The sequence below is a fragment of the Cinclus cinclus genome, chromosome 3, assembly GCF_963662255.1.
Source record: "Cinclus cinclus chromosome 3, bCinCin1.1, whole genome shotgun sequence".
Classification (NCBI taxonomy): Eukaryota; Metazoa; Chordata; class Aves; order Passeriformes; family Cinclidae; genus Cinclus; species Cinclus cinclus.
The window spans coordinates 52957120-53010005 of record NC_085048.1 but is presented as its reverse complement, the minus strand read 5'-3'; the positions used below and the strand labels follow the sequence as shown (position 1 = coordinate 53010005).

The 52886-nt window shown below is 36.7% G+C and overlaps 1 protein-coding gene across 1 annotated transcript; it reads left to right on the top strand.

The window, feature by feature from the left end:
* Positions 1-41064: 41064 nt before the first annotated feature.
* On the top strand, positions 41065-42374 carry LOC134041813 (vesicular inhibitory amino acid transporter-like). The gene is made up of 2 exons (XM_062488803.1): positions 41065-41112; positions 41223-42374. The coding sequence occupies exons 1-2, from the start codon at positions 41065-41067 to the stop codon at positions 42372-42374; spliced, it is 1200 nt and encodes a 399-aa protein (XP_062344787.1).
* The last annotated feature ends 10512 nt before the right edge of the window (positions 42375-52886 follow it).

Below are 52886 nucleotides of genomic sequence, written 5' to 3'. Positions count from 1 at the left end.
GTCTCCCAATTCAGAGTATTGAAGACATATAAACAAAAACAATTGAATATGTTAAAACATAAATTAAATTCTACCTCAAATCTACTGCTCCCTTACTGCTATGGCAGAGGATACTGTGGCAATGTTTAGGATGTCCTGTAGGATATTCATACATATAGAACTCTGCCAAGTCAGTTCAGTTACTTAATCTTCAGGTGAACATAAAATGGGTTCATACTCCAAAATGGACTAAATCAGTTAATTTCCAGGACAGCTGGGAATTACCAGCATGAATCTTCCCCCATCCCAGGAATCTGTCTGCTTGGACTCAGGACCAACTGTGATACATTAAGGGCTTTGAGGAGTTATATGAGAAGCTGCTTTGGGGAGCCTTCCCCTTATTCTCTGGACCAGGACATAAGCTCAGGCTGCCATCGTGGTTCTGTGCCTGAGACATGCTGCAAGTATGATTGTTCATTCCTCCCTGATTCTGCCTCCAATCCACACACTTAGCTTTCTGACCTGGTCCCTGATCTGTCTGAGCACTGTAGACTAGACTGGCAATTGCTGGGCCATGTCCAGCCATTTTTCCAGTCATCAGATCTGATCTGCTTTCCTCATTCATGTACTTGGCTCTTTTCATCAGAGCTGCTGCATTCCCTGCCTTGGTGTTGTCCTCAGCTTTGGGTTTGCCTCTGCTTGCAGAGCAGCCCCCCTCATACTGCTCCCAAACACTGACAGGAGAACACGCATAGGCATTCCACTGCTGCATGCAGCAGGAAAGTGATCGAGCAGCCCACTGTGGTTCTCCAAGGATGTCCCAGGAAGGCTTGTAGGGATCACCAGGTTAGGGATTCAGAGCAGGTTGTAACCCCCTTCCATGGATGGAAGGCCCATGCGGTTGAGGTGCAGGGGACAATGAGTCGATCCTTGAATCGCAGTGCTCTCTCTCTTGCCACTGTGTCCTGCTGGAATGGATGTAGATCCTTGTCCCAAAGGACTTGAATCATAAACAACATACATACAAACTCATTTACATTACTTGGCATAGAGAGCATTTACCAGCACGATGATTGAAATCAATGCAATAAAAAGTACAGCTTTAACACAGAAGCCTTGACCTGGTAGACCTTATAAACAAAAAGGGGTAAGATCAGCAGGGTTAAAATAAGCAAGGGGTAGGAAAAAGAGAAGGAAATAAAAACCCTGAATTTTGGCAACCAGATTAACAGATGAGATTTTTGACATATTTTTCAAATATATGAGTTTGCTACTACAGTAGTTTATTCCAAAATATATTGTATGTATTTGCCAGATGCTATCAATATTCGGTGCTGTACTCATCCAGTGCAGCCTATCCTAGCTTTAACTCTCAGTAAGAGCTCTTCAGGCAGCCTAAACATTATTCAAATTATCAAAATATGCTCCTTTTTTTTTTTCTTTGAAGGTCCATTTCCTGGAGGCAACTAACTTCCTGTGGATATCAGCTTCATTTTAAAACAAAATGACAATTTGCAGACATAGTGATTGCAAAGGGAAACATGATCTAAGTGCTTGATTTGAAAGAAAAAAAGAAAAAGTAAATAAAATAGCACGTTAAAAACGTATTGGATTCTTATAAATTTGAGATTTTTTTGGTGAATGATGGGTGTTTATAATTTTCAGCACCAAGCTGAGCCTTTTTTTCAATCAAAATATATTTGGGTTAGTTGCCTGAATTGTTGCTAAAACAGATGAAAGCAAATCAGAATGAAATTAGCACTGTCAACCATTGAGGAAATGGGCCTTTTTTATCCCTTTGCTACATGTGAACCTGATTCTGAAAAACAAATTCTTTTGGCAGGATTAGCATGAACAACATTGAAGATTATAATCAGAATGAATAAAATAACGACTTCTTTTTCTTACCTCATAAATGAAAAAGAAAAAAATGTGGTTTAGAAAGTACATTTATGAAAGTTTAGTCTTCTGAGTAGCAAGCAAGGATTACTTTGGCAAGCTGTGTAGGCATTTATATCTGAAAAGCAAATGGAATTTAATTATTTTGACAAATCACTGTGGTTTTCAATATTCATCACTCATGAAGAAAAATTAATATGCTTAGTAAGTGATCATTCTTGTTCCAGCCTAGCAATTCCAAACTTTTAAATGCTCTTTTCTTAATTCTAGTTAGCATATTAACCCTGGAAATATAACATTTAGAATATATCATTTGAGCTACAGTGGTCTATGTAGGAAATGCATTGCAGTACTGGTCCAAGCAAAAACTGCTTCATGTCTGCTACCAGGTAGTAATCTGCACAGTCTCAACTGTGTTTTCAAGTGACATGAATTCCCTCATCTTTTTGATGCATTTCACATCAGTTTCTGTTACACTGAGCTCCTACCTCACCTTCCACTGTGACACAGTCTGTTGTTGATACTTCCAAAAGTTCTTGACTGAGTACTGGTGTACTTTATAACTAGATTATGGCATTTGAAGAACCACAACACACAGATCCATACCTACACTTACGGTGTGTTCTCCTGGATCTATTCCAATGGCTGCCTAGAAGAATATTTTTGGGACATCACAGCTTCAGTCATATCCATACTTTGAATTTCTGGGGCATCTCTGAATATCATACCTCATGTGACTTCACAGTCCTGGTTGAAAGGAATTCAAGCATTAATGTTTACTGATAGTACAATTTCATCTTCCAGAATCTGAGATGATCCACAGTAAGCTATCAATTTCAATATATTGAAGTCCCCCTTCCAGGACTTAACACTAGGTGTGGATATTTCTGGTCTGTTTGAAACCTAAGACAACATTATCAGGTTCCAGAGGGAAAAAATGCCCAGCTGTTCTCAGCTTTAAGCAGATACACATTCCTTCCAACATCCGTAGAAAAAAATCCCTGATTTATATAAGGAACTGAAAGAAGAGACAGCTGCTCATGATACTTCAGTGTCTCCCAGTCACAACTTATCCTCAACTATGTTTATGATACCCAATATTTTTGAAATGCCAAACAGAGTACTTTTCTCTATTGATACTCATTGCATGAGAGTTTTTACCTCCATTGATACATTTTTGCCATTGCTGAATGTTTACAGTGTTAAGGTCCACCAGGACCTGGTTTGATGGCGTGTGCCCTTTACAACCTAGATAAAGCAAATGAGGAATCTCACTCACATAGTTGCAGTAAGAATTAATATTTCCTAGACCTCTGCCCACCTCATGCTGTGTTAATAGCCTTGTGGATCTGGTTCCATGAGAAAAATATCTAATGTAGCACCTGCAGATATACTGATTCTACTTGTCCTGATTTATTCTGACCTGTCCTGATGCAAAGAGCCCTCCTCTTCATATCTTTTTCCTTGGACTGCTCAGCTTGGAGAAGAGGACACTGAGAGGAGACCTCATTGCAGTTACAACTTTCTGGTGTGGGGAAGAGAAGGGACATACTCTAATCCCTTCTCTGTGGTGCCCAGTGACAGGATGGGTATTAGGTTGGATATTAGGAAAAGGGTCTTCACCCAGAGGGTGTCTGGGCACTGAAAGGGGGTCCCCAGGAAAGTAGTCACAGAACCAAGCCTGACAGAGTTCAGGAGGTGTTTGGACAATGCTCTCAGGCACATGGTGTTACTCTTGAGGTGTCCTGTATGGCACCAGCAGTTGGGCTGTATGATCCTGATGGGTCCCTTCTAACTTGGCATATTTTATGATTTGGTGATTCAGTGACTTAGAGATTCCTATCCTTCCTCCTGTCCTTTATCATTCCTTTCCTGAAGGCACAAGATTTCTTGATTTCTCTTCCTTATTACAGGCAGAATTTGGCTTGGCTGGCTAGAGTAGGGAAAGAGCATTTCTTGTATCCCTAATAGTAACTTTCTGCTTTACTCTCACTTGTAAAATAAGTTTCACAGCACCAAGCCCAAAGCCCCTTCACATCCATATGTAGCATCCTGCTGTTGTGTTTGCCCAGTCCTTTTAGTAAAGACCGGGGCCTGTGAGAGCTGAATGAAAAACATCATTTTGCTCAGTGCATAGCATAAGGCATGGTGGGTGGCTGCCCACACACGCAACAAGTACAAAAATCTGTCTGCTGGCTGCTTCCCACACATTTCCCAGTCTTCCCTTGCTCCCCTGATACCATCCTGAACCTGGAGCCTAGACTCAGGACTTACTACCCCACCTTTTATTATTTTACCATCTTCTCTGAGGTCTCTACTTCTAGACTAAAAACTACTAGAATGTTCAGGAAGCTGTGGAAGACTTCTCCTGTTGCAGGGACTACGAGGCTAAAGGACAGACAGAGAGATGGGCTTTGAGACATCAGTGTATCAAGAACAGGTTTATGTTCTCTTTCCCTCTTCAGAAGTTTTGTTTTATAGTACCTGTCTACATAAGCACAGAACAGAAACTCTTTACTTGATCTTGTTTCCTGAGAAGAACCAGTCACTTTCCATACCAGTCTAGTCATTTGATTTGGAACGAGACAGCACATCACGATGCAGCAGTGGTACCTTGCTGTCTCTCAGGGGCCAATTGATGGACTGGGAACATTTACCAGCTCAATTTCAGGCTGGTGGCATTTATCCTTAATGGGTATTAGCAGAGCAAGAATGCTGGAAAGAGGATTTCTGACTGTTGTTTGGCAGTGAATTATTTCTGGTGTCTGAAGGCCTGAGGAATCCAATCCCTTGCTCCTCTACACTTTTTTTTTGACTGCTTTCTGGGATGGTCTTGGAACTCTTACGCAACATGCCAAGAAAGTCTCCTACTTGACAAAGAAATAAATGGGTTGAAGAAATACAAGTTTCCAAGAAGAGAGCTCCATTGAGGACTATGAGAAAAGGTCAAAAACAGGACTGGCTCTGTGGGGACAGGCTGTGTCTGAACAGGGGTTCAGATTTCTGTGCAGATCAATGATAGGTGTCTGCTAGCCCAGACCATGCTTGTGGGCTGGTGTTTTAAGCAAAAATCTGTAGTGAGTTTTTTCTACTTTGTGGTAGAAATACAGCTCTAGAAATATAGTCAGGTCATATAATTTTTTCAGGAAAAAGAAAATCAGTTCATTATCTGATATAAGAAAATCTCAGTGGAAAAAGAATGAACAATCACAAACCAGTTATACATAAGAATATTACTTTTTAAATAGTTTTCATATTGTTTTAATGTGTTGAACGAACTAAATTGTTGTAGGATTTGTTCATCTTGATCCAGTTTTCTTTAATTATAGTAATGTAAAGTGAATCTTGATCCTTCTTTTAAAAGAAAGTTCCTAGCCCTTTTACTTGTAAGGACAGAATTTTGAATATGTGTAAGTGTACTATTGAAACACTATATTAAAGGAAATGAGCAACTCAACTTTACTTCTGTATCAAGATACAATGAACTTTATCTTTGTGTCAAGATGCAATATACTCATTGCAATATATGCATTGTGTAAAGTAAGAAATACCTCTGAATACATTTTATTGCTAACTCCTAGCTCTCTCTGAAGACCTTTAGGCCAGGTCTGTTCATATTGAGTGCTGTAGGTGCACAGGACCTGAATAGAGGTGAGTAGTGAGAGCAAAACACACAGAGATTGATAGAGAGGGGGAAAATTTTGCTTTACAATTCCTCTCAGAAAGCCAAAATTGACTCTAAAACAAACAGACACTGTATGAGCTATACCAACACAACTGTTTCTAGCACAAGTAAATATTTTCCTGGTCTCTGCCAAGGAAATGAAAGTTGGGTTGTATTTTCAGCATTCAAGAGTCAGTCCTTTTGATAGTTTATTGTGAAAAAACATGATATAGATAATAGTGATAGTTAGACTATGCTGGGGATGTATTACCTTAAATCAACAGCAATTTACTTGAACAACTTTTTGTAACAGATTTTCCACGTATGCCAAGAATTATTATTATTATTAAAATCTTGAGATATTAAGAGTATCTGCCAGGCAAAACAGTCATTTCAATAGGTAATTTTTTCCTCTGGCTTGCATGGAAGATTGTGTAAAACCCAATATTGCTTTTCAACCCTTTTTCTCTCAGTTGCAGCTAAGACTCTCTGGTTGGGAAAAGTGATGAAGATAACTTTTAAGGGCATCACAGAGTGACAGCTCTTCATTGGTCCTTAATTTTTCCCCTCCCCTCCCCTCCCCTCCCCTCCCCTCCCCTCCCCTCCCCTCCCCTCCCCTCCCCTCCCCTCCCCTCCCCTCCCCTCCCCTCCCCGTGACAGGAGCAGGGGAAATGGGCACAAACTGAAAGAACAAAAGTTTCTGTAAATATATCAGGAAACACTTTTTTACTCTGTGAATTACCAAGCATTGGCACAGGTTGCCCAGGCAGATGTGGAGTCTCCATCCTTTTATTCAGAAGCCATTTGGACATGATCCTGGCCAAGAAGCCCTAAGTCATTGTGCCTGAGCAGAGGGGTTGGAACCAGATGAATTCCATAGGTTCACTCCAACTTCAACCATTCTATAATTCTGTGGTTCTCATAAGTAATTTAGATAAGAAACCTTTGAAGCTTAAAATCAAATTTGATCAGTGAAAGAAACAAATTACATGAGAAATTTGTCCATAATATGACAATACTAGAACTGGTGATAGTGGAAATCTCTCATTCATATGTGTCCTACTTTAAAGTTACCTTAAAAAATTCAGTAATACTTTTCATTAAAAATATGTACTGATAGAGGTAAAAAATGATATATTTTAACTATTATAAAATTATTTATGCTTTCTTAATCATGCAATGATATGTGTTTTATGCATAACTTAGGTTGCTTTTTTTACTTAAAAATAATGAGCTAGGTATTTTACTCACACAGCCACAAAAAAATCTTCCCCATAATCAAACCACTATGTCAACTTTCTTTATGTTTAATGAGCTGGTTCACTTAGAATATACAGCAATATCCTTTTTTTTTTTTTTTTTGAAAGTCTATGTGTATATAATATAAGGGATTTTAATAACAAAGAAAGAGCTGCGGGAACTGGCCAAATGTGGGCTTCAGCAGCGACTCACAGACACACTGTTTTTTCCATTCTAATTTCTAACTTCTACTGCTATCCCCTCTCTACCCTGCTCAAATTCATAGTTTACTCAGTTCCCTTCTATGAAATTGGAGTCAGCAGCTGGATTTTGTACATATCCAACCCCTTCATGGGTCTTAATTATTTTATCATCTTATGGACTGACTCTCAGAAGTGAAAAGTCATGTGCTTGTGACTCAAAGGGAATTGTTCATGAGGGTCTGCGATTTGGCAAGAAGTGCTCAGTAATTCTGTGTTTGAAATATGAATGACTTCTTTATACACAGTCTTAGAAGTAACAATAAATCTATGGTATTTCTATTCCAGTGTGTTGTAACACAGTCTGTGCACCAGCTGTTCTTGTTTACAACATGAGAAAACCCTTCATCGTAAAGGCTCTTGTTCAAAGAGAAAGCATGTCATAGATTCTGATCATGCTATAAGCATGTATTTTTATGAAAAATTATATGATGTAATAATATTATTTGATGATTATTTTGATCTAATTAGGTTGAGGTTGAATGAATCTTGATCTTTCGTCTTCTATTTTCCATACATGTACATGGAGATACATATACATATTTAACACAGAAATAACATGTTTATTATTATGCTTGTTCTACTAAACAGGTAATAAGGTGCTAATTAGAATAAATTGGTTTGGTTTAATTAACAAAGTTAATTTGCGTCTTCTGTTTTCTCAAAATCGGCCTATTTTTTAATCTCAAGACTGTGTTGACATATGCAATATGTAGAGTGCCCTTCTATTTATGCAATACTGATAATAAGCCACTACAATAAGCCACAATTCCTCTTAAATTCTCTGTAATGAAGTGCTGGCATGTGTCTGATTTTTCTCCACATGGTTTTAACGAAGAGCTTTTCAGTTTTACTAGTACATAATTAGAATATATGCATAAATCCCACTCTATTGCTCCAATGTAATTAAAGATCTGTCTTCAAGAAGAAAATTATAAAGCTTTTCTAAGCAGAGTTGCTGAAACCTAAAATCCTTGACTAAATGCATTTTTATGCATGAATCAATCTACTGAAATAGTTCTGAAGACAATTAATAATGGTCTGCTTAAGAGAAAGCATCTTTGTTTAATGTGAGAGAGAAGTTTCTCAACATTTCTTTCTGCACAACTTTCATAACAGTGTTAAGAAAAGCAGAATGTTCAGGCATTCTCCTCATTTCATGTAGAAGATACAAAAGTCCTTTGTGCTTGTCCTTTCAGGTAAAGTTATTTACATTTTTGGATGCCTTATATTATATACCAGTAAAGTATAAAGCACAAGACTCACTCTTACTCCAAAAATAGACATTATAGAGCTATATAAGTAATACAAATTTATTTAAACTTTACCTCTTTTTACCCAGGGTGCAGCAGAGGCAGCTAACAGCCATAACACTTTGCACATCTATTTCTGGGCTTCTTTTCTTGCCTGGCTTCATTGGAGGACTTCCAGGAATTTGTCTAAGAATTTTGAGGTGCCTCCTGCTGATGGAAAAGTGTGAGTACTAGAGGCTTTTGCATCTAGCAAACTCAGTTTATAAAAGTATCTGCTAGCCATTCCTGCTCAAAAGGTGCTTAGAGCTTTTGTCTGCAGCTGACTCCTGGTTAGTTAGTATTAGAAGTATCAAACAGGGCTAGAGCTATCAAACTACCTACAACACCTATGGTGCATCGAGTAATAGTTAATGGGCACATTGTTTTGTACAGAAGAGTTAGGAAGGGTGCTGGAAAGCTTCTTAAAACAGCATAGATCTGGTACACAAACTTGGGCAGGTGTGGTCACCCAGGTCTGGAGCTTCAGGCAGCATCTGGTGCCTCTCCGTGGGCCAGAGCAGGACAAGATGGTGTCCTTGGATGCAGGGGATGTGTGTGGCTCAGAACCTGCCTTGCCAACAGGAGAAGGCAAGCAGAATGAATGGTGTCAGAGAATGTGAAAATGATTAACAGAATCTTCACAATGATCCTGCAGAGACAAAGGTTCAAATCATCCACTGCACAAGAGAAGCAGAAGCCAGCATTTTCTCTAGTCTTCCTTTTATCACCAACATTACAGCTTTTCTTCCTGGCCTGAATGTCCCTGCCTGAATTTATTTCTATCAAATCTTTGGCTTTCCTAACCAGATCCCTGGCTGTTTTGACAATCTTTCTGTCCAGGTCACCTTGCTTACACCCTCAGTACGATTTCTATTTGTGTTTGTTTTTGTCTAGGACCTTATTGTTCATCCATTCAAGGCTCCTGGTGTTTTTCCTGGCTTTTTTTTTCTTAAGATGAATTGATTCCAAGTCTGGAGGGGGTGATCCTTGAAGGTTAACCAGCTTTATACTAGCTTTATGCCCTCCTCCCTCTCCTCCTTCTAGGGTTTTATCCCATGATACTCTACCAAGCAGATCTCTGAAGAGGCCAAAATCTGCTCTCCTGAAGTCCAGGGTAGTGAGATTGCTGTGCGCCATCTGCACTGCCCCAGATTCCCCAAGGACCTCAAATTCCACCATTTCATGGTCACTGTGGCCAAGGCTTCACATTTCCCACCAGCCTCTCCTTTTGGGTGTCTGCACAATGTCTCCACAAGGCCAATAGGATCATTGCCCTGCAGATACGTGCACAACTCTAATTCCTCTTGTTTATGCCCCATATTACGTGCCTTTACATAGAGGCATTTGAGTCCCTCATGAAGCTGACTTAGCAGCTGCAGTAGCTGAAATTCCTTTTGATCCTTTTCAGGTTCAGTGTTCTCATGCTGTTCTCTGATCCCTCTCCAGATGCTGGACATCTCTTACTGGCACTGTCATCACACTGGTAGAAATGAAATTGATTGATATTCCTCTTCCCTGGCAACTTTAAAGTTTTTCTAACACTTAGTTTTATGTAGTTAATTTTAGTTTTAATTACTATATTATCCTATTATGAATAAAGTATTTCCTCTCTCATGTTCCCTTACCAGCTGCACAAAATGTGAAAATATCATGCAGATTTCATATGGTTATTCTTCAAGCACAGAGACTTGAATGATCCCACATTTGGTATTTACTTTTAATCAGAAATGCTTCTTGGAATTGGACACTGTCACTTCTGAAGGCAACACTGTTTTAATAAAAAAAAATCATTAAAAGATGAAAAGTTGAGATAAAACTACATAAAATGTCTTATTCTTGAAATTGAGTTCTTTAGGAAAGGTCATTGCTAAAGGGGGAAAATGGTAGAGATAAACCACCTGTGAAGCTTGATGCATTTCTAGGGAGTAGAGCATACAAGTTTTATAGTCAGGAGCAGGAGAGGTTCTCTTAATCTCTTTTCTGCTCCTTTTGTTTTCTTTGCTTATTCTCATTTAACCCCCTGTAAAAGTTTCTATCATTTTGATTTAATTACTCCATACTGTTTATTCTAATCTGGGTAAGTGTTGATATATAATTTCAGTTGCATAATACAAGCAAATTTAGCACTTCAGAGCATCTCTTTACCTGTCACAGCAAAGGACAACAATGTATTTTGCAGTTATTTCTTTTTTTTCATTCATGGATGTCTGCATTGTGAGCCTATGCTATTTCACTGTTTATCCACACATTTGAATTTTTATTTAAAAAAAAAACAAGAGTCTGTGAGGAAAGTCCCAAATCATCCTTCAAAGTCTAAAATGTATCTCATCAAGAATGAGGGTAAAATATTTGGTTTCCAAATGACTGTACACATCACAACACTAAGTAATCACGTCTGTAATTTCCACTGCTCCTAAAAATAATGATTTTATGGATAGCACTAAATGAAATGCACAGACAGGTGACAATAATGCCATGCATGTAAGTTACACCTGTATCTTCCCCTATAGGCTTCCTTGAAGACAATATCTACAACAAAGACATAAGTGAAGAAACCCTTCCTGTAAAGAATGAATACCTGAATGCAGACACAGATAAGCACTGAGAGAGAAGAACTTGCTGATGAAGCAATACAGTTGGACCTGGAGATTACAAATAAATACAAAAAATTGCACCTCTGGTGCAAACACATTTGCTTTCCTGAAAGCAATGTAAAAAATCTATTATGCTGTGGAACATATGTACAAAAATATCTAGCATGGCTTTTATGTTGTATGTCTCAGTTATTTCTGAAGAAGTGGAAATAATAATTTTATGTGCAAGGTAAAGAATTGCTTATGTCTGCTGCTCTTCATTTTCATGGCAATCATATTTCTCAAAAACTTTCTCATCTTGAATCTTAGCCATCAACTTCACCTGTTATTTGTAGATTTGTTTTATTGCTTTCCTATCCTTCTCCCTTAAGTGGCAGATTGCTTCATCTTGATGTTACATTGCCAGGTAGTAAACTCTTGATCTTCACATCTTCGCAGTTCATTTCAGAAGGAAGGAGTAGAGGATGTTAGTATCTACCCACTGTCTACTTACCTACATCATGGAATTTTTTCAGACTTGACAGATCATTTATTAGTTGTAGTGTGTACTATTAATATATGCCTTGCTGGATTACAGGGCAATATGCTGTGACTGGTAGTTCTTTTAGCAGACCGTCTAAAATTAGACTATAAATACATATTTAGTTTTGTAAAACTATCATTTAAATTCAGCAGAACAAGAACAAAACTGAATTAACATAACTTCTACCATTGTCACTTAAGTTTAAATTTGTATTATTTCATCATTCCAATAGAAGAATTATGCCACTGAATCCCTGTATAGGTACAGTTTCTACCAGTGCTGTGTGAGGCTTAGATATTTCCCACAACCTGAGATCCTTTCCCAGTTCTGTGAAACAAGTGCGCCTTCACAGAAGGGTGTATCTCTTTTAAAAGTGAACCTGAGAAGGCAGTGCTGAAGATCTGTAGATGATATTTGTGATTTGCTGTTGTAATCTTAATTTAGCTCCCTTATGCATAATTACAATAGTAATTTGCAACATAATCACATATTTTCACCCCATCTTATCCTGTGCTCAGGGGATAGTCTCCATATAGCAGACTGTTATTCAGAATCACTTTTTAGTCTGCATTCTTGCACTCAAGAACCATGAAATTCCTACTCTCAATAAGGTGACAATTAAAGAAATGTAAGCATTCAACTTCCTAAATGAATGAGAGCAAATTACTTCCAAATAAATTAGGTTACAAATATTGTGCTTATTGCTTTAGCAAATGAGTGAACCTTCTTCTACTATAACATTTTAATTATTTTAATTTACATGTATTTACATGTCTGAACAAATTATTGGCACAGATTATTGGCAAAAGACGCCAAAACTATTGATAAATTCTAATGCCAAATTTAATCAGTATCTGGTGGGAGCAGTAAGATGGGCTACATTGCGGCAGCAGTTACAAATTAAAATAATCATTCAGGAAATGCACAATATGGGATTCACTTCACCTGCCTTCATATGACTGCAGTGCAGACAGGTACAGAACTCTAAGCTAGTATTTCAGCATTTCCCTTATATACAGAGGGACAAAATGGCCAATTTCATTCCACTGACCTATGGCATCCAACCTGCTTCAGGTTCCAACTTCAAGCTGAGACAAACAATTCTTTGGAATCATCTGTTTTATTCTACTGATTATATGAAAGGAGCCTAAATGGGTAGCTCAGAAAAATTCTTTACTGCTCAGAGGAATCCCATCCATATTAATTTATGTAAAAAACCATTATGCAACTCACCAAACTGTAACTTAAGTGTTGCAGACAGAGAGAAAATACATTTCTCTACCAGCTATAAGACTGCCTTGTCTCTTCCCCAGGTCATCAACCATCTTAGCCCCATAATGCTAATCCTTTCCTAGATAATGGTGATTTCTCTTCAGTGAACTAGCCAATGGGAAGATATAAACCTCTAGAAATTTAAGGACTACATCATGATACATATGTACAAATGGTCTGAATAAAGGTTAATGCCTACTTCTAGCATGTGCATCTCTTGAGAGCTTGATTTGTAGCACAAATATTCTTTGAGGGTCATCCCTGGGATATGTTTAAATAGCCACTCATGATGAAGTATCTTTCTGTCTTTTTACTTGGCATTTTCTCTGATCCTTACAAATTGCCTTTCTTTTTCCATCAGAATATCCTTAACTTGCCAGAAAAATTGCCAGAACTGATTCTCTTCCCTCTAATGCAAGAAATGGGAAGAATATCAGCATGTAGGAACTTTGAGAAATTCAAAGAACCCACAATTTTGGTTACATATGAAGATTTTGTGTCATGTCTTAGAAAATGTTCTATGTAAAGTAACAACAGTTTTCATACTGTGACAGACTGTCTTTGAACACTTGATCTTTCCAGTTTCCTTTCTGTCTCTATGCATGTTCTTATCTTCTCTTACACCATGCAGACCTATGTTTCTTACAATATTCATTCCTACTATTTTCTTTCTTTTTACTCTATGGGCTTAATTCCTTCCATGTCCCTTAGGCTTTGAACAGCACCTTCTCTTTCTCTGACAATAGTGGTCCTCTACAAATTCTGGATGTTATCAAATTCTTTCAAGAAACTTTCAAATACTCATCAGTTCAGTGTTAATCACTCCATTCCTTCCCTTTTGTTTTAAATTAGCATCACAATAATTCTTTCCTTACAGTTTATCTTCATAGTGCAGGAACGTTATCTTTCATGTTCGTCTGAAGTGCCACATGCATTTACACTCATATACTTACATATATTTGCATGCTTAAACATAATTTTGAAGAACTATTTAAAAAGTTAAAAGAGTAATATGCATAGAGCACTCCACAATATGAAAAAATCCTTACAAAATCATACAAATAAATGTAAGTGAATGCGAAGAAACCTTTTCAAATATATGCAATCAATTACTAATGTTATCTTTCATCATGAGTCGTGCCTTTTGTGCATCTGATTTTCAAATCTGTGTATGTGGCAGAAACACCTGGAGATGAATTTTTCTAAGAAACCTGAGCCTTCAAAGAAACATCATTTAAAAGCGTGAGAAAAAAAATTTGCAAATATTTATGTTAGGGATCCATAGTACCAAAAATTAAATCCTAATTTGACTACCAAAAAAAATTCCACATCTCAGTCATTGCCACTCAAAGGGCGGATAAATAGTCTGTGATTCTTTTCTGGATATATTTGTCAAATTGAATAATCTTTAGTTTCAGGCACTTTTACATTTTGCACTATCATCTCTATTTTAGTTTAAAGTCATTCAAGGTGTTGCCAAAAGCTGGACTAATACATCTAAAGAGTTTCTTTACCAAAGAGGGCTTTACTGAGCTTCTGGGATAGTCAGGATGCACCTAAACTGTGTAACAGGGGTACTTGGCACTGCACCTGCATTCCTGGTGGCTCCATCATACAGCTTTGGAGTTCTGTGGGAATATACCACAGGTCTGGCTTTGCCTAAGATTTTCATGCTCTCAGACCCAAGTTTATACATGGGCCTAGTGCACATTGACATGGAAAGACTGAAAAAGTCCTTTAGTTGCAAACTGATTCCATTATGGGAAATAATAGCAGTGTACATCCTCTGAGCATTTATTTATTATTCTAGATTAAACATCTCACATACCTGCAGGTTCTGTGTTTGCCCCAGCTTCCCTCAGGACTAACAGTGGTGACTATTCCAGATTCCTTTTTTGTGGAGAGAACTCTTCCCCTTTGTGAAAAGGGTTTGTTAAGCAGCAACAATATTCTTACCACCCCAATACTTGAACCAAACGCATGAACCACAGCAAAAGTGATCTTATGAAGATTCAACATCAAATAAATGTACTGCTATGTAAGATGAAATCATACGGGGCTGGTAAACTGTTTTGTTGACCTACTTTGTATTGTGGTTCTGAAATACTCTTCTTGATGGGTATAACTAAGGGCTCTACAGTCAAAAATTTTGAATAAAACCATGGCCAGCATGAGTGACAGCCCTGAAGACCTTATTTCCTTGTGCATAAGCAAGTGAACTACAAAATTCTTCTGACCAAGAAAGATGTTGTTTCCAAGCCTGTTCATGTGTTCCTCCTGTTCCTGAAATTCAACCCTGTCAAGTTTATGATTCACAGTGACAGTATGCTGCTTTCCAAGAAAATTTGAATCTCAGTTTAGGTACTGAAATAGAAATAGGTGAATAGGTGCCAGGGACAATGATAACCACACTTACAGGCCTACCATAAATCAGGAAGTTTTTCCTAAGATGAGACATAACATTTAATTAAACTTAAAATACTGACTTGTGTGGATAAAGAACACCTGTAGAAAGAATGTTTAGCAGAATTACTACATGGGAAAAGTAAAGAACCCTTCAACTGAGTCCAGCTCTCATTTGTTGCCTTTACTACTAATTTCTGATGGCTGAAAGTAACACAATAAATATGAAATTTACTGCAGTCATCCAGACAGAATCTTTTAATGCAATAATAAAACCGGTTTTGAAATATCTTCCTTTGTTCATTATTTATGTCAGTGAAAGAACCTGTAAATGTACAGTAATATAACTAAGAGCACAATTTGCCCTACTGGCTGGAAAAATCAAAGCTGCAGGGAATGCAGTATAGGATGAAAAACCCGTGCCAAGTAGACAAAGAAGGATAGACTCCCAGATTGCCATGTCTATCTTCACATGTAAAACTGTACACCTTTCATTAAAAAACTGTCTCCTACTAGTAGATTTTAAGACACTTAATCCAAAGGTGTCTGCTAGGATCTCTAAGCAGCACTAAGCATAGATAGTAATAAATATTTTACGATGGTAAGTGGGGTTATCCTGTGCTCTGCTGTATGTCAGAAATGAATAGTGATATTTCTTTGAAACAAGTAATCCAAACAGTGTACCAAGTTTGGAATATCTAATGTAAATATTTTATTAAAAGTCAGATAGTTCTGGAAACTTTTAGACTTACTTGCCTTTGTTTTGGTAGTCAGTGGGGAAGCAGTTAATTTAAACCAATTAAAAGCTATTTTTTAAAAGAGATTTTACATTTTTTTGAAGTTCTGTGCAACCACGAGAAAACAATTTTAACTATTATTTATTTTTTCTGGCTTTTGGATGTGATGCACCTGGCAGATAAGAGATCTGAAAATGGGATTCCCTCCAGTGCTGTAAGAGGGCCTTGGATAAAATTGGATAATTCCTCTCTAAGCCTGTGCAGTCAAAAGAAATGGCTCTATACCTAGAGATATCTCTCTGCTTCTAATCTTCATTTGATTTAGGTAGCTGCATGAAATCCTAACTAATCTACAAGGGAAAATGAACAAACAAAAAATTAAATAAAATAAAGAATAGCAATAAAACAAAGAAAAACAAATACCACCCCAACAAAGAGGATTCATTACTGTCTCAATAATTCTTTCGAGTAGAAAATGAAGATACTACAAACACCAGATAAACAATGCAATTTTTTATGTAATACTTCTTTTGCAGCAATCAACCCTTACAGTTGATGGAATTCAATTCCTCAGGATGTTAAAATGGTTCTTATCTGCATTTGATTGATAAAAAATATCTTTTAAAATGCTAATTATCTGTTCCATGACATTGTGCCTTTCACATTAGATAAAGCCAAAGACAACAAAATGGTCTTTTCCTGAAATGTAAACATCTACAGAAGTAATGCTTCAGAACAGACTGAAAATACATAATAGTGTTTACCACTTCCCAGGATTCCATTTGTGCATCTCAGACCATTCCATATGTATTAGGAAAATTAACCATGTGATTTCTAACATTACTTTTTTCACTTTATAGATACTGTTGCCAGATTTACTTAATTTGAGCAGTATCTACACCTATCACAAAACATTCCTCTCAGAAATTTTCCTGAAGCTTCCTAGTGGAACAGCTTCCTTTAAAGGAGAAGTAAACTAAGGTCAAAATTTGCTGTAAAAACCATTTTGCATTTTCAAGAACCTTCCAGATCACTCCAGAAAACCATGATATGTTTGTGAGATGGCTAGCAACATTCACTTCAGTCTTCAGAATTACCAATAAATGGGTATTTTAAAGAGCAAGAGACACTTTTTGTTCAGTTCAGGTCACAGATCAGCAGATTTCACAATGCGTAAAAGAATTCTCTAGAGCATTAAATGATAAACCCATGGACTTGGCACATAAAAGAGCCAGTGATGAGGCTTGAACAAGGTAGGAATACAAACATAATTCCATACTAGTAGTATCTCTGAAATATTTTTATTTTTTTTTAAATCCGGTGATTAAACTGTGGAGAGCTTCAGAATATTGGTTCTCTGATGAGAACAAGAGAAATGTAGGTGTCTGATTGCAAAAGACAGAACTGTGAAGGTTGTCTCCATGTTTATTTAATCCTGAACACATATGAAAAAGGACACAACAAGGCCTGCATGATTCATTTTGGAAAATGGTCAAGTCCTGAGAGCTGCTAAGGAGACTGCAGTTCATAAATGCGTACAATATGGCAGAAAAGTAACTGGTTTAGAATTCTTGTTCAGAAATACAAATTTCTAAAATTGTTTTGAGAATTTTTGGAATTTCTTCTAACAGGATGGACATGCTAGAGCAAGCAAGGACTGTCACTGCTGTCACATGCTCCAAGGTCCCTATGCCAGTCTTCTATAAGTGAACACTTTTTTCAGCATGATCAGCAGTGTTGTGCCAGTTATTTAGTTGTTAATGTAGAAAAACTTAGCTGTTAAAACCAAGTGCTCTTTAGAAAGAAAGAGAGAAGGGGAATGTAGGGCAGGTATAGCAAATAACTAAAGAAAATGGGTAAAAATAAACCTACAACAGTGTAACCCAATTCTCTCTCTGATTACCTCTCTTCACAAATTTCATGGGCTGTGCCAAGAAGGAAGAGGATACTTTTGTAAATCTTATTTTTAGGACTTTACCTGGTGAATATTAATAATGTATCATTCACATCCCTAAAGTAAACGTGTCATCGTACCTCTAGGTCTTTCCCCTAAATGTCACTGGTAACAGTTAAAGAGTTACAAACAAGCTACTTGCCTTTTTCAAACCACTTAAGCTCTATAAAGAACATTTTTAAAGTTCTACTGACCTCTGTAGACACTAAAACACAGCAGAAAACTCTCACATCTGGAAAAGTGAACTTGTTTACATGAATTTTCTTAGCAGTCAGTCCATCAGCTTTAGTTTTTAATGAAGCATTTTTTTCCTTTTGGCAGAACTATTTATTTGTATTACAAACATGCATAATTTCTGGGAAAAGATTCTTGCAGCCACCTGTAGATGCTTCATGAATGAGTGATCTACATAGATGCCATAGGTAAAAGGAAAAACAATTTGAATTGTAAATTGATACTTGCAGACTACTAAATCTTGCTGCATGCTACTCTGGGCAGTATGTTGAAGACCCTGGAGAAATTTATTTAGCTGCCATTTGAAATGGGAATAAATAAAAGAATCAAAGACAACAAACTCCATTAATCACTGCTCCACTATCAAGGCTAACATACCAAAAGAATTGACAACGTACAACAGCTGAAAAAAACAAAGACATGTAATGAAAGTTTTTACTCTTATACTTGGTACTGAGGATGGCTCACCTGAAGCAGGCTTTTTCATCTCTTTTCAAATGCTTTAGGGAAACACCATCTCTCTTTCCGGGACTGGTGAGTTGGGGCAGCTGCCTAGATACCGATGAAGAACACCTGAATTTTGCTAAAAGTGATGAACTGAACAGAGCTCACAGTGAGAGCAAAGAGGAACCAGATGGACCCCTGAAATCTGAGCTTGATATTTGTCATCAGGATCCAGAATACAAGTCCCCAGCTCCTTTGCCACATGCCCAGGTCAAACTGATCACCAGCTGGGAAGCAGGATGGAATGTAACAAATGCCATTCAGGTAACCTTTTATTTCCACATCTATTCCACTCATCATTTAGAAAACCTGGTCATCACTTAGTCTGCTCTATTTTACTTATCTGTATCATCATTTTGTGTATTCTAAAAGGTTTCTGTGAATTTATGGCTCACATATTTGAATCTTTCTGCATAAGATTAGCAGTCTGATAAAACAGAGTTCCAAAGGGAAAAACTATACATATGTTATCTGAAGTTTAGAAGGTGTTTAAATTAGACAAAATTGAAAAGGTGGTTATAGCACCTGGTTTGGCAGTGCCGACATTATCTTTAACAAGCACATTTGAATTCAGTGACAGTCATGTTTGATAGAAATCTGAGGTAAACATTTAATAGAAAGAGGATGGTAAGAGCCAGACTGACGTCAGACATAAATTTACTGACATGTAAGTTAAACTAGAAATAAATTGAAGCACGAAGCACAAGAAGTGTAATAATACTTGTCAGTGTAAAAGAAAATAGGTTGAATAGACTGAAAGCATTTGGTCCCAGCATTCTGTGTGGAATTTGAATATCTTTCCAAATCCTTAAATTTAGCATTAAATGTTTCAAAATCTTATTCTCACTTCTCATGATTCATTTCCTTACATAATTCTATCATTACCACTAACTTTCTGTCTGACATAGTAAGAAGAAAGCAGCATCCACAGACACATCTAGTCCCAGTAACTGTTGCTTAAACACTTTTTTATGCCACTTCAATTATAGAAAAATAATCCTTCCAGTGTCACACAAGTCTGACTATGCAGATGAACATTTGTTTACATATTCAGTTCGTCCCTCAGCTCTGCAAAGGATGAGAAAAAGGATGTATTTCTAACCCTGGTGTATTTTCAAACATGAGCACCACCACATGAGAGCCAGTGCAATAACAGGGCACTGTAGCATATTATACTCTGAAAGTGTTCAGCTGTGAATAAAAGTGTGAATTCTTAAAATAGCCCAACTGCATTCTAGTAATGCATTTTGTCTTCAGTCTCCCTCAGCAGCATCTAGTCAGGACAGGAGTCTGGGATGAGAGCCCATTGTCTCTCTAGAGTCAATTTTGCACTTGATTTCACCGAAGCCAAGATTTTATTCTGAAAGTCAGTTTTGTCAATATTTGCTGTATGACCTCTTGGCAAATCACAATCTCTAACTCATTGTTTTCCTTTATGAAAAGCAAAAAATAATAATTCCTCGGTGAGTACATCAAAGTGCCAAAAAAAATTCCTAAATACCATTGTGTACAAAATTACTATTAATTATTAATAATATAGCTTTTGGTTAAAAAATTGACTGATAAAATATTTGAAAACACAATCAAATATGCAGTTTCCTATTTAAAATCAGGACAAATTCAAGCTAAATTATCCAAACAGATCAATAACTATGGTCCTAGTCAAAACTCTCAGCATGCTGAATGTTGCCTATTATGGCTCTCATTTGGTAAAATATTTTAGAAATTAGCATTAAAAAGAAGTTAGCTAGAGCTGTACAGAAGTTTCTGCTTAAGGCAGGCTGAGGTTGCAAAGCCTGGAAACTGCAGTTTCATTAATAGTAAAGCCAAAGTACTGTAATGGCACATTATTAAACCATGTGCATGTGCGACCACGTATGTGAATCTGTGTACACATCTTTGTATTAATCCTGTTTCCCAATATGGGGGATTGGAAACAATTTGGTTTAGCAACAAATCAGAGAAAGTAAAGGGGAAAGGCAGGAGAGGACAGAGAGGAGAATACTGAATGGGCATCTGTCAGTAGAAAATAAAGAGTTTGAAGAAATTTATATGAATAGCTTTGAAAAGAAAGTCAGAGTTGAGAACAGAATGATTAAAACAATCTAAACGTTCTTGACCGGTGAAGACCATTGTTGATAAAATGACAGTTGTTTTGCCCTACCCAGAGGAAAGGGCAAAAGTGTTTTGCATGGCAATTAGAGGTAAACATTTCAGCAGAATTTTGAAGTGTTCTGAACAGTTATTCCAGTGAATACAATTAGTCTAAAAATGAAAATATTTTTCAATCCAGATTTATTATGGGAACTATCAAATATTTGGTCTATGAAATTAAATGCAAGGGTTTTCTCACAGCGTTTTAAATATAAGTCTTTTCAAACAAAGAAGAAGAGACTTTTATTTTGTTCTTAACTTGAACTGAAAAATATGCACTTTTGGTGCTGATACTGTATGTGTAAATGATTGCTTCAGACATTTAAGTTTCCAGGGAAACATGTTTCGTATTCCAGCACTGCACAGGCAAATCAAAACCTGTGTTTGGTTAATCCGGGTGAGGACAGAGACCATAAAGCTGAGTTAATACAAATGGGAATATGTACAGCATCATCTGGCAGACCGATGCAAGTTGCACTTGTTTGTAGGTAGCAGTAAAAGGCCAAAATTATTTGTAATGACTTGTACAGTGGTGGTGGATAGATAAGCAAAGCAATAGTCACAAAGAAGAAGGTAGGTAAATTCTAATGGTACAGTATTTCACAGCAGAACCAAAGGACAAGAAGGACTATTTATTCACTGGTCACATTTAATAGGATTTTGCAAACACTGTGGAGAAAGCCAAACTAAAAGAAAAAGGCATTTGTTATATTGTGTCATGAAGAGGCGCAAGAGAATGGAGAAAAAACTAGAGACAAAGAGATGTGAAATTACGGAAAGAAGAAATAATGTTTGTCTCACCTATAATTCATACCTGTGTAATTTATAACTGTAATTTATACAATTGTGAGTCAATCTCCACTTAAGTCTTGGGAGGACCTAACACTGAAAACAGTCAACCACTTTACCAGAACGCTTCAAGTGACTTTCAGTACTGTAATACCTGAACAATCTTTAAAATACAGGCTAATATAATTACATACATTTTCTCTGTTTGGTAAAACATGATGTATCAAATCTGGCTCGAAATCAACCCAGCAGAAAAGGACCAAGGGGTGCTGGTCAACAGCAGTTGAACATGAGCAAGCTGTGCCCATGTGGCCAAGAAGTCCAGTGGCTGTGTAAGGGGTCTGTATAAGCAATAGTGTGGCCACAAGGCCAGTGATTGTCCCTCTGTACTGGGCATGGAGGAGCCACACCTCAGATCCTATGTTCAGTTTTGGGCCCCTCATTATGAGAGGGACATTGAGATGATGGAGCATGTCCAGAGAAGGGCAACAGAGGAGGGTCTTGAGCAGAAGTCCTATAAGGAACAGCTGAGGGAGTTGGGAGTGTTTAGCCTGGAGAAAAGGAAGATCAGAGGAGACCTTGTGGCTTTCTACAGCTACCTGAAAATAAGTTGTATCCAGGTGGGATACAACTACCCAGGCAACCAGTGACAGAATGAGAGTACAAAGCCTCAAGCTGCACCAGGGGAGGTTCAGGTTGAACATTGCGAATAACTTTTTCACTGAAAGGATTGATAAGCATTATAAGGGAGCTGATGGAGTCACCATCCCTGAAGGTGTTCAAGAAATGACCGGACATGGCACTTAGTGTCTTGGTGACAAGCTGGTGATTGGTCAAAGGTTGGACTTGTTGACCTTAGAGATCTTTTCCAACTAAAATGATAGTGTGAAATCATACTGAATGCTCTCTTTGATACAATGCATCTGATACCAAATGTTGCCAATATTCATGTCTTTCCTTTTGCAAAAAATTAATTGTACAAAGATTAGAAATACCTGCAGCAGGCGATATTTTCTTGTTCCATGATCAGAGAAATACAATAGGGTGCTTGACTACTGTGAGTGCTTCTAGAAATAACAATACTTAAATTAGCATTATTAATAATTATTTTTCAATGTGTCAATAATAAATTATCAATTATTGTAGTAGTTATCATAACTATTCTCATTACATTTATATTATGTATATTATACATTCATTTAGAAAAGACTCAAGACTTCAATAATCATAATTTTAAAGCCTGTATATCCATATATCATTAACTGCATGCCTTTATAACCATATTTCTGAAATGGGTTCCAATTTAGTTAATTTTAACTTAGATAACTGCAACTCCTAAATACTTAACTGGAAAACACACTGATGCTGAGGAACAAAATTAGTAGACATGCCTCTAAAGATATAAAGGCAAACACTAGAGGGGTGTGTAAACATCCCTCGCATTAAGCTTTACTGACACAAAATTTATGCATTTTCTAAATATAAATATGTACATTCTTGGATGCTTAGAAAGCAGATCATTAGATGTATAATGATATAAATCCTCTCATCCTGAACCTTAAATAATTTAGTCATGTTTGGATAAATAGCCACTTGGATTTTAACTGCAGCACTTGATCTTAAGTATTTATTTTCCAGAAGTGAGAACAAGGGTCAATCTTTTCTTGAGCACAAAGCAGTAACTTTCTGAATTATACATTAAATATTGAAGCTGAAGGCATATGCATTGAAGCTAAAGTCATACTCTGAACTAAATTATAGACATCTGAGAGAAACTAACTTCTGCATTTCATTTCAAGATGTGGTACTGAGAATTGAAGTGAGATGCCCAATGCTGATATCTAAACTAGGACCAGAAAGTAATTCAAGTTTCCAAATGAAACATCAAAAAATGACAACACAAAGAAAAATTCCAAGATACTGAGACTATTGTGGTGCACAAAAAAATTCCAAATAGTTAGTAGGATTTTTAGCTGAAATGCACATGCAGTACTGGCAAATTTATTTTTCCAAGGCCTCCAACCATAAACCCTTATAACCAGAAGTGCAGACCCCAAAAAATCCTGGTGAGAGCCATCTAAATTCAGATCTGGTCTTCAATACGATATAATGTCACCATTATGCAATGCAATTGATAAAAGATATATTTTAGAGGAGAAGATTCTGTAACGAATGTTTGTGCCCTGGTTTTTCCTTCTCATTTTCTCTTGATGGGAAAAAAAGATTCCAGACATACATCACTACTTTGTATAGCATTGTATTTCAGCTCAGACCCTGTGGTAGGCTTCTTTTGTGCACATATTCATATAGTACAGAGAAGGCTGCGTTCAGGATATATATCTTCTCTATTCCCAACCCTATTTCTTATCACAAAAGCTCTTTATCAAAAATGTGTTATCCTGCAACAAAGAAATAACATCTAATTCAGAGAAATCTCTTTATTTGACAGGTAAGCACAGTGCAGCAGCCTGGTTTTGAGTTAACTAACGGCCATTCCCATAAATCTCATTAGACAATTCACTTCATCAGTCGGCTTTTTCCTTAGTCAGCTACAAACACTGAAAAAAGTTATGAAGACAGAACTCCTAAACATGGAGACGTGGCTCATCGAAAACTGTTCCAGAAATAAATATTTGGATAATTTTCATGGGATATAAGCTGCTTTTTTGTAGGTTTTGACTTTTATGTCATTCATCACGTTATTTGGGCAATGATCAGGTGTGAGGGAGGGAGTGTTAAGTGGATTTACATCAGCATAGTCTACTGTAACCATTATGGACAGTAAGTTCAGTTTTCCTAAGCCACTCCATATCAGATTTTCCATCAGGTAGAAACTGGGATAAAACATAACTAATCTACAAAATTATTCCTTGGACATACAGATAATCTCAGTTTACAGACTCCTGGTTCAGAAAGTACCATACTAGCTCTTGAAACCCAGAAAAAAAGCACATGTATTACACAAGAAACAGAACAAAGTATTGCAGTTCTTTAAGCCTTCTAGGTGTTAAAATGACATATTAAAATATCTTTAGATGTTAAAGCAGTCCTTAAATCATGCTTATCCTCACCATGTGTTCAAAATAGCATTTCTTAACAGATGAGTCACAAGGGAGAGGTACAGGAGGCATCTCTCTCTGTGTCTCCTTCAAAAATCATTCTAATAGTCTCAGTACTTTGGCTATGACTGATAAATTTATTCTATAATTTATTATATTGATCTATTTTAAGCTAATTAGTATATGTGATATAATAATTAGCATATGTGATTTTTATCTCATATGAGATGAGAGGCAAACATTCTAAAACATAATGCTCAAAAAAACCATGGAATTTAATATGTAACCTCAGCCTTAAATCTGAATATCTTGATTCCACTGAGTGCAAGGTAGATATATTTTAAAATATTTATTCATGACCAGTAGCTTATTTTATATCTTTAATAGATTTTTACCTGAGTTTTACAGATGTACCTGTCTAATATTTCATTATTTTGAAAACAGTAGCCAGAGGCACTGCTGGGCTTAAAGAAATATGAATAATTTTGTTCCAAACCTCAAAGTATAACCTTACATTTAAAGCAAGTATATATTTGACACTTGATTTTTAGCAACATAGATTATCTATAATTTCCAACAACTTCAGCAGAAACTCTTCTTGGTTTATACTTTTGAAATCTGTATATTTCAGCATCTAAATTTCAAAGCCACCATATTATTTTCAGTTTACTCCTAACTGCAGTAAAGTCACTTCAATGCATAGTATACTTATTCTGGGGTTAATATTCAGTTTGTCACAATCTAGTAAAGAAAATGCTGGATAATTTGCAAATGGATATTCCTTGTAAGTGAGGACATCTCGTTAACTGTCCAATTGTCATATAAATTTTAAAATTGGTTCCTCTGGAAAATCTACTACTATTAATCTTTTAGAACAGCTGTTTTATAGATGCAAGTCCTCCTACGTGAAGCATCATTTAATAGAAATTGTATACATGTAAAAGGACACAATAACTAAGAAGTAAGCATACAGTAGTGCAGCAAGTAAACTGGGAGACACCAGCTCAATGCTTATCCTTGTAGTGGTACTTTCTACCAAGTAACATCATGAACTTTTGCATTAACTGGAATTTGCAAGTTGTTTTAGCATGCTACCAAATTCAGCTTGCCAACAGATGTCCCTAGTGAGGACATAAAGTCATAGAATATTGGAAGATCCTGAGATGAAAGGGAGCCATAAGGACCCATCCTTGGGTCCAACATCTTGCTCCAGTATCTGCAAGCTTCAGTGCATGGTCCTGCCTCCAACACTGACAGAATTCCTCCGGTGGAAGCACTGGAGGAGTCTGGCAGTATTTGAACTATTTTATATCTCACTCAGCTTAAGTACTTCTCCATCCAAGAGCTTTAAATCCTGCCATTATTCAAATGCCAATTCCTATCAGTGGTGTTACTAGAGCTTAATAGGTAGTCCCTCAAGTAACAGGGTATTATTTATGTGCTCATTTACATATAATTGCAAAAAGAGAGTGTTCACTTCCATTTCTCCCACAAAGCATACAAAATAAATGTGCATGTAAGTACCACAGAAACCTGAGCATTGTGCCTCCTGTTCCTAGGCCTCTTTTTGTACTTTCATTTCATCATTAGGGATCCTTCAAAGCCATCTGGAGATGGCCTGCTCTGGTGGTGGTAATGCCTAAAAAAAGGTGCACAGATAACTTAGAAGCACACACATATACACATACACTACATTTTCACTGAAACAATTTTTTGTAAGGAGAAGTCCTACATGAATTAATACATATGGTCACGACCAGCTTCCTCTTCTCTGTGATGTCCCTAACAGGGTACACAGCTAATGCTGGCAGCCTCTCCTGAATGTCTGCCTTGTGCCTTCCTCCCCAAAGTCATCGCTTGCACCAGGCTCTTGGGACTCTACAGACACAGCTGACAGACACCACATCCTTCCCCACCTGTGGGAGTGTGGGACTGAAACAGAGAATGTTTTCTTGTGCCTGTTCAAGTTCACATCTTATTTAGATCCTGCTGCTGCATACATAAAATACTGATCTGTCTTTCCAGCAGTCAAGCAGCTGAACAGAGCTCTGTGTCTTCTATCTAGTGTCTGCCCACATCAGAATTCCTTCACTGTCTGTGTAAGTCCTTGTCCTTGCTACCACGCAGGCTTATCATCTGGCATCATCTTTCAGGCCTCTTTCTACATCCTCACACTCAGACTACATCCATGTCCTGCTTAATTTTATTGTTAAACCACACTAGGACATAGTCTGGTTTACCAATTCTCAAGGCTAAAGCTGATCTGAACTTCTATAATTCCCCATCTGGGTTACAGTAACACACTTTTCCATAGCCTTTCCAAGCTCACTGCATGTATACCCATCTGGAAAACTGATGCAGATCCACAACTCAAGAGACCATCAGCTCTTGCAAGAAATTCTTCAACCATCAAATCAAATCTAAGATGCTCATCATTTTTGTAATAATCTACCATTTTTCTTCCTGCATCTATTGACTTTGATCACTCTTCTTCCAGTTACAATTACCATTTTCAATTTGGTAAATACTTAAACAAGCATTCCTCTTACCTCATATGAAGATATTCCTCTGATACTCTCAAAAATGCCCTTTTGATGAAAATGGCACAAGTTATAAGCTGCACTGAAACGACCATTTGCTCTTTTGACTCACAGTATCTGGTATTGACTCAAGGTTTCCTCGATTCTCTTCTCTGGCTGTATTTGTGTCCTGGTTTAGGGCAAATCTGGGAGGAAACTTCCAAAGGGGTCCCTCTAGAAAGCAGATTCAAGTGGCCCCTCCCCCACCCAGTTCAGGAAAATATTTCCTTGGAGGAAAGTGGAAAAAACATGTTTATTTAACAATCAAAGTATTCACAAGCATAAAAAATATGAATAATATTAAACAATAAAACTTCTTGCTGTTTTGAAGCAATGTTAAACTCAGAAAGACCCTGTCGTGGGGCGTAGCTTGGCTCACTCAGTCTCTCCTTTGCAGGAAAATGCCACGTCCCAGCCCCGGTGAGCCACAGGTGTGAGCTCCTGATATTCTTCTGGGTTTTCAGTCCAGAGCAGAGCTGGTCAGTTCCAAGAAAAAGAACAGCCACAGTATGGGGAACTTCTCTGCCTCAGCTAGCTAAAAAATAACAAAACTTACTATAAGCCAGGGAGAGCACTCTCCCACTGTCTGTCCGTGCTGTCCAGGACAAGGATGCAGGGGAGCAAGCACAGTCTCTGATAACAAACTGCGTGCTTCTTCTCTCCTCTTCACTCTTGGAACCAGTTTTAAAGCTGCAGAACTTAATATCCAGCTTAAACAGAACAGACTATTGGGGATACAAGTGTCATGAAGTCACCCCAGGAGAATTTGTTTCTTGTTATCTTCCCCCCATATTTTAAATACTTTGGAGAAGTGACCGTATCTTTGTGCTTCTCTTGCACGCTGTTTTACACAGTGGGATTGCATTCCAGGTGCTCCAATAATGAAAATAATTTTAAAAGTGAGTCTCAAAATGTTTCCTGCTTTACAGAAACTCTTTACAAAATAATGATTGTTTAAATGTAGCCTGTGATAAATCAGCTTGACATTTGATTCAGTTTCCTCTCTTTTCTTTATAAGGAATTTATTCTCCTAGCTATTGAGATTCATTGTAAGGGTTGAGCACAAGATAAATCAGCAAAAGAATGTGATAAGAGTGCCTTTAGAATATTCAGCCATAAAAATGGGTATTCCATCTTAAAAATCCAGATGGCCAAGAAAGAAAATGACAAAAATATGATATAAAGGATAAATATATAGTCGCATTATGAAAATTACGCTCTTTGAAACAATAAATGTTACCAAAAAGAAAGGATCAAGTAACTGTCAGCTGCTTGAAGGCAAGGATCCCTTTATTCCATGGGAGAACCCAATGTGCCACGACTTGTTGCAGAACAAGGATCTCTGGCTCCCTCAGGTGAAGGGAATAGCTGATATACTTTACCACTATACTAAAATCAAATTAATCTACCATAGTTTTTGGTGTCATCAACCCCTGTGAGCATTTTTAACATGCTGAATTAAAACAGATGTTGTAATTTCTCCTTCTCTTCTATAATTTCATGTCAGGTCACATGGTATTTAAATACACTTTTATTAGGCAACTTTGAATTTCTGTATCTGCTATATTTGGCTAGTTCATTATTGTGATGTTACATTTGACAGTTTACTTTCAAAGCAAAGCCTAAATTACGTACTGTAATCATTCACCAGCTTTCTGAGGCTGAGACAATTTGTATACTTGTTCTTCTCTATAGCATATGCCATTGCCCAGCTATCACAACTGGAAAACATTCTTCTTAAAAATGTTCTTTCTTAATCTTAAACTTATGAGGTATGAGACCTCAGCAAATTTCTTTAATAAACCATATGGAGGCATATACCTCCTCCCAGGGTAATGTTCCTCCCAAGACAGCAAGAACAGAGTGACAGGCAGCAGAAAGTAAAATATTTTGTCATATGGTATTCTTTTCCTGTTTTTTTATTTTTTTTAATTTCCTTCACTTCCATTAGAAAATTTGCAGAAGGGAACTCAATTTTAATGATGTAAAAGAGTGAGCCCTAGGGTTCATCAAGGAATAAAAGTTGACAAGCTCAGCACTTGCAAGTGCATATGAGAATTTAGTGCTGAAAGTAAAGGCAATCTGAATTATTATAATGTACTGGTAGAATCAGAAATAGTGATGTTTCTCTAACAGATTTTCCACGTGGTAAAGCTTCTTCCAACAATCCATAGATGGTTAATCCACAGTTACTTCAGTGCATATAATTCCTGACAGCAGTAGATTCACTGAAATGGTACAACCTCTGTCTGAATAAGCAAATGGAGTTATTTGAGGAAATAAAAAGCCCTAAACACAGATTGTACATGGTTTTGAAAATGCTATATTGTAACCTAGGTTTAACACGGTAAGCTGTGTAAAAAAATTTGCACCCAAAGCTTAATAAAAGAAATTGTCTTCTATTTGTATGTCGTCTCCCTCTTCTCCCCACAAACACCATGTTTCTTGGAAGGCAATGTTTCTCTGTATTCTTGGCCAGTGGCACTAGTTTTGCCATATGTACAATGCTGTGTTACTAAATAGCTAACAAAAAATGAAATTTAATATTTACTTCCCAAAAATGTAAACATATGAGTCAAAATGAGGAAACATTAACTTCAGCTCATACACACAGACTGCTATCCATTTCAGTTTCTCTCAGTCCATTTCTTGAATTGACACAAATAACAGTACCAGTAGATGAACATATTTTGTAGTTTCTGCAACAAACATTTTTTGTTGTTTTATGTTATCAGTAGCAATGGCCATTTCAGGCCTTTTGTTTTACTATACATGAATATTTCTGTTCATGATGGTTTTTGTTGCTGTTTTCACCTCCAGAATCCTGTTTGATTCAGGCTAGTATTTCCCTGATAAGCAGAGAACATTTTTCTTTTCACTTTTAAAACCATTCTAATTTAATTATTTCAGACTAAATATGGATATTTCACAAACTGTGAGTAGTTCTACTGAAGCGTGAAAAAATGGGGATTGAGAATAATAATTATATGCAATATAGACCCAATGTGTCTTATTTTTATAAGGAATTTGTTTCTTTTGTTTATAAGAAGTTATCTATTTTTTTTTCTGTTACAATGCACACTATTGCTCTCATTTTGCTGTCACTCTAGAAGTTGGCACTGAAGTTTATGTCACTACATTTTGAACCCATTCTCTTGTCTCATTGTCTGCATGATTTCTTCAGCTCCAGAGGACATCTCCTCAACCACCTTCCCTTGAGAGACTCGAAAATCTCCTTCTAAGATTTAATTGGAATCTGGAGTTTAAAATGAGTTCTCCACTCCTGCCCTTGTTGCCTTTGCTTGCCTGCTGATTTCTTTCACTTTGGCTGGAAAACCAACTGCTCTCAGACAGAGTTCTTCCTTTTATATTTTTTGTTGTTGTCATCCCAGGTTAAAAATAAAATACCTGTACAAAACTGAAGGCTTCCCTCTGCTCCTTGAATGGGATTTCAGAACTCTTTACTATCTCCTAAATTGTAAGGAGCTGCCATTCCACCCCTGAAAATTTCCTTTCCTAATCAGAAAGCTGCATAATGCATACTTTCCCTCTAGCTTCCTCCTTATTCCTGTCATATGCTTAGAGTTAGGTATTTTTCACATCCAGTCATTTTTTTCCTTACAGTCTCGTGCCCATCATATTCTCCTACCCCTTTGTTTCTGTCTCATATGGTTCACAGTGTTATGTTCTAATGTTCTGCACGTTACCTAATGGCCCTTTTTTGCCCTCTTCCTGTCTCCCCTGGTGCAGTCATGTTACAATATTATCCATCTTCTCACTCTCCCTTTGCTCTTCTAGGACATGTCACCATCTCATGGCCTTTGTAAAGGAATTCACCTAACTCTACAGATGATAGAGGGACATAGGCATCTCTAATGGAGATTCCCACACCTAAAACAGGTGCCCTACACTGCGGGAACAAGTAGTCACCTGATATTTCTATCCATCCTTTCTGGAGTTACCAGACCCTTTCCAACTCAGATATTTTGTGATTCTGTGATGAGCTTAACTTTTTGCTATGTTTAGGAAAGATAAAAAAATTAAGGGAATTATTCTATTTTGTTAAACTTTAGGAATTATGTCATTGTAGGACAGAGACACCTCCATTATGCAAATTAATTTGCAACCTCAATTTCGTCTGTATCTGTGCATGATGAATGATCAAGGAGTAAAATCAGTTGCTGCATCTTTTATCCGAAAGGTAGAAGCCCTCAGAGGTGCCACTGAAGCTTAAGTGAGGTTAAGAGAGGAAAAGCAGTAGAAATTTGATATGTATACCCAGCCTAATGGTAAGCCATCAATTTTTCACACATATTACAGAGGAATACAGTATGATACTCTGCATGATATTACTGATTTCCAGAAACCAAACATAATTGTATACGACTATTTCTGGTTTTCATCCAGACTATTAACTATATTCTCCTAAAGCTGTGCTCTAAGACAAATTTCCCCTTTATATACTGAACTCTAGAAGTCATTATAGCTTGAGTAAGAATCTACCTAAATTTGGTGGTCTGTGCTGAGGAAAGAACAGGATAATATCAGCCAGGGGAGGATTCAGACACCTTTTATTTACAGTAAATCCTATGCCAGTGTTCAGAACATATAACTCAGCTTCTAGTAAATGTAACCTGGCTTCCTTTTTAACTCTCAGAGGTGAAGAGATGAACTCAGAGGTGAGAAAGGTTTTTTTCCAATGCAAAGTTCTGTGTAGTATGGAGTTGTTTTCTTCCATTTCCTCTTCAGCATTGCATGTTGAATGTAGCAGGAACTGTGGCTTGGCCCATCCAGGCAGCAATCAAGAAAACTCCTAATGAGCCAAATGCTTTATCACAGCCTGAGTTTGAACTTTCTATGCACTTTAATTCTTCCTTTTGTTATGCAGTGAACACTCAAATATAGTTATTTGACTCCCCACTGCTTTACTTTGCTTGTAGTCTCCCAAAGCCCCCCTCTGCTTCCTCTCAAGCTCTTTGGCTATACGTTCATGGAACTCACTTACATGTTGCCCTACTGAATGTTTGGACCTCTTGCCTGCCTTCAGGTGAAATCCTGGTCTATAATGAGAGAAATAAGTAAGCAGCCAGGGCGTCCTCGTTGCTCACCACAACCGACTTTCAGAATAATGTTTGTTTTAGTTTTAACTGCCTTACTTTTTTCAACTCTTTTCCCTCTTTGAAACATAACACATAATAAGAACCCTCATTCTTTTTATGAAAGTCTTCTTTCTCCTTTGGGACCAAGCAAAATAATGTTTTCTTAAAAGGTAATTTGCCTGGGAAATTTTCTTTGTGTGATTCAGGTTTTCTTTCAGATAGCTCTGGATTTATACAAACTAACATTTTTCATCAAACCATGAGGAATTAAGCATCAAGCATACTTCAGTTTTGGAACAAATATTTAAACCAGTAGAAAAGCCTATGGGAGAAGCTGTCACATTTAATAGCAGCAGTTTCCCACCTCCTCCCCCCCTCCCCCTCCTTTTTTCCCAGACATTTTCTTTCCTCTGTCCACTCTTCTTGTCTCTAGGAGATTCTTAAGACTAATATGTCCACTAAAAAGAGAAAAAAATCAGTGGCTTCTGTCAGTCAAATGGACACATGCATTCTGCTGTGCAGACCATGCAGCTTCTTCACCTGCTTACCTTACCACAGTATCTTCTAAGTCTATATCTGCCTTTATCATCTATTTATGATACCTGAAGGATTGTCAGGTAAGCACTTCTAAAGTTTCTGTCACTATATAAGGCAACTGAAGGCATTAATCTCAGAAGAAACACCTTAGTCACTGTCCTCTCTGCAGCTGAAACAGTCTGGCACTGGCAGAGAGAAAGAATAAGAAAAATCAGGAAAAACAAGATTTCTGAGGTCTAATTCAACCATCCCTGAAGTTAAAGGAAGATTTTCCACTGACATTAGGGAAGATGGATCTGCTGGTCAGATGGGCCATAGACAATATTTGAAGTTTTCCAGAGAACAGCTCATAGTATTTTTTAATTCAAGCTCAGCTGAGCTGTGAACAAACTGTGAAGCAAGAGGGAAAGGAGATGAATTCTTTTCCTGACATCTGTAGAGCAGTGCCAGGAGTTTGGGTAGCCAGTCAGGGAAATGGAAATTCTTACAGCTGAGAAATAATAGCATATAACTGATAATGCAAATACATGATGGTCTATGCAGCCAGAATTTAAAAATAACTACATAAAGAATGTTTGCTTAAAAAGAACAGGCAAAAGAAATTAGGGTGGCACTCTATGTTAGAGAGATTATTATCTGTATTAGAGCTATTGTCTGGAAAAAAAAGTTGTACTGTTCTTGGTGACTTCAGTACTAAAGACCTGTGGTAGATATTGTATGCAGGGTGCAGTAAAACATCATTGAAGTTTCTAAGAATTATAGATGATAGTTATCTAACACAAAAGGTATTGAACCTAGCATAAGATAATTCTCTTTTGGGTCTCATTAAATTGGATAAAGAGGAACAAATTGGAGGATCTAATTACATTAATTATGGGAAAACAGAAGACAGTAATATATCTACTTGGTACTTCAAAAGTGAATTTTTCAAACCTGAAGAAAATTATGAGAGAAATCGATTAGGAAGAATAAATAGAGACAGCCCACTGGGAAAGAAACCTTAAAGTTGTTTAACAAGAATTTATGAGATGTCCAGAAGCTACACCTCATAATAAGAAATAGATACCAATGTGTTAATACCCTTCCTACTTCAGGAGTGAAGGGGATGCATAAACTGTTTTTTTTTTAAATATATGTATAACAAAAGGCAGAAGGAAAAGGTGAGAGTAATAATTACATGTTACGAACAGTAACAAAGAGAGGAAATAATGCATCTCCCTGCAATTAGGACAATAAGAAAACAATTTTTAGGAGTTAGGAGTAAAAAGAGTAAAAATGTTTAGTATAAAAATTTGAAACAGAGATAGTAATTATGGCAAAAAAATAACTATAAATAGAAGTGTGTGTCTATCTATGTGACTATGTACGCTTGTCTGAAAGTACCAGCAGAACAAAGCTAAAAGGAAAGTTATGTGTTAACTGCTAGGGAGCAGCACACAAGAGATTTCATTTAAAAGGAGAGGTCGAAAAACTCACCTATAGATAAATGTTAAGGCAACAAAGTAGAAGATAGTATGTATAAAATATGCAGATAAGATAAACAACACTTTTGTTAAAAGTCAGGAATTTCACCTAGTATTTATCAGGGATGAGACAAAATAGCGAGGCAAAATATCTAAAACTGCATCTGTGCCAGAAGAGTATAGAAGGTAAATCAAAAATCTGTTTGTCATCACTATCCAAGATGAACACCAGAGACTGGTGTTAATGAGCACTGGACTGAGGGCATCTCTTGTCCCTCTTGGTGCACAAAAACGATCCTGGCCAAGTCACTTAGACACAGACACCAGAATATGTGGATGTAAGAATGGTAAAAATTAACGTAGAGATTTTCTAATGAAAGATCACCTTCATCTTCTCTGAGATCTCCCACTGAATTTTCCAACACTGATTTCCTACATTAGTAGACAGAGGTTCTAAGGTTCTTCTTAATTCTGAAAAATGGATGCAGCTGTTCATAAGTGGTTCCTGGAGAAAACCAGGAGGACATGCTCATAGCACAGCAAAAGAGTGGGTATTTTGCAATTTTTCAGGATAGGCATGATGCTATTTTGCATAAGACACTGAAAGTTAAGTCTCAGTTTCTACAGTGTGTGCATTCTTCATCCTCAGCATGGACATCTCTGAAAGGAAATTCATCTCATTTGTGCTAATTACCTATCTTGAGATGGGTGTGAATTTTAAATTGACATGCCTAACTTTTCCAAGATTAGACTTGAACAATTAACTATGAGATAACCACATTTAAAATGGATGTTAAAATGAATCTCAATGGAATTTTGAAGGCAGATTGCCTAGCAAGTTTTCACTTGGAAGACATAACAAAAGACACATCTGACCAGGTAATATTCTTATTCAATTGTTACTACATGTGGAATTTCCAGGAGATTGGTAATATTTTAAAATATTTTAAAAACCATAGAAATCCCAGCTAGTGAAACCTGGCAACAATACTGAGAAAAAGAATGTAATTGTTACTACAAGTTTTAATTGATAGAGAATATAAAGCTAGAAATACAATTACTGTCAATTATTATGTTTCTGGAGAAAGAGTTCCTACAGTCCTTATTAAACACACTCAAATAATTCTTTTATGACATTGTAATTAAGGAAGTAAAAGATAAATAATGTATCTACACTTTTAAAAGGAATTTTGACATATTAATACACAACATGCTGATTTAAAAATAAGTGCAACCCCAGAGTACATCTTAAATGGATTAACAGCTGCCTAAGTGACAGGTTCAGAAAATGTAACTGTCAATTGTAAAAGGAATGAGTTTCTACTAGTGTTTAGGAGGTTACCTAGTGGAATAATCAGCATCTGGTCCAGTATTATTCAATGTAGTCAACAGTGGTTTGGAAGACGACACAAAATCACTCATGATCATGGTGATAGATGAGAAAGGAAGACAACCATGGAGGTCAAGAAGCAAGTAACTTTCTTATCATGGCATGAGATTAAGGAATTTGCTGTGTTTTTTAATTTATTACTAACGAAGTTCTTTCTCTCTATAAATACCACAGCAACCAAGTCTTTCATCTATTTGGGAAAATTATTTATTTCAAATAGCAAGAAATGTTAAACAACATAATTAAGTTTTTGTGTGGAACTGTACTGAGAAGCAGGGATCTTGAATTTATCTTCCTGCTCTTCCAAGAGGATTCAGGTAGGACACTTTCTGGAATAGTTTCTATGTCTAACCCGTGTTCCTGGAAGGAATCAAATGCATAGCTGGGGAAAATAGTCAGACTCAAATGAACCATTCCAGTGGAGTAACTACAGATGGTGAGAAAGCTAATCAGAGCAAATTTGGCAGTCTTGCATACCAGCATGTATTCTGCATATGAGAGAATTGTCCTAACGGAATAATTTTCAGTTAAATTCTTCTTCATTTCTTAATTTATTTTTCTTTATGATTAAGTCTTAAAGTGAAATAATTTACTCTATCCTTTTTGGTTGTTTTTTAAGCATGCTGATCATGCCATTTAATTACTTTGTCTTTTGACATGCCTCAACTCTGACTGCAATTTGATCTTCTTTACTTTTTAATCACCTTTCAATTTGTTTTTTTTTTTTTTTCAAAATGTCATACTTTAGGTTAAAACAACCTATGAAACATAATATTTTTCTTGGGTCTAAAAGCTTTAAAACTGAATATTAAGGAATTTTTATATTTTTTCTCTGGGTGCCTGTCCATGCTGACTTTGCAATTTTTTTAAGCACATTTTACTCCTTGGGGAGGTGCTTGCCCTGAGTATGCTATCATATCATATATATCATATCATATCATATTGCTATAATAATAGCAGAAAGACCATTTTTCACATTCAGCACTGGTCCAGATCTTGGGTATTTTTAAATGAGCAGCCAGCCTTTCTGGTGTGGGAAACACACAGGTGTAGTTCAAATGTTGTAGTCAAACCATCAGCAAAATGTTTTCATGTACAGTTGTAATTTGGAACTCCTGTTCTTGTTTTTTGCAAAACCAATTGTAAGTGGATTGGTGATTCCTGGTGACACCAATCATGCCTGGCATGCTTCTTCTTGGATGTATTCTGACAAGGCAAAGAGCTGCTAGCTGATTCTGACCTTTTCTTTCATGCCCTTTCTTCTCTTCTCTTTGTTATTTCTTCAAAGTCTTGTTACTAGTTGAGCTCTCAGTCCTTTCTTCTGCATTGGCCCAGCTGCCTATAACTAAGTCTGCTCTGGGTGTTTGACAAGGACCTCCACCAAGGCACACTGATTGGCAAAGTGCAGTGCGTTTCCATCCTCAGTTCAGGGTGAAAATACCCAAGTATTGCAAACTTGTCATAGGACACAAGGGAAGATGCAGACTGCTGGGCAAGTTTGGGCTCCCTTCCCACCCAGGGTGGATGGAGTGGTGGTAAATAACACAGCCACTCAAGATGCTCCATGGCAGAAGATTGTTTCAAAAACTCCATCTCCTCTGTCCCCAGATATGTGACTCCTTTCCCCCATGATATTCTACTCCATAAACAGATCACCTTAAAAGAGCATATTCAAAGCTGACACATTTGATTTTGCTCTTGAACAGTTGGAAATAAAACCACTCAGACTAGAACACTTCCCAGACTGAAGGAGTGCTGAAACTAAGAGTTATGAGGCAATTTAGGGAACAGTTCCTTTTGCTGCTCATTTTTAACTGATGCCTCTCAGCTAAGGCCATCTATGCCATAATTTGTGCATGAGAACACAGGATCAGAAGATTCAATAAATGCAAGTGCTGAGGCCAGGCTGGACAAAATGTGAAATAACAAACAGTGCAAGAAATACCCGAGTCCCTTTTTCACTAGCAAGGAATCAACGAAATACTGCCGTGCTCTATCTGCATTCTCTGTGAACTCATTTCTCATGAAAAGGGTACAAAAGGCACCTTCATTAACATCCATGAAAGGATTTCTTTATGGAGGAGGAATTTGCCACATAAAAGTTACTTTTCGCAATGCTCTAAAGTTACTGAGCAACTGCAAGCCACAGAATAGAGACTAATGCCTGTGCCTGTTGTATTACATTGACAGTAAAATAATTTATTAAAGCTATCTCTTTTTTTAGATGAACTATTTAAACTTGACAATGTTCATGAAGTTGTCCTAACAAAAAGTATTGCTTTGGAAAGATAAGCACAGGAGGGCAGATACAAAATGAGTTTTGAAGTCTAGAAAAGTTACATTGTTCTCTGAGTTCTTGTGACTATCAATAATAGTTTTAGCTATTTTTTAGAATTTTGTTATTACTATTTTTTTATTTTAAATAGAAAAAAATGTTCCTGGAAAGGCAGAAAAAGCACTGTCCTTCCACTACAGACATAGTTACTGTATTGGCATGTTCAGTGTTTTCTCATTTCTCCTTACTGACCATGCTCTCCAAAAAGCTGCAAAACCAGTTATGTCCTCAGTGTTTGGTTTCATTAGTAATTGAGAGCTGAAGTTTACAAACTCTGTGAATAAAGATGTTGAAGACCTCAGCTGAAATAAAAACTAAGAGTTTGAAATGTTAGAAATGTTAGAAATGTTTAATTTAGAAATTCTAAACTCTTAACTTTGGGATAGAAAACCACTGACACATAATTTTAAGAACAAAAAAAAATATAGGTAAAAATAGGTTCATTTAATAAGGTCTGAACTCACAAAATGAAAAAAATAACCAACCCAAAAAACCCTACTTCTGTCATCTGGTGGGTTGTGTTTAGGTATTGAATTAAATTATTTAGTATAAACAACAGCAAGGAGATGTTAGAGGTCAGAATGATGTTATGCTCTGGTTAAACTAAAAATTAAGCATGCAAAAGCAGGCACCTTTGGGGAGGACTGTAAATGGCTGTGATAACATCTCTCAGAGTCATCTGCTTTGGTTTAAGCTGAGGCTGGTTGTCCTTAACAGACTGAATTCAGCAAGGGACAAACCATTGTGTGGGTAAGGCCTGTGCTGACACTCACCTGCAGCTTAATTATACAGTGACCCTTAGGGTCAACAGATACCGTTCAAACTCCCAGTTGCAGATTAGACAGCAAAATAATAACACTGTGAGTATGGAACAAATTAGATAAGCTTGGTAGAAACTGCAAGGAACTGAGAAACCATCATTGTTCTTACGTTAATATGGAAGACGACTCTGTGGCTTCATCTGGATTTTTTCATAAACTTAGCTTATTTTTGATGCTTTTAAACTCAATCTGTTAAGAAAACATTCTCCAAGGATTGCTTCCATAGGAAAGAAACCAAATTCAGTTCTTAAGGTAGCTATCTAACTTTCCAGTCAGTGAAAGCCGTAGTCAGTGAAAGCTGTGATTAAAAATGGCATTCATATCAAAAGCTGCTGTTACATATGTGCTTTCTGCAGCCTGGATGCAGCTAGATATCTAATCTTTTTAAGAAAATAGACTTACTTGATGGCAAAAATGGTAGAATTTTGAACAGTTATGTGAAATTCATGTACAAAAGAAATGTTAATTACACTGGAATTTAATTGAGTGATGAGACCTGTATTAGAATGGAGACATTGAGAGGAGAGATTTGGGTGACTAAGTACCACAAGCTGTGTAGTTGAACATGCCAGCTCCTAAATGAAACAGCATCTGTGACTTATAAAACACCAATGCTGTAAATTAAGTCATGGAAAAAGCAAAAAAATATTTATCCGGTAAATGACTTTATTATTATTTCAGTAATAATAACTGAGGTACTTCTGTTACAGCATATAAAGGCATAGACCTTTCTAACTGAAATATATTAGTACATTAATTCTTCCAGCTCTAATTCAATTGAATGCTGAATATACCTGCTTCTAGAGTGATGCCTGGTGAATTAGGCAATGCTACTCTTTCAATAGGTACTCTGTTTTTCTCATTGCCTTAGGGAAAAAACACTACTCTAATTTAATGACTTCTTTCTTTCATGATTGATGGTCACCACACAATCTGCCCAAAAAGAACAACAATTTTGTGGCTAGAAGAGAAGAATATTTTTTATATATTGATGATTATTTAGTGCTTAAAAAAATGCCTGTCTTCAGAGCCCTACTTATGGATCAGGCTTGGGAGTACTTGAATTACTTAGAAGTGGGATGCTAGGTATAAGTCCTACAAAGCTGAGACAATCACCTGCCTTCTTAATGAGCTCCATCAGAGATGGGTTCCTAGACTGTGTTTACAGAAACTGTCTGATAGGCACAAACCTGAGGGAGTTGATGGAAAACACCAAAGGCAGAAGCATCCCTGAAACTCTGGCTCTCCACATGGTCTTGTGATCATGATTGTGAATGGTAAGGCCTAAGATTAAGATTGATACCATTGAGGTCATCTCTTCTGCCTTGGCTCCTGAAGATCACATCACTACTCACTCAGGAAGTGAGAGAAGAGTGGGTCACCCCTTCTGTGGGGAGGGGTTTCTGTAAGGGGTTCATAGGTTTTGCAGAGCAAATAGGGTTGTTCAGGTTTAGTCAGAAATAGAATCTAGGTGTGTGGCCCAAATCAACTCTTTCTGTCAGGCCAGAATAAAAAACATGAGCAAAAACCTCAGATTTCATCATGTCATGGGTGCAATAAGAAATATTAAAGTAAAAATTTCTGCAGAACTACTTGTATTTCTGCATAATTGTTTTGTTTACCTTTTGTTTACCTCCTTACCTTTCTCCAGTTGTCATGAATAAAAATGCCTGACCAGTCTGACTCATGTTCAATTCCTAATTTCAGGTTTGTGACATAAAAAGAGAAATGTCACAAAGGCATCTTTCTTAAATTGGACGTTTTTATTAATAACTACACTTCAAGGGTTTTGTTGGTTTTGTGCTGATGGAAATGAAACCATATAGAAGTGTAATTTGTCCTTAAATACAGAGAAAAAAGAAGGAAAAAGACAAAGACATAGCAAGAGCAAAGGCCACATGAGGCGGACAGAAGCTGCGGAGGAAGCATAAACATTGTCTGATGCACTCTAATGCCATTTGCTCTCCAGAGGTCTGTTAAAAATCTTTAGACTGAAGAGAATTGTCATTACTGAATCTATCTACACTGCTATTTTTAATTGGAGTGAAACTTGTACAGATGATGCTAGGTATGCTTAATTGTACTGATACTGAACCTGTTTCATTAATATGCATATTGACTGAATAACTAATTACGAACCTTCTAAAATGTGCTTCTAATCACTAGAGAACTGACTCTATCATTCAGTCACATCCTCATTTTCCCAGCTTATCATTACATGTGAGTTGACAGAAGTGGTTACTTTGGCTGGTAATTTCACTTATCATAAATAAACACATTTCTCATGGTTGTTACTTACTTAGCAGAATGGAGCAGTACTTACACCATGCAGGTGAGTGAAAAGCAATGTTCAGTGGAGGATGGGTTTGGGGGTGTAACGTCTCGTAAACATTTTGCTTGAGGGATTTTGTGCTATCTTTTCTCTCTCTCTTTCCTCTTCAGGGAATATTTGTCCTAGGATTGCCGTATGCTCTCCTCCACAGTGGATACAGTGGTCTACTTCTTATTGTCTTGGCTGCAGCCTTATGCTGTTACACAGGCAAAATTCTAATCGCTTGCTTGTATGAAGAAAATGAAAATGGGCAGCTGATAAGAGTGAGAGAAACGTATGAAGATATTGCAAATGCCTGCTGCAAAAAGCTGTCTCCCAGCCTGGGTGGCATAGTTGTCAATGTGACCCAAGTGGTGGAACTGATCATGACATGTATTTTGTATCTGGTGGTTAGTGGGAATTTGCTGTCACACAGTTTTCCGTATGTACCTGTGGCTGAGAAAACTTGGTCTGTATTTGCATTTGTTACTCTGTTGCCTTGTATGTTTATCAGAACTCTCAAAATTGTTTCCAAACTCAGCCAGCTTTGCTCTTTGGTTCATTTTGTTATCATCTTTGTAGTGATAACTTACTGTCTCACACAAATGCATCAATGGTCCTGGGCAAAATTCAAACTTTCCCTTGAGTTTGAGAACTTCTTGGTCTCTGTAGGGGTGATCATTTTCAGTTACACTTCACAAATATTTCTTCCTACACTTGAAGGCAATATGAAAAACCCAAGGGAATTTAGGTGTATGCTAAATTGGACTCACTTTTTTGCCTGTATATTGAAAACAACTTTTGCACTTACTGCTTTCTTGACCTGGGGTGAAAAGACAAAGGAAGTTATTACTGACAACCTGCCATCATTTCTTGAAACCCTAGTGAATTTGTGTCTGTTAACCAAGGCTCTTCTTTCTTACCCTTTGCCCTTTTTTGCAGCCACAGAAATTGTGTATTCTTGTATTTCTAAAGACAACCATTCCAATTACAGATCTCCACTACTTGCTCTGACCATAAGAGGTTTATTTCTCTTGTTAACTCTGTTGATGGCCATGTTCACACCACATTTTGCTCTGTTGATGGGTTTGTCAGGCAGTGTAACAGGTGCTGCTATGACTTTTCTTCTTCCTTCTCTCTTCCATTTAAAACTTAAATGGAAAAAACTGTCCTTCATAGAGAAATGTGCAGATATCTCTGTTTTTATTTTGGGCTTCCTTTGTAGCCTTGCAGGCATAGTTTGCTCAATAAAAGGGTTGCTTGAAGTATTTGAAGGAGTATAAAAGATTTCCCGAAAGACAAATAATCTTATAAATGCTTTTACCCTGTTAGTCAGTATGTATGGGATTTTGTCACGAGGTAGAATTCAGCATATACTTAAATGTTTGCAGATTCGAGTCTTTAACTGGAAAATTATGTATCTCTAAGCAAACTGGAAAATAACATTCATAGAAAAAATGTACAAAATTAGGCCTCTTTAAAACATTGGAAAGAAAGGTGCTTGAGATGGTTTGACATAAAAATAATTGTAAGTAATCCTACTTGGTTTTAGTCATACATAGCATGTACATCCTGAAATTACTACTACAAATGATTTCACCAATTTAACCAGAATTCTTCCTAGGGTTAGATACTGTTCAGTCTCAAAGATATCAAAACTAGCTTACAGGATGTGAGTGAGATCACAGAATCACAGAATTCTATTATTAGAACTATTATTGAAAACGGATGAAATATTATTTTCACCTCATTGGCAGACTGCAATTCAACATGTGAACAGAACAAATCAGTGAATTTTGTTTTTTATGTAAGACAAATTCTACTACTTGTTTTTTAAATGAATAGGCAAAAAGAGAGCTCAGTTTAGAACAGCTTTGAAAGCCTGCTTTTATCATGCCTTCAAATGGGAATACAGTCAGAGTTAAGAGAGGTATTCTAACAGTTCAAAGAAATAAAAAGAGATTTTTTTCTGAAATAAGCCATAGCCAGTGACTGCAGCTTTTCTGCAAGTCTAACTCCTAAGATTCATGTCTCTGCAATGCGGCTATTCTATTGGTTGGGTTACTAAAAGTCTGGCTGGTAGCATGAAAATGTTAACATGCCATTCACTTTCCCTCTTAGGCAGGAAATTCCTTTGATCTGTGTATTTTATCATTTTATCTGATTCTATTAAAAGCTCAGTGGAGTAAATCAGGTTCAATAAACAGACACACTTCCTGTACAATTTGGTAGATCTTTAGCTTTAGAAGATATTGGCTTAATAAAAAGATCAGCATTGCAATTGTATTTCACATTAATGATAAAACATTACGACAAGAAGCAGTCTAATCAGAGTGCTCTAATGAATACATATTATCTTATCACACTAAATATCTGTTATAATACATAATTAAAGTAAGTATTTCAAAGAAGGAAGAGTGCATTTTTGTTATGAACAATTTCACACAACCTTGTACTGTGTCATATGGAAAAGTCTTTGAATGTCAGCCTAAGAGTGGGTGACAAAGAGCCCAGCAGTATCTGCTTAACTGAGCTACTTTTACTGTGTAGCTTCTCAGCATTAATGCTTCTGTCCTGCATGAGCAACAGTTGCCTCTCAAGGCTGATTTGCTGAATGATAAAAAACATGCAACTAAACTAAAGAGTGGAGAGCCTTGTATGCCACCTTGTTCCTTCCTTGTCTGCTAGGGTACACCTGTCATATGTAATAGTGATGAAAAGTTTATTAAAGCAGATTAATTGCATTACTACAAGATTATCAAGAAAACTGAAAATAACTAATATCTCAGGTTTTATTACTTCTTCCTGCAATGGGTCAAATTCTGCACTCAAATCCACAAGGATTTGAATGATATTAAAATTTGTGCTGGAACAAATAGGAGACATTTTATCTTATATAAAATGCAAAAAATACATTGCTCATTGAAAGAGTTGAAAGTTTATTATTACTGATATGACATAGTCAGAAAGATATTATTACTTGGATGATATTAATCAAAGGATTTCATTACTTTTTGTGTGGAGAAATTTCAAGGGTAAACAAACACGTAGGAACAGTATTTGTTCTGTTTATCCTGTATAAATCTCTAAGGGCAGAGGGAGATTGTTCAAAGAGTTTTGTAAAACTTCTTTCAGTTACTTTGCTTAGAAATTCTCCCAAAAAACCCTAACTCTTTTCCCATCTCCTACTTTTATTTAATGTGTTTTGTCTCTAACTGTTTGGAAAATTTTGGGATTGCCTCAGTGCATTAGCTATTGGGGAAAGCTTGAAAACCAAGAAGCAATTTCTTTTGTGGCAGTTTTAGGAATTCCCTAGCTCATCACTGTGGTTGAAAACTGGCTTTAGTTGTACTTTCTTCTCTTAGCTTTTCCAAGATGTCAATGCTCAGTCCTTTCAAGCTAGAGTCATTTCCCACTTAATCATCTTCCGTCTTACATAAGATCTTTCCTACAAGGATAAATGCATCCTGCTTTATAAAATATGTCTTATTATTGTCCTTATTTAATCATTTATGTAATTCCTGTTAGCATCAGGGAAACAGCAAAGGCCATGATTAACAAGTCAATACAACTGTAAATGCACAGAAGTGAAAGTCACCCAAGTGCAAGGCCTCAAGAAGTCACTTAAAAGAGGCACTAGAGTAAAGGGGAAGCACAGTTCAAGACTTTCTGTGGCCAACACTTAGCAATTTTGAAGTGTGCCAGTGTTGTGGGACACAGATGTATGGGCCTTGCTTTGAAGCCATGCCCAGTCATCTTGATAAGGAACTGTCTTCTGAGCTCAAGGTTGAGTGAATCTCCTAACCTGCAAAAATAGAGATGCATATACACACCCTACAGACCAAGCCTGAATGTGGTGCTCAGCACTTGATAAAGACAAATACTCATGATGTAAGGCTAACTCACTGGATTTCATTTCCTAAAACACACAGTTGCATATTTTTAGATACAAATTTATTTCTGTTCATTTTCCAATGGCAAAATAGGATATGTAAAACATCTGCAACTTTCCATATTAGACATTAAAATAAAATCTATAGAATATGTTTAGGGAATCTGGAAAGGTGATGTTATCATAAATTATGAACCAAGAGTATCTGCATTCATCTAAGTAATGACTACTTGGAATTTTTGTCACTAAATTTATACTACCAATCATTAGAATCACTGAAGCTAGGAAAGTAAAAGACTGACTAAATATTAATGTATTATTTTGGCCACTCCTGGATTATTCATTATAATATGATAATGCTTTATAAAAATTAATTCTGAAAGCAAAATCTGACAGTAGTGAACATGAAGAAAATGCTGTGGAAAAAAAAAATGTGCTGAAATAAAGCATTTTCAAACACTCTTGCTTCGTTTCTTCTGCCAGTAGAAGTATGAGTAAAGGAACTTGCTTCCTTTCAGCAACAATAACACAAGAAATGCCCAAAATGTTTCTCCCATTTTGTAGGGAACACCAAACACTCTATTCCTACTTCTGACTGTAGTAATGTAGATTTAAGCCAATCAGTTTACCCTAAAATTAAAATATGGGCTCAGCTAAGTTATCTTAGGAACTTCAAGTGTTTATTTATGAAGGCTTTTCAAAGCTTAAATCTGAAAGTAAACTGAAAACCTCACTCTACTACTCACTGGGATAAAAATACTTAAGTGGAACAATGTTCTAGCCCCTGTAGTCCATTAACAATACTCAATTTATTTTTACACCAAAGTTTGGTCATCACTTTACTTCCTTACTGTAGTTTCTTTTCCACATTATTCCATCTCTTCTATTTTTCCAACAGTGAGATATTTTCCTGCCGATGTTACTAAAATGTTACAGAGATGTCAGAAGAACTGCTGAAAAAATTACTGAGGCTAACACAATTTCATTAACTCTTCATCTTTGATTTCTCAGTTTATTTTTTTTTTTTTTTTTTTTGTGAATTCTGAACCACATGTACAAAATATATGTCACAGTAACTGGTTACTCGGAAAAAGTGATTGTATAAAAATGGAAAAAATAAGATGTCCTGCAAATGCTTCATTGAGTCAAGTTACAATTTTCAGTACTTCTTTTCAGAACTACTATATTTAAAAACTGATAGCCAATTTCTAGAAATCATTAATCCATTTCTTCTGCATTATTAATAATTATCTGGAAGATATATTGGTCTTAGAAAATATTCATCTTCTAAAATGAAATAGAAAAAGAAATATATCTCAAAAATATTTTTATAGCATTCTGAGATTTAGTTGTCCCAAGTGTTCATATTGGATATAAAATGTTGGAAAATGTATTGTGCTGTTTAGTTGCTGACAATAAATGTAAAACTACAGTCTAAAATCCACCTAAATATTTTTGTTCTCAGCTTAAGTATTTGTCAAGCTGTTGACCCACTGAAGTTAACTGTTTTTCATTCTTCCTCACCGTGATTACCTTTATGTGGTCACTCCTCAGATGTCTAATATATTTACCTTCACACTGCCTCTTAGAGGAATGGGAGTTCCGAGATCTTAATTTTACAGTTTTGAAATGAATTCTTAGAGCAGAGATGAACCCAAGGGGGAATCTCAAGGAATCTCTAAATTAATACTTGTTATTATATCATGCCTTCATGGTGATCCTGATAATCAACATTTCTTTTTTTTTTTCTCATATTCATCCTTAATTTTATCTCCTTTATCAGTTTGTGCCAGGATAACATGAAGGTATATAGTACAGCAAGCAGCCCATTATGCAGCATAAATTTTTAACCAAAAGCTGCCTTTCACTTTTTTTTAAAACAGAAATATAAAATTAAGTAGCTAAATAATTATATAGAGAGGGATTCAGCACATGGAAGAGAAATTAAAGGCAGAATCACAAAAACAAAAGAGGAGATTACAGGAAAATGTGGTGAGGGACTGGAAAAGGAAAACTGAAAACTGGCGAAAGTTTGAGAACAAGTAAAAAGGAAAAGAAAGATCACAGAAATTAAAAAACTCAGTAGGAGAGAAGGGGAAGGCAAAGTAGGAGGACTCATTTAATGTATGATTTAATATCGTCTATAAATATTTTCTACAGTTTTGCACAAGCAATAATTCAAACTATTCTAGTTAATATAAGTCAATATATTCTGTGTGTGAAGAGTTTTCCTTCATTTCCCCAAAGCTCTTATGAATTCAAAACATTTAAAACAAAATCATTCTCATTTGTGTGGAACTACCTCTATGTTTAATGTTTTCCATTACCCAAAGGAATTTGAAAATATGTTAAATAAATAGTATTAGAATCAAATACTTTTTCTCTGCGTGTCTTTATCTATTCCTCTTTTTGACCTCTTCTACAGCAATGATTTGGAGGTATGCAGTGCTTCTAGGCAGTTATTGTCTTGCAGCCCCAAAACCAGTGCAAAAAAATGTCTTAAAATGGGTAAAAAATGTTTCACAACAACCATCACAGGGGCTCTTTTGCACTTTGGGCCAGAAACAAAACTACTATCCCCACAGAAATCCCTGTCTGGAAATGGCTTAGATTGATTTACGTGTCTGGTAGCAAACTCCAGTGAAGTTGGAATTGGGAAAGCTAACACTGAGATGACATTGTACTGTACCCCTGTTGCTCCTCAAGTGACCCAACATGTAAAATGGAAAATTGTACCAGCATATAAAATAAACTATCCTTGTGAGCTCCTTCATGCTCGCAATGGGGCCTATTTAGACAGTTCCCCCAAAATCAGCAATGTGTGGGAGCAAGATCCAGTTTCCTCCAGAGAGTGTGTAATAGGTCAGCAGGAGATCAGGCTGCCTTTGGATGCAACATGACTACTGATCCAAATTCTGCATGGATGCTTCAAAGTAAAGTTTTTGCCCTACATTAAAAGGGGTTTTAATATATGCTTTCTGTGCTAAGATAAAGTGCTAATGATGGCCCAAAGAATTGTAAGAAACCAAGGACTTACTAATTAAATTTAAAGTAACAAACTAAAAGGTATAAGGTCAATATTAATCTCACTGTGTGTAAAATTGAACATAATTTAAATCATAGCTAAAATGTAAGGATTTCATCAAGGTTATCTTTTACCCTGATGTTCTGGCTTCAGTCATAGCTACAAAAGGAACTGTGTTCAATAATTAATGTCCTTGTGTCATGGGCTACCATCTACAGTGCTATTTGCTCTTCATACACAAGGCTCTTGAGAGCCATAAAAATGTTCCTACTCAGGGTGGAAAACAAAGCAAAAACAAAATAAAAAAAGACAAGAAAAGTAATAATTAGCAATGAATGCTGAGTGTAGCCTACCTTAGGCAAGGAGCCCAGAGAACAAGGGATGTAGAGCTAAGTCAACAGGTGACCATATTGTTAGCACTCTAGCAATGATAATAATTTGCATTAATAATGTAATGAACAAAGATGGGGTGAAGGCAGAAGGATTAAAGGAGAGCACTCAGCGTACATCTAGCAAATTCCCAGTGCAGCTGCTTCAGGGATATTAAGCCTCCTGCAGACAGCTGTATCCCCCTGCTGCCGTCTGTGGCTTGCATCTCTGGTGCTACTTCTGCCGACAACTTGCACAGTTGTAAAGGCCTAACCCTCCATCAGCAGAAAATATCCACTCCCACACCTTCTTGCAGGGAGCATGGTTACCACCTGATCCATAGGATACAAGGGCTTTCCTGAAATTTAATCATCTGTTAATTAATCCTAGGAGTGATAGAGAGAGGAATGCCTTGCCAGCTGAGATGTCAGATGGGACCACAGGGTAGGCATTAAGTTATCAGTTTTATTAGACAACGCTAATCTCATTGGTACAGACTTGCTAATCACACTTCAGGAGAAAGTATTACCAATGGTCTGAGAGGAATCAGAAATGGGTCACATTTTAAGTGTGGGCCAATGGAAACAATCCAAATCAAAGTGTATCCACTGACTTCCAAATGAACATAGTGAAACAGATCTGAAACAGATGATATATAAACACATTTCCCCTTCCTTCAGCCTCACCCTCAGTCCCTTAGGACTCGCAGTCAGAGATTTACTGTGCCACTGTTTCCCCTTGCTACTGCTCCCTGTTCTTGAATAGATCCTCATTCTCCACTTGTGCTCTTTGCTCCTGCCTCTCTAGCTTGCACATGACAAGTAACTTCACCTCTGTGTGTTTTCAACACCTTTTAGGAAACAACCACTTCCCTAAACCTCTGCAGGCTGCCCTTGGCCTCGTATAGCAGCCAGGGCAAGGGAAACATAAGCAGGTAGCATTCTCTTCTAAATCAGTGGTGCTGGTTCAATGTGCTGGTTTTACATGGCAATCCACAAACAGGTATCTAAACTCATGAGCGGGCTAACATGGATGGGCATTTGAATTAAAAAAAAAGAAAAAAGAAAAACAATCCTCCCATAGTTTTTCTAATTGTATCAGCCACAGAGCTTGCTTTTGTGGGCCTAGCCACAATACTCTAGGAATGGAAGTCATGCAAAACAAGGTACTACCAAATAAAATATTTGCTTTACTTACTGTGGGTAAACTCAATCTGAGCTTGATAGTTTACATATCACAGTGACTCCGTGCATGAAACATGTGAGACCATCAGGCCCTAAAATACCAATTCAAATCAGTTAAGCATTGTGCTCTGAAAATCTGTTACCCAACCAAATAAAAAAAATTAAAAATCAACATCATGGAAGTTTTATTATTAATCTTGTCATAATGCAGCCATACAAGTGCTCCAGACCAGAATGTATTGTGTGGTTTTGGTCTGGAGTACAGCACAGCTGTTTTCAGAGCCCTGGAGCAGCACCAAACAGGACAAGAGGATACACATTGCAGGAGTTTTGAGAGTCGTTAAGCCCACAGATCTCAAAGTGTGAAGGGCTGGATCAGAAGTCCTAAAGAAGTCTTACACTCCTAGGATGGACAATATGAGCAGCTCTGAAGGACACTGCTTAAATAAATGTCTAATGCAAAGCATTATCCCTGCTTTTGTCCATCCAGGCTTAACTTAAAGATCCAACACCTCAATTGTGCCTCAAGAATACAATCTAAGACCTGCTTGCAGGCCTAACCTGTTTATGTCCCTGGGAACAAAATGATGACCTTGATTTTAAATGACACTCCTATTTTAACTCCAGAAGTTGTAAATATGTTAATTTGACAAGACCCTCAGCTGAAGCAAATGAAACACCTTACTTGCTGTTCAGTGTTTCCTTCCAATGCAGCATTTTAGCCTAAAGCCTGATTAGGATTCTTTTAGGGTGATTGGATATGGTAATCTCCTGGAATAGCACTAAGCCAGTATAATTGGAAGAGGTCTTAGAAGAGATCCAGCTTCTTAATGACATATGGTCAAAAGGTTACTTTGGAAAACAAGAGGTCTTTCTGACTTCATTTTTCAGGTCTGCAATTTCTTCTGGACTCACCTTGGGAATGTGGTTCTGAGACTTTCTTCTAAAGGAAGAATAAAGGAAGCAAAACTTGAATATTTTCTATATTTTATGTGATAGAATAGTGTATTGGAGCACTGAAAATAGCATTTAATGACTGGGACCACTGTATTTTACTGCTTAATTTTATTAAAACTTCTAATAAAAGATTTCTTTATATCAGTCATTAATTTCTAATACATAATGTATTATACATAAGAACCACAATTTCATTTACTATTGAACTGAAATAAAACTAGAATATATAAGATAAAGCACAGAATAAAATCTGATAAGAAAAAAGAGGTTAAGGAAAAATAATTTATATGTTCCTGAAGACAGATACCATTGATATTGCAGGGAGAGGCAGTTACAAATGAGAATTACTAATATTGGTCACATTTAAAGGTATGATTCAATCACAATATGGTCAGAATCTTGATTTTATGCAATAATGGATATGTACAGCATCATCTATTTAAAAATAATAGACCTAAGTTATTTTTATTTCACTGAAGATTTCTCCCCCAAATTAAATAGCAGAAGCAGGGAGCTCTGGAGTGAGATAGGTGCAACAAATCCATAAATCGAGACAGAGGTCTTTGATAAAATATGGGGTTTCCCTGACTACAGTATAAATCATAATCTTTGAAAACCTTAGCTTTATGGAAAAATACTATTGCATTTCATTTCATATAAGAAGCCTATAATATATTCTCCTTTAAAGCACTTGACAAAAACAATTGACAAAATCATCCAGGGCTGTTTTATGATGCAGCCTACTATATGAAAGGCAAAACAGAGAGCTATCCACTGTTTTAGTCACAGGCTCAAAGCACATGCAGTATCTGCAGCTTTAATAAACATTGACCCTTTAACTGAATGTGCCCTACAAGCACATTAATGCCCATCTGGGAAATAATCCAATGAAATAATCCAATCATACCAACAGAGAACGACTGTTAGATTGGAGAGTGAAGGCTCATACACCTTGGTCAGTAGCAGGATGCTCTATTATCTTGTTGCCAGAGCTAATAAAATTACAAAAAATTCTTTATAAGCAACTTGAAAATCCAACAAACAGAAAGGAAAATTTTCTCCCCATTACCATACTGATGTTTACTGCCACCAGTTATGCCTAAACTACAATGAAAGATTCCAAACTCTGAAATTTAATGTTACAATGATTAACAAAGTTGTAGAACCGGCTAGTGTCTCACAGTTAGGGAAAATTTCTCTGAGCGAGTGAGGCCGAGCCAATTGATATCGATTATTACATTAATTTAGAGCCACTGCATCCTTATAGTTATCAGGAAATTTCAAAGTGCAAAGGAGTTACATTGCTGTCAAGATGCATCTGCTGGCATAAATACAAAGCTGGCAGATAAATAAAAAGAAAGGAACGAGCAAGTGAGAGATCGGCCTGAGACTGGCCCAAGATTGGAGAAAGAAAGCTTGTCTTTTTGTTTCCTGCCCACCTATTCTATTCATTCTGCCTAAAACATCATGATTTTCAAATGCATGTATAGGTCCCTGACCATTGGTCAATGCAACGGGATTTCTAAAAAGATTTAATGTCTCCAAAGAGAAAAGTGAGATTAGACTCCAACATTCCTAATTCATAGGAATTTGGGGCTGCTAACAAAGTTTCCATTCATGTTAGGCTTTTTCTTTTTTTGAATGTTGATTCTAGAAACCAAGAAAGCATTTAGTTAATTCCTCTAAAGTCTTCAGCAACCAGCAGAAGATAATAGCTTGTATTCATTTTAACCTTAAAAAGCAAGGGTTTTCTTGAAAGTTAAACACTCATCAGTAAAGTGCAAACTGTAGAGGAGCATTTTATTCCTACCACCTCCATCAGAAACTGTGGGAAATGGCCATACTGAAGACATGAGACCCACTTTCCAAAAAAGAAAGACTTCTTAAATAGTCTAATTTGGCAACAGATTTGCACAGATAAATCAGTTTTCTGTTGGAATTCATAACTGTGTAATATTTACAGTTATTAAGCATTAAAGTAGACCTAATTTTGCTGTATGTTGAAAAAAAACCTACAGAAAAGCTTTACAAATCTTCACTTCTTTTTATTTTTCACCCTCAATCAAATGACTCCTCTAGGATATTTTGGAATGTTTTATTTTTACACTATCCTGATTACACAGAATTTCACACACAACTTCCTCAGAAGCACATTGTTGTGTGCAATTACTGTGAATCAGCAATTCATCACAGACCAACACTTTTTTCTTTTTTCGTTTTTTCCCCCATTTCCTCAAGTAGTTTTCATTCTTGGGAGATCAAATATTAGCAGTAGCCATGCCACTCCCTTCATACCTAAAACTTAGCCACATTTAAGGCTAAGACAAACAGAAGGTAGTTCTGACTGAGAGTCTGCACACGTAAACGG

What these genes read in the sequence shown, in the direction of transcription:
- LOC134041813 (XM_062488803.1), top strand. Translation starts at nt 41,065, where the DNA reads ATGGTTGTTACTTACTTAGCAGAATGGAGCAGTACTTACACCATGCAG. An exon ending in GCAGTACTTACACCATGCAG is followed by an intron (nt 41,113 to 41,222) that starts GTGAGTGAAAAG and finishes TTTCCTCTTCAG; the next exon opens with GGAATATTTGTCCTAGGATT.